This window comes from Scyliorhinus canicula, unplaced genomic scaffold (genome assembly GCF_902713615.1).
Source record: "Scyliorhinus canicula unplaced genomic scaffold, sScyCan1.1, whole genome shotgun sequence".
Lineage (NCBI taxonomy): Eukaryota > Metazoa > Chordata > Chondrichthyes > Carcharhiniformes > Scyliorhinidae > Scyliorhinus > Scyliorhinus canicula.
Window position 1 is genome coordinate 113184 of NW_024055454.1, and position 62804 is coordinate 175987.

At 45.4% G+C, this 62804-nt stretch overlaps 1 protein-coding gene, 1 long non-coding RNA gene and 3 other non-coding genes across 5 annotated transcripts; 2 read left to right on the forward strand and 3 right to left on the reverse strand.

The window, feature by feature from the left end:
* The first annotated feature begins 17024 nt into the window (after positions 1-17024).
* LOC119959543 lies at positions 17025-18345 on the forward strand. The gene is made up of 2 exons (XR_005459222.1): positions 17025-17073; positions 17856-18345. It is a non-coding gene; the product is annotated as an uncharacterized LOC119959543 (long non-coding RNA).
* Positions 18346-44513: 26168 nt separating this feature from the next.
* Positions 44514-44585, reverse strand: trnat-cgu. Its single transcript has one exon. It is a non-coding gene; the product is annotated as a tRNA-Thr (tRNA).
* Positions 44586-46722: 2137 nt separating this feature from the next.
* Positions 46723-46797, reverse strand: trnan-guu. The gene has a single exon. It is a non-coding gene; the product is annotated as a tRNA-Asn (tRNA).
* A 3627-nt stretch (positions 46798-50424) lies between these two features.
* On the forward strand, positions 50425-50496 carry trnaa-agc. The gene has a single exon. It is a non-coding gene; the product is annotated as a tRNA-Ala (tRNA).
* Positions 50497-58648: 8152 nt separating this feature from the next.
* On the reverse strand, positions 58649-59617 carry LOC119959542 (mu-type opioid receptor-like). The gene has a single exon (XM_038787763.1). The coding sequence runs from the start codon at positions 59615-59617 to the stop codon at positions 58649-58651; it is 969 nt and encodes a 322-aa protein (XP_038643691.1).
* Positions 59618-62804: the final 3187 nt, after the last annotated feature.

A 62804-nucleotide genomic window follows, 5' to 3' on the forward strand; every position in this document is an offset into this window, starting at 1 on the left:
ATTCACATCTCTTTAACCTGTGATTACCCCTCTCTCCAGTCGCACCGTCTGGACCTGTAAAGGCGTAATTACAGGCAAAGACTGGCATTCAAAGTATTGTCTTGCATCGCTGACTTTGTCTGTATATATACTTCTTGAACATACCTCTTCATTCACCTGATGAAGGAGCAGTGCTCCGAAAGCTAGTGATTTGAATCAAACCTGTTGGACGTTAACCTGGTGATGTAAGACTTCTTACTGTGTGCCTCCGGACCGCAAACTCGGGCAGTCTGTCTGGGTATTGACGGTCCCAGAATAAATAATAAGCATCCTCGGTATAGGTACAGGTTGAAGTGACATCTCCTCTCTCTGTCTGTGTGAGTGAGGATTCTCTCCGAGTCACAGAATCTCCATCGGTCAGACATTGAGCACGTAATGAAAGCGGAAATCGTCGATTAAAACTTCAACTGAACTGTACTGAGGGTGCAAAGTTAGTTCCTGTTATCTAAAACTAAACGAGTTTCCAGCGCAAAGAAGCTATTCAGCTGAACTGGTCAATGTTCCTTCCACTTCATCTCGGTGAATCAGGAAAACTTCCCGGCCCTTCCTCCCTCGCCTGCTTACCTATTGCCCCTTATTGCATCTTCACCAATCTCAACTGCTCCTTGTGAGTTCTACTTTCTAACCGCTCTCCTGATAAAGATGTTTCTCTTGAATTCCAGATTGGATCATGTTGGATCTCTTATATTTATGAATGTTAGTTTTAGAATCATCCATAAGTATTAGCGACTTGTCCAAGTAACTCTCATCGAAATTCTTCTTCAGTTTAGAGCAGCCTATTTGTTTACTTCTGAGTCTTACCTTCACTCGAGGAGGTCCCCTCCTCGAGTGAAGGTAAGACTCAGCCAGTCTGTACAGCGTTCCTTAATGGGTGGAATCACTCAGTTACAGATTCGCCATTGTCGTGTGATTTTTCTATTGTGTTTTCTGTCCCCATGTTCCACCGATGAGGAAGTGACCAGAAATGCTCGCAATCGATCAGAACCCAGAGTCAGTATAGATTTTTCCTCCTCAAGTTTCCATTTGTCAAATTTATTACACCAAAGAGAAATTCGTAAAAAAATTAAACATCTTACAGATAATTAATATAACCCAGACCATTGTGAGAACGGAGAGCGACATTGTTGCTTCAGCATTTTCCAGAGATTTATTATTCATCTCAGAAACCTGTGCAAATGTAATCAAAAACTGAGACTATTGGCTGAAGCTTGACTGAAGCCACTTCCTGCGGAACATATGACAGGAACATCGCCTCGAGAGCTGCGTCTGATTGGCCGGATATTATTTCTGTAATCACAAGTCTGTGTTTATTGCAAAGGCTGAAAATCTAATCGTACATTTCGTTGATCACTAACAGAATGGTAAAAATCAACAAAGTTTGATCTCGAATTGACCTCAGCGACTGTTTAATCAGTAATTGTCCTGAAAGCTGTTCTCTGGAAGGATTAACAGTTTGGATGCAGATGAAGATGTTCTATATATTTCAGTCTCTGTCACGAAATAAACTGAACTGGCTGCCGGGAAGAGTGTGGGGGGAGGAGGGGGGGGGGGGGGGTATAACTGTAGTTATCATCTTATGTATTGTAAAGTTCCTCCCATCAAAGAGCTCCAGCATCGTATTTGTCTGTTTACTGCGGTGGGAGCGGTTACGGGTTCCGTTTTATTACTATTATAATGTACTTTAATGCAGCTGAATATACCCAGGAACTAATGTTAAATTATGTTTAAATCGCAGTGAAGTAACATATTTTGACACGTATTGTGTTATATTCAATTGATTATATCGTTTTCTCAATTATTTAATATTTTAATATATTATTATTTATATCTTATTTTTCTTCCCATTTTAAATTCCTGCGTCTACTTTATGCTTTTTTCTCACTATGTTCCTTTGATTCTCTGTTTCTGTTGTTATCTGTTTGTTTGTCTCTCTTCGTTTCTCCGACCTTATTGTCTCCATATCACGGCACCGGGTCTCTTCACTGTTGGTGAATTCGTTGAAACGGGAATTTGAGATTAATTTGATTTTCTACCCTCCGAAATTGAATGCCATGTGAAATAACGAAAACGAGACAGTGAAAGTGTCTTTGTGTGTGTGAGAGAGAGAGGCGAGATACCGACAGAGAAGCCGAACAGCAGAGAGAGACAGACACGAAGAGAAAGCTGAGAGACACCAAGGCAGCGAAAATGCTAAAGGAGTTTATTAGCCCAGGAGCAAGAACGATTGGTGCCCGACTCTCACGGGCACTGAGGGACTAGCCAATCCTGACCTTGGGAAACGCCCCTCAGAATCACATTGCGTGAAATCTGCAGCTGATTGGAGATTGCTCTTTAACATCAGACTAGAACTACAACGTATTTCAAACATGATTTTATTCCTTTCCAACCTTAAACCAGGCACCATGTTCTCCTCACATTGCTTCATGGTGATTCTCATCATCCTGCCCAGTGAGTCAATATTTACTATAATATTCAATATCACACATGCACATGTTCCATATGTTATGTTCACTCCCAGACGTTTCAAACATTGTTTGTCTTGTTACAGGAACAAATGGCAAAGAAGCAGTGTTCCAGGATCGATCTGAATTAAAGGTTCCGGAAGGACAGAACGTAACACTGGATTGTAGATACTCGACAGCTGCTCTTCGAACTCTGTTCTGGTACATCCAGTATCCCGGGAAAGCTCCAAAATATTTAATGACAATATATAGCTCTGGGGAAGAATTCTCCAAATTTACCAGCCAGGTTCTTGGCGGTTTTGCATAAAGAAAACACAACGGTTCCTTTAACTATCACCGGGGCTCTTCTCTCCGACTGCGCCGTGTATTTCTGTGCCATAGAGCCCACACTGCACAGAGATATAGCAGCTGCCGTACAATAACCCCACACTGAGAGTTCCAGTTGGTGCCCACCAGAGGGCGTTCTCTGGCCGATAAACATTCAACCTCCACAGTGAAAGCCAACGACACTTTTCATAATTTCCGTGCAAGACAGGGGACCCAACAAAACCAGGCAAGGGCCACTTAGGGAATTAAAGTAGTTGCTTTCAGCTCACAGCTGTAATAAAAATGAGAGTCACAAATGAATTTCTGGTGTCACCTCGTTTTTTTCTTTTGATGTTATTTCTGTGTCTGTCTGACTTATTGTGCAGCTTTTTCCCCGTCTCCCCGTTAGTATACCGATCCTTTTGATCACGACCGCGCACAAACTCTATATGAACAGCGTGTTTTAGTTGTCCGGATTGTTTTAATTAAAAGTTTGAAATTTTCAAATTAGGAACATCGAGTGTTAAAACACACCCCATGCATTAATTTCCCTCGATGTTCATGGCCTTTTGGAGTGTCTTTTTATATCTATAATATTTTCCACCAGCAATCATAGCCCAGAATTTCTGTCTTAAAGTGTCGAAAGGAAGATTTTCTTCTCACCCATTTCCTCCAACAGAACCAGCCCCCGAAAAGGACAGGACACTGTAGCCGAGACCGATGCCGATATGTTTCTGTTCATTCGCAGTCACTTCACTATTCATCCGTTTCACAACCGCACTGCGATAAGATGGCAGAGAGGTGGTAGATATTTAAAATCTTTCAGCAGTTTATTGATGGAAGATCAGGATCGGTGTCTTCAAATACTCAACTCTCCTTTAGTAGAGCGGATAGCGAGCAGAATGTGATTTAGCATCAGGATATTGTGGGAATATTTCTGACAGGTAATTGTGGATTAAACACCTTCCGCATTTTCTCTAATTTCCAAAATAGAGTATGAATCAGAATATTAAACACCCGCCGCTCTGATAATTCCTTGTTTGAATATGCTTTTAGATCCAGGTCATGGAGGCTCTGTTTGTCAGTAGCTGTCCTTAGATCTAAAGACAGTTGTAGAAGGGAAAACTGAAAAAGGTATATGCAACATCAGCTTCATTATTTATTCTGGCTCAAGAGCACCAGATACACAGCGCGCGAAGTTGCACTCCGGAAATTCTGGGTGTGTAAATGAAAGTTTTGCCAAACCATATTTATCGGTAGAATTCGAGTCCTCTACTCAATTCGCCAGTTTAAGCTTCAAGGGGCGGCAGTTGACTGCCTGTGCCGTCAATTATGTATTACTGCGTTCTGTCTGTACGTCTACCTTGGACAGTAGCTCAGTACTCCTGTCGGTTTGGGGGTTCTACAGAATCTACAGAATCTCGGGCAGATTCATCCGTAATATGAGCAGCGCTGTCAGCCTCTCAAACCAAATACTGCCAAGGAACTAATCAGTGATGCTGCTGGCCTATTACTGCATGAACACTCAAAGCTCTTCCCGTGCTGATCCGCTTGAGGTTGTCCTATCGGTTCACTTACACACACACCAGAAGCACACGCAAACGCTTTCATACAAACACTCAAGCAGAGGCTCACACTTCTAGTTAACCAGATGTAACCGTTCCCCAGTGTGGCTAAACCTATTTCGGTGTCTTTCTCTTTCTTGACCTTCTGCTTCGAGTTTTGCTTTAAATATTCTCTCTCTCTCACTGCCCCCCTTCCATGTGCTTCTCTCTCTCTCCCTGCACCATCCAGTTTTTGCCCGTCTCACTTTCTACCTTGCTCACTGTTTTCCCCTCGCTCATCTCCTCTCTTGCAATATTTGACGAGATTGAAAGTGAAGCAATTCCAGGTTTTGATATGACCCATGAATAATTCCAAACTTAATAACGTGAGAAACATTATGTGCACGATCAGAATTTAAAAATGTGCTCACAGTGGCTTGATTAGTTGAAGGAATTTACATAGATTGAAAATGTCTGCTGTGAAAAATCTTTACCAAATTATTTAGTAGCACTGTCTTGCATCAAGGTTTGGTAAAATAAGCATAACAGCAGACGCCGGGAATCAGACGTGGAGACGGACAAATAAACACTTCCAGACGCATACGCCTAAAAGGAAAGCAATAAAGAACACATGCACGCACGCATACACAGCACACACACACAAGCACACACATAATTAAACAGGCACATACAATCACTCACACAAACAGAAACACACATGCGCACACACACACACACACACACATTCACACACGCACACACACACACAAAGCAAACATTGGTAGACAGACCATTATTGTAATCGAGTGATAGCTTTCGATATACATTTCATAACAAATTGCACAGTTACTAATAAGGCATGACTGAATGCAGATAATTCGTTAATTGGATCCAGCAGCATGTCAGAGACATTGGCAAATGGTTCCAAACCAGGCGAAAAAGTCCTGAGGATGATGCGAGAAACTGAATTCAGGGACTGTGCTTTCTCACTTCCCGTCATAAACACTTTTTCAAGGTGGATATTTTCAACTGTTCCTCATTGAAAAAAAATGCGGTTGCAAGCTTCTGATTTTCAAGCGAGTTCCCGTTTCTGAAGGGTAGACAGGAAATTGGACATACGGCCGCAATCTGATCAACTGTGAACATACTGAATGTTCGAAGGGTCAACTAATCTGCGCTCGATGTTATTTCTTATATGGTTAGTTTCATATAATATAGAGAGGACCAAAAGATACTTAAAAACAAATATCTCAGGGTTCTTAGGCGGAATATCAATGCCATCGTGTTTTTAAGACCAGGGCATATACATTCCCCTTTGGGGGTTAGTCTATCGCGCGGAAGGAGTGATGAGAAAAGCCGATGTTGTTGTGTTGCTAATTCCGGAGTTTCTGAGGAGAAGAGCTTCTCACTGGCCATACTAACTGTCTACGGTCTAAATAGGAGGGGTAATAGGCAGGCAGTGAGGTAACTGAAGAGGAAATTGTGGTAAATTACAAAAGTAGAAATGAAATACGGAGTGCCCCACGGGTTTGAGGAAAATGGGATTGTTGGACAAACAAGTAGAATCAGTGATATTTGGGGAGGGGGGGGGGGGGGGGGGGAGATCAGTCAGAGAAGAATGGAGTTTTAAAGTGAGGGAATTATTTTCTGAGAAGTCAGATCATGTTGAGGAGTGGAACCAGGAGGATCCTGAATTAGTCCCTCTTCAGTGGAGGAACTGATCAGCTGGAGCAGAAATACAAACTCCCAGACCGATCAGCATTGCTGGCCTATCCGATGCCACGAATGGGTCATGTGCAGCAATGTCCCCAACAGCACAATCGTTTCAGAATGAAAATGGGAACAGCAAACGGAAGCTGCTCCCCGGGACACCGCAGATTCTAAACAAGTCAGGCTGTGCGGCTGGTATCAGCTGCAGTCGGGATTGCCGGAGCGGAAATAGCGACGGTTCAATCCTGTGACCTTCCGGCACCTGCTCACTGCTCAAGTGAGTGAGAACAATTAGTGGGGGACTGGCATGAATCGCCCAAAAGCATAGAAAATTAGGGAACGGAATGAGCATTCGGCTTACCGTGCACGTGCCAATTGGAAAATGCTGTCCCAATCGTCTTGCCCACCTCACATTTTCCATATTGCTTTCCCTTTTCAGATTATGACAGTCACCTTTTGGCAGTTGTTACGGAATCTTCTTTCATCATTTTCTCGTTGTGTTGTAGATGTTAGCAAATCGGAATATTATGAATAAATACATCATTCTCTGTCATATTTTTCTATCAAATCGGGATGATTTGTTATTGGAACTGCTGCTAATGGGAAGAATTACAGACGCTCTACGCTATTGGAAAGGCATATCTTTTCAGCAAAACTAATGAGTCTTCCTTCTACTTCCTTTGTGACAGGCAAATGAAGCGAAAGTTCTCTGGGTCTTTTGCATAAACGGCCCTCGTCCCTGGCAACATTTAAATGTATAACATCCGCACTTTCTCCAACGTCCTAACACTACTTCTCATTTGTTGTGCAGGATTTGTAAAGTAACGGCCAACACATATTTAATCGATTAATAGCCCTTTCTGACATAAACATCAACAGTAATAAAAACTGTTTCGTAGCAGATCCAGTTTAGATTTCTGGGAAACATTCGCGTCTTCCTCTGTATTTCAATACGCCCTGGATGCATTCAGTGGCTGCATTCCAACAGGAATGAAACTACTCCGGCAGCAGGGGGCGCCACCTTCAAACATGGGGATGATGAAGTTCCGTTACGGCATTGTCAAAACCAACTAATGGGAACAATTACAGCAAAACGATTTGAATCTTCCATTCTACCTCTATTGTTACAAGCAAATGAACCCAAAGTTCTCTGGTCTTGGCATAAACGGGCCTGTCCCTGTTAATCTTTAAATATATAACATCCACACTTTCTCCAACGTCCTATCACTACTTCTCATTTGTCGTGCACAGGGTTTGGAAAGAAACGGGCAGCAAAGATTTCATCAATTTAGTGACCCTTTCTGACACAAACATCAACAGTAGTAAAAACTATGCCCTACCAGATCCAGTTTAAAATTCTGGGAAACATTAGTGTCTTCTTGTGTATTTCAATACACCCTCAATCTATTCAGTGGCTGCATTCAAACAGGAACAAAACTACTCCAGCACCAGAGGGCGCCACCTTCAAACATGGGGATGATGAAGTTCCGTGATGGCATCGTCAAAACCAATAGATGTCGTGGTCTGAGTGATGTCACAATGGGCCTGGTCCCCTGCAGTGTGTGGGTGGAACATTGAGCTAAACAGAGCCCGGGTTCCCTCTCTCCTCTCAGTCTCTGGCTCATTCCATTCCCATTCACTCAGTCAGACATGTTTCTGTTAATACTGGCGGCGTTGTTGGACGGTAAGTAATGGATAATATTCATCAAGCCAGATTAGAGGGTGATAGATTGCAATAACATTGAATAGAATTAACGATCAGAAATATCCACATGATGAGGGAGTTTATTTTCCGCAAACTCACAGATAAAGGAAAATAAATGAAAATCGCTTATTGTCGCAAGTAGGCTTCAAATAAAGTTACTGTGAGAAGCCCCTAGACGCCACATTCCAGCGCCTGTTCAGGGAGGCTGGTACGGGAATTGAACCGTGCTGCTGGCCTGTCTTGGTCTGCTTTCAAAGCCAGCGATTTAGCCCTGTGCTAAACCAGCCGCTAATTTAGGTGAATTATGTTTAAACTATTGATATTTCATTTCTCTCCCTTTACAGGCGGGCTAAGCGCAGATCCAGTAACTCAATCACCGGTGACAAACACCGTGTCAGAAGGGGGTTCGGTGCGGCTGGATTGTGAATATGCAGACTCGAATATGCTGTACATGCAATGGTATCAGCAGAAAGCGGCACAGCCACCAATCTGGATTATTACCAATGCATTTGCTCTGAAGAAAGATGAAGTTTCAGGACGATATCTGGCGGCTGCTGACAAGTCTAAACAGAACGGTTACCTCAATATAAGCGGCCTCAGTGTGGGTGACGGGGCGGTCTATTACTGTGCAGTGAGGCACAGCGTTAGAGAGCAGCTGGTGCCCCGTACAAAAACCTCAGCGAGTATTCACAGCTCCACTGAATCTGCTTTCCTGCTCCTGTCTGCGGGAATTGTTTAATCCCGGATTCACGAACACAGTCAGTTCTATTTATCAGACAGTTATATTTGTGTCTCCGCTCTTCTGCGGGTGAACAGATGAGCAATTTGGAAATCACGCGACTCATTTCCATGCCGCAATGTACATGGTAAATTGAAACGTGGAATACCCGGGTACCAGCAGCGGTAATAACAGCTCTCAGATGTCGAAATAATACAGCCGGAAATTATACTTTGCTCTTCCAGAACCGTTAACTCAGATGAGCCCAATCCCACTGAGCCTGCCCCTGGAATAAAACAGAGACTGTGTCAAACTCTGCTGTTGTATTTAACACAGGAAATTCAGAATAAGAAATTCAACAGGACATCACAGAGCAACACGAGTATTATTATCATGTAGGACCATGGTGTCTGCTTTGGGCTTCATTAGAAAATCGATTCTTCGATCGAAAACACATCCATTGCCTGCTGCTAGAGAGTCACTCAGATACGGGACTTGCTTCAGTGAGGCGCGGCTCACGGTGAGCGCTAAAAACTACAAGTCATGAAGTCCCGGGACCGCCACAGCCTTGTATTGGTATCGTCCGTACAGATTTTTGCTGCACTGTCACGGGGTGGGGGTCCAATATTACTGACGCTGCCTTTCACCCGAGTGGTAGTCAAAGGATTGGCCGTCTCTGCTGAAATGAACAGAGTCTGTTCTGATCGTCAGTACCCCGATCCTGCTGCTACATTGAGTCGTCTACACCATTGTAGATCCTTCCTCTTCATGCGGTCAGACAGCTGTGCTGTACTTCGGTCGTTAACAAGATGTACTTATGTATTTACCTGTATGCGAGGCATAGTAAGATCATCTATACCTTTCTGCTGCACGGATTCCGTCCCATCAGATGAAACATGAACGGTGCAGGGTGCCCGGATGCTGACTGTATCGGTCAGGATCTATTGTTTTGACTGAACTGTTGTGTGACGTCACTGTCCTCTTCGACCCTTATTTCAGCCTCGCCGCTGTTCTCCTGGGTCCTGGTGGCTCCAGTCTGACAGAAACCAAAAGAAAATATAAAATTCAGCATCAACCTCATATTGACCAACATAACAGCCACCCCCATTATTATTATTATTATTATTATTTAATTAACAGTAATATCAGGTTACACAGTGAGGGGAGAATGGAGAGTTTGCAATGAGTGAAATACCGAGAAGTGAGATGATGTTGAGGAGATCGGAGAGGCGATTCCCGCGATAATTCCTGAATTAGATGCTGTCAGGAAATTACCTGTCCGAGCAGAAATACAGATTCAGGAGCCACTGCACGGCTGCTCAAACCAATGACAGGAATCGAGCAGCGACAGCAATGTCTAGAATATCATAATGGTGTTCGAGCCAGAGAAACAAACGGAAACTGTGACTGGGGACACCGCAGATTCAAAGCTGATACAAAATGTGCGGCGGTTATCGGCTGCTGTCGCAAGTGAGGGAGGGAAACAGCGACAGTTGACCATCCTGCACCTGCTCACTGCTCAAGTCACTGAGAACAATATAGAGGGAAGACACTTCCCTCCAACGAGAAGGGATCTGATACAACTGACCCTCCCTGCCCCTATTTCGTACAATCATAGGATCTACAGTGCTGAAGCAGGCCACCCGGCCCATCGAGTTCGCAATGGCCCCCGGAAAAAGCATTCCACCCAAGCCCACGCCTCCACTTCATCGCAGCAACCTAACACAACCTTTGTGGGCATTTAGCATGGCAAATGCACCTAACCTGCACATCTTTGAATTCTGGGGGAAACCAGAGCACCCAGAAGAAACCGACGCAGACAGGGGGAGAACGTGCAGACCCCGCACAGACAGTGACGCAGCCGGGAATAGAACCTGGGACCCTGAAGCTGTGAATCCATTGTGCTAATCACTATGCTACCGTGCCGCCCACATACGTACACGACGCTGTCAGAAATCATTGTGCTCCTGATCGTTAGCTCGGTCGTCTTGTCCTTTGAATATTTGACATACCCAGGATTGAGACAGAAGATTCCAGCGATGGTTTCCGGAGATTTAGCATAGTTTTCAGGCATAAACATTAACAGTAACAAAGACAGTATATAAACAGGTCCAATTTAGATTTTTGGGTCACATTCGAATATTGGTATGTTTTGCAGCAAACCCTGAACACACTCACTAGGAAAATTCGATTTAACACAATTTGCCAGCAGAGGGCGCCGAATTCAACCACGGGCGTCATAAACCCACGTGATGTTTTCTTTGAAACCTGTTTGGCTGGGGGGCCAGTGAGGTCACAAACCACCCCCCCCCCCCTTCCTGCACTGTAACGCCTCCGCCTCCTCAATGAGTTGAGCAGACCCGGGGCTCCCTCCCTGCTTCACAATCTCTGAGAGAGATTCAGTCTGACATGTTTCTGATAATACTGGCGGCGCTGTGGCACGGTAAGTCCTGGATAATAAACATCGAGGCAGATTAGCATATTAATACAGATCGATGGCAATATAATTGCGCTCGAAAATATCGATATGATGCGCAGTTGGGAGGTTTCACAAACTCTCTCAGATACAGGCAAATTTGCATCAGTTGATATTTAATCCTCTACCTTCACAGGCGGACTGTGCGCAGATCCAGTAACTCAGTTACCGGTGATAATAACCGCATCGGAAGGAGATTCGGTGCTGTTGAATTGTGACGATACAGACAAGAATATGGACTTCATGCTATGGTATCAGCAGAAACCGGCACAACAACCGAGATGGATCATCACTAACACTCTAGCATTGAAGAAAGAAACAGTTTCAGGACGATATTTGGCGGTTGCTGACAAGTCTAAACAGAAAGGTTCCCTCAATATAAGCGGCCTCAGTTTGGAGGACGAGGCGGTCTATTACTGTGCAGTGAGGCACAGCGTTAGAGAGCAGCTCGAGCACCGTACAAAAACTGCAGCGAGTCTGTACAGCTCCACTAAGGTTCCTTCTGCCCGAAGCATTTGATCCCCGCTGTTCGAACGCTGTTAGGTGTATTTACCAGGCTTTGTTTAATGCTTCCACCCTTGTGCCGATCAACAAAGGAGCCGTTTGGAGAATGTTGAGGCTTATCATGCTGCGATATATACAGTAACATTTATCACGGAATATCCACCAAGCTGCACAGGGAAGATTTCACATGTGGAGTTAGTTTAGCCGGAAAGTACGGCTAGCCTTAACTCAGCTGAGCCCAGGAACACCGACTCCTCGGCACCCGGTATTTAACGAAATGCAGAATGGATCAGGGGGACGCGGTGGCAAAGTGGTATTGTCACTGGACTAGCAATGCAGACACCGAGAGTAATGATATGGGGTTGACTCTTAACTGCCCCCTCATGAGCGATTCGCGATGAACCAAAAAAAAATTCCTGCGATACTTAACACATGAAATGTACAATAGCAGAGATTCACCTCACAACACGGCTAGCACTATCAGTCTGTGACATGGGGAGCAGATGATGCCGGGTTTAGGCTTGAATACAAATCGACTTGCCGATCGATAATGTAAATAAAAGCAAATTATTGCTGGAATCTGAAAACCTGGACAATCCCAGCAGGTCTGGCAGCATCTGTGGAGGGAGAAGGGAGCTAACGTTTCGAGTCTGAGTGACTCTTTGTCAAAGCTGAGAATTCGGATGTTGAGTTGATTAAGGATTTACCGAAATACATACAGAGCCGCAAATGTGTCCCAGAAATCTAAATTGCAGCTTTTTAGACACCGTCTTCCTTAATGTTGATATTTATGTAAGAAAATGATAAGGGGCATAGATAGGGTAGATAGGAGGGAACTTAGTAGATGGGTCAATAACCAGGGTGCAGAGATTTAGGTTAAGGGGCAGGATTTAGAGGAGATTTGAGGAAACAATTTTACCCAGAGGGTGATGGGAATCTGGAACTCACTGCATGAAGGAGTGGTAGAGGCGGGAAGGCTCATAACATTTAAGAAGCATTTCAATAAACACTTCAAACGCCACAGCATACAAGGCTATGGGCCAACTGCTGGTTAATTGAATTAGGATAGAAAGGTGCTTGATGGCCAGCGCATGCACACTGGGCCGGAGGGCCTCTTTCTGAGCTGGAAAGCCATATTGTTCTTTGACTCTAAGTGGAAAGGTGAAAACGTCTAGGGAGGGAATTCCAGAGCTTTGTGTCGAGGCAGCTGAAGGCACGGCCAGCGATGATGCAGTGATTAAAGTCGGAGGTGAAGGCAGTTAGTTCCAGATTCCCACCACCGGCTGGATGACAACGTTTTTCCTCAAATCCCCTCGAAATCTCCAACTCCTTATCTTTAATCTGTGCCCATTGGTTATCACCTAAGGTGAAAAGTTTCTTCCCATCTATGTCCCTCAGAGGAAGGACAGTCATTGTTCCTTTGAAATTCTCCTTATAACCAAACTCTTTGACCAAACTTGTGATCACATGACCGAATATGCTCATAGTTCCTGTGACACACCTTGGGAGATTTTATTGTGTGAAAACCCTCGACAGTGATTTAAGTTGCTGCATTTATTGTCACTCAGTGAGACCTGATAGGTTACTGAGTGAGGGAGTCTGTATAGTTTACTGAGTGAGGGAGTCTGTATAGTTTACTGAGTGAGTGAGTCTGTACACCAGGATATGAACAAGAAGCAGGAGTTAAGGTATCGCAGATCGATTCATCAATACAATATATTTTATGAATGCGAATTGCAATCATAAACTGGTATAACTGTGCAGGTGGGTCTCACTATTTATGTTTCTGAGAGTTTGTTATAATTGTTGCTAAGCTCACTATGGAAACTGAACAATATGGGGGGGGGGGGCTCCTGCTGAGCTATAGTTGGAACTGCCAGTGTGGGGTTTTTGTACGGGATTCACTATATCTCTAGCAGTGTGGGCTTCATGGCACAGAAATACACGGTGCTGTCGGAGATCATTGTATTACTGATCGTTAGCTCGGTAGTCTTGTTCTTTTTATCAAACGTCGAAGAAAACCGATCGGTGAGTTCGGTGTTCCTTTGCACAGTCAGCCCAATAATTCGAAGCATGTAGCTTGGAGCTTTCCCGGGCTGCTGACTGTACCAGTACACAAAAGGGTTAGCATCGCTTGTTTCTACGGTGCAGGTTAATGTGACTTCACTTTCCTCTTCAGCCGTTATTTCAGGTTCCTTTTAGTCCACGGAGTCTTGGTGGCTCCATTCTAACAGAAGCAACAGTGATAATGACAATCAGAGGCAGCCTCATATTAGGCAATAAAATAATCAGCAAAAGAATCTCTGTCATTTTACCAACAATAACATCTGGGTTACACACTCAGGAAGACAATGGAGTGCTACTGGGATGGAAATACTTACTTAGAAGTGAGATAATGATGAGGAGCGAAGCGAGACCGTCGCTCATGATACTTTGAGTTTGTAACTCTACAATGAGAGAAACCATCTGTCAGAGACAGAAATACAGATCCCCGTCACACTGCACTGCTGATCCGACCAATGAGAGGAATGAACGAGCAGCAGCAACCTCTCCAGTAACACAATTGAGTCAGAGTGAGAGCAGCAACCGGAAGCTGTGGGCGGGGATACCGCAGTCTGAATATTGAGTGAAGTGTGCGGTGACTCTCAGCTGCACTCGGCAGTGATGGAGCGGAAATAGCGACGGTTCAATGTTCCCTACTCCGTGACCATCCTGCACCTGCTCATCGTGCAAGGCACTCAGAAGAAATAGATCGGGAGGGAGATGAATGGACGAGAATCTAGAAACTACTAGTCAGCGATGAGGCCACACGATCTATATTTCCCGATACACTTTGAAATCATTATCTTATTCTTCTTTCAGAAACAGCATTTTCTACATACCCCAGTTATTCCCGTTACATTTGTGTAGTTACTTCTTAACTTTATTGTTGAATATTCTTCTGCCTTTATTTAGATCCGCCCTCGATAGTTTAACAAATCGCAGTGTAATAGACGGAATTTTCCTGGTCTTTATTTCTCATCAATCGTTGAATTATCTAAGGATCTGCTCGAGGAAACAGCTCCGTGTGATCTTCATTAACAATCCACTGACATTTCAGCAGCTCCGTTCAGTCTCTCCTTTACGTTCTTTGACCTAAGGAGAGGCGGCCGTGTGGCGCCATCATCAGTTTCCCTGCCTCAGGCCCCTTAGTCGTCGAGTTTTACAGCAAAGAACAGGCCCTTTGGCCCATTGTGTTTGCCCCGGCCATCAAGTATCCATCTAATCTAAAGCAATTTCCTCGCACTTGGTCCGTAGCTTTGTATGTTATGGCGTTTCAAGTCCTCATCTCAACGCTTCTTAAGTGTTGTGAGTGTTCCCACCTCTGGAACACAGTTAGTGTGTTCCAGGTTCTCACTACGCTTAAATTCCTTCCAAATTCCTACCCCTTACCTTAAATCTATGCCGCCTGGTTTTTGCCCGCTCTACTGAGGGGGAAAATTTCTTCCTATCTATGTTCCTCAGAATTTTGAACACCTCGATCAGATCCTCCGCAACATTCTCTGCTTTAAGGGCAATAATCCCAGCCTATTCAGCCTCTTTTCACAACTGAAACACTCCTGCCCAGAAAACTTCCTGATTAATCTCCTCTGCACCTTCTCTGGTACAATCATATTCTTTCTATAATGTGACCAGATGTGCAGAAAATACTTCAGCTGCGGGCTAGCCAGCATTCTATACAGCTACATAATAACCTCCCTACTCTTCTAGTCCATGCCTCGGGGCTGGGAGGGGAGTTCTATAGCAGATGGTATGTGTGGGCACCTCACCTGGACATCAAGGGGTTGTGATGCTAGGTGCCAGTGAGCTCTGAGGAGCAAGCACAAAGACCAGTGCGTGCAAGGTGCCAGCCAGCCATGTGTTTGGGGAATTGGACTTCAGGGGTGGCAGGCGGACCTGATGCCAAGAGAGAGGTGGTAACTTACCCCTGCAGGTCACTGGAGGTCATTGGTCTTTTTCCTACATTGGACGACGGTCCCCCTTGCCATGCTGTCACACTGACAGTCGTTGTCACAGCCTCCTAGGTGGTATTGGTGCCTCTGCTGCTGGCCCTCTGACCCCCCCCCCCCCCCCCCCCGCCCCCCCCCCCCCCCCGGAACAGGATGTCCCATCTCATGCATCCACAGCACCGAGAGCTTGGCCAGGTGTAGGCATCGCCAAAGGGAGGGGCAGCTCTACATATTGCTATGTTTCTGCGTTGACTGCAGTGAATGGTGAGGGAGCATTTAAGAGCAGCCGGCTCCCCTCCTTAGATGAGGTGCGCATCCAGCGAATCTGACGGCGTGGTAGCCAGTAATGGTGAGAAGCTCTTGGGGGCTACTTTCCAACACCGAGTGCCCTTAAAGACGGGCTGCGATCTCGCAAATGCGGCCATTGAGAAACATCCTGTCAATTGCGCCCCAAACGACACTTTGTTCCCCATTAAATCACGCGACAGGTTGATTTATTTTATCGTGACACTGCTAAAATAACACTAATCGAAAGGGAAAAAAATATATTCATATAACATGACCTTCTCGCATCTCTCAAAATCACCTCCAAGCACTTAGTGCATATCCAATGAATTTCTGAAATATACGTTGTCTCATTAATCTCCTCTGCACCTCTCTGGTGCAATCGCATCCTTCACATAATGTGACGACCAGATGTGCACAAAATACTCCATCTTGTGGCTAACCAGCGTTTTATACAGCTCCATAACAACTTCCCTACTCTTATATTCCATGCGTCGGCTAATATAGACAAACATCCCATATGTCATCCTCACCACCTTAAGTCATTGTCCTGTTGCCTTCGGGGGTCTACGGACATGAACCCAAGCTTCCCCCTTGCTTCTATACTTCTTGGCGTCCTGCCGTTCATTGTGTATTTTCTTGCATTGTTAGTCCTCCCAAAATGCATCATCTCATTCTTTTCAGGGTTAAATTTCATTTGCCACTGTTCTGCCCATCTCACCCGTCCGTCTACATCATCCTGCAATCTAAACCTTTCCTCCTCGCTATTTAGAACACCGCCCATTTTCATGTTGTCGGCGAACAATGGCTGGGGATGGCTCAGGGGACTGGAAAGCCAGAACGCACTGGATTCCTGATCCAGCTCTGGGATAGGTGTGAACGGACTCCCAGTGCAATGGATTGGACCTGGGTCAGAGAAAGTAATAATGAGCAGAATCCAGATTTAAATAGTCAAATCTCATTCCTGACATTGATGTTTTGATATACAAATCAATAATTACAGTGTTAATGTAAGCCTACTTGTGACATTAAAGATTATTATATTATAAACCTTAAGTCCATCCAGTAACCTCCATTCGGAAACGGATTGAACAGAATCCACCAGCAGAGGGCGCAAAGCCCAAGCATGATGATTGGAAAGTCACATGAAACCAACAACAGAGGTATCCTCAGTGATGTCACAATGGACCTGACCCCCTGCTGTGACTGGGCGGAACAATGAGCTGAACAGAACCCGGGTTCTCTCGCCTTCCAAAAATCTGACTCATTTCATTCCCATTCACTGAGCGATTCAATCAGACACGTTTCTCATAATACTGGCGGTGCTCTTGAACAGTAAGTAATACATTATACTCATCAGTACAGTTTAACAGATTGATGAGAATTTACGCACACTCATACAATTAATAGAGGTTTACCTCCATCAGCCGGGTTAATTTCATCCCAGCCCCACGGAGAACAAACATTGGCAGATTTGTTTATCCTTCTGCTCTTTTGATGCTCTACATTGACAGGCAGACTATTTGCAGAAGCCGTGTTTAAATGGGCTTCATGTCCCTCCCGCTCGATTTCTTCTCAGTGGCTTGAACAGTGAGCAGGTGCAGGATGGTCACAGTCTTCTGCAGATTCATCCCTTCCTATTTCTGCTCCGAGTGCAGCTGAGAGTCAGCACACATGTCACTCTGAGTCTGCGGTATCCCCGCCCACAGCTTGCGGTTGCTGCTCTCGCTCTGACCCAATTGTGTCAGTGGAGAAGTTGCTGTCGCTGCCATTGGCTGGATCAGCAGTGCAGTGTGACGGGGGTCTGCATTTCTGCCTCTGCCATTGGCTGGATGAGCAATGCAGTGTGACGGGGATCGGTATTTCTGTCTCTGACAGAGCATTCCTCTCACTGCAGAGTTCCAGACTCAGGAAGGATGATGGGGAACCGGCTCGCTCAGATGCTCATCATTATCTCACTTCTCAGTAAGTATTTCCTTCCCTGTAAAACTCCATTCTCCTCCTGGCTGCTGTAACCCAGATGTTATTGCTGGTGAAAACAATAATGATGGTGAAGATTAAGTTGATCAATTTGAGGCTAATATTGATTGTTGCTCTTAATCTAATTTTTATGTCAGATTGGAGCCACAGTGGAGCAGCCGAATGCTGAAATAAAGATTGAAGAGGAAAGTAATGTCACACTAACCTGCAACTTGAAGACAATCACTTCTAACCAGTATGTGTACTGGTACAGCCAGAGTCCCGGGAAGTCTCCACAATACATTCTTCATGTTCTGGGGAAGAACATTTACAGACAATTATAGGCAACACGCTGATGTCTGATCGCGCACTGTATCTTTGTGCCTTGCAGCCCCTACATTGCTACAGATATAGCGGGTCCCGTACAAAAACCCAACAGTCAGAGTTCCAGTTAGTGGTCAGCAAAGAAACAATAATCCAGCCTCCATAGTGACAGTCACAGTAGGAGACCATTAGAAAATTGCAACAAATCGCGCCCTACTGCACAGTACCCCAGATGTGATCCCACTCATACCCTCTATAACTGAAGCATAACCTCCATGTTTTTGTGATGAATTCACCTCACAATAAACAACAATATTCTCATTATTTGCTACACCTGGAAACTGACGTTTGTGATTCACGCACTTGGACACCCAGATCCCTCTGAATCTCAGTCCACTGCAATTCCTCAGATAGTCAGCTATACAGATAATTCCTCAGATAATTTGTGTATCTACTTCCCAAACTTAAAAAAATAATATTTTCCAGATTATATTCTGTTCGCCAGATCTTTGACTATTCACTTACCCTGTCCATGCCCTTTTATAGACCCCTCAGGACCTCTTGAACATTTACTTTCCTACATCTCTCTCTGTGGTCAGCAGACTGAGCAACTATACCGTCCAAGTCATTTATCTAAATTGTAAACATTCGAAGCCCTAGTACTCACCACATCCTGACAAACAGAAAAACAATCCAGTTTGATGTTCGTTGTGGATTTCAGGAAAAGGTTACAGAAACACAGATCCCGGGACTCCTGCTGAGGCAGCAATAACAAACTGGGAAAGATCTCCGCTATCACAGGGCAGAAAATGTGTACAGAGTTTGAACAAGCTGTCGTCAGGACGGCAGCTCGCAGCGTTACCGCATGTACTTTGTCGATAATTTGCAGTTGATAACAGGAAATACTTTGGGACCTGCTCGCCCTCTGGCGGGGTTCCCAGTGGGAGAGATTTACATGGGCAGGAGGGATGAAATGGTGTACATTTACTTTTTGGGCAATATCCAATGGCAATTCTTCAAAAGCCGTTTTTCAAACTATAAACTGTCGAATTATCAAAGAAGATTGAATGATGTTAAAAAAGGCCGTTTTACATTATTTATGAGTCACTTCATTTATAATTTTACCTGATCGTTAACTCTAATTTTACCTGATCGTTATTTTTCACTTTTTTACATTTTTCTTTTCATTGTTTCAGAATGTTCTGTGCTGTTTACGTATTCTTTTTTCACTCGTTCCGATTTGTGGCGGAATGTGGCGACTAGGGGCTTTTCACAGTAACTTCATTTGAAGCCTACTCGTGACAATAAGCGATTTTCATTTCATTTTCATTTCATTTCATTTCATTTTCATTTACATGTTGACGTTTCCCTTTTCTTCGACATGTGTTCAACTCTCTTCATATTTCACCCTCTTTAAATCTTCCGCTTCTATATACGTGTTGTTGTCATTCCCGCTTCCCATGGAATACAACACCCCGCTTCATGAAACGCCGATATTGCAGAAGCGAAGCGGCTTTGTAAGACGGTGCAGGTTTTTGTATGGGGTCTCCCTCTGTTAGTTACACTGTGCCTCACAGCGCAGAGATAGGTGGCAGCGTCTGTAACATGCGCCTCTCTCACAGTCAGGATACTGAGCTTGTTGTCTCCACCGATTGAAGCTGCAATCCTCCCGTGTTGATCGGTTCCTCTTGTGGCCATCACCAGATGCTGGGGTGACTGGTTCGGGTACTGTCTGTACCAGAGTACGAGGTTAAATGCTATACTGCTGGTGCAGTTCATGGACACATTACCCGCTTCACTAACAACCATCCACCCAGGGAGCTGCTGCACCTCAGCTTCTCCGCTCACCTCCGTGCAGATCAGAGTGAAACACAGCAAAATGCCTGTGTGAACCCGAAGCATTATCAGTTCACACGGAATACCGAGCTCGGCTCAGAACCAGAAGGTGAATACTATATTCTGAAAATTTAACGAGGAGCCAAATACTAACTTCGGGTTCACTCAGTGACGTGTTTCTGCTGGACTAGCTAAATAAGCTGAGTATTCCTTAAGCTTTAATCACCCAGTCTCCACGTTTCACCTTCATCTCTGCTGTCCAACGATTGCGGTGCCCCTTTGCTCAGTCACTCTTCCTGCAGCGTGGTTGCACACTCCTCACTCACTCTTCCTGCAGTGTTGTTGCACACTCCTCACTCACTCTTCCTGTAGCGTTGTTGCACACTCCTCACTCACTCTTCCTGTAGCGTTGTTGCACACTCCTCATTCACTCTTCCTGAAGCGTTGTTGCACACTCCTCACTCACTCTTCCTGCAGTGTTGTTGCACACTCCTCACTCACTCTTCCAGCAGCGTTGTTGCACACTCATCACTCACTCTTCCTGTGGCGTTCTTGCACACTCCTCACTCACTCTTCCTGCACCTTTGTTGCACACTCCTCACTCACTCTTCCTGCAGTGTTGTTGCACACTCCTCCCTCACACTTCCTGCAGCGTTGTTGCACACACCTCACTCACTCTTCCTGTAGCATTGTTACACACTCCTCACTCTCTCTTCCTACAGTGCTGTTGCACACACCGCACTCACTCTTCCTGCAGTGTTGTTGCACACTCCTCACTCACTCTTCCTGCAGTGTTGTTGCACACTCCTCACTCACTCTTCCTGTAACGTTGTTGCACACTCCTCACTCACTCTTCCTGCACTGCTGTTGCACACACCTCACTCACTCTTCCTGCAGCGTTGTTGCACACTCCTCACTCACTCTTCCTGCAGTGTTGTTGCACACTCTTCACTCACTCTTCCTGCAGCGTTGTTGCACACTCCTCACTCACTCTTCCTGCAGTGTTGTTGCACACTCCTCACTCACTCTTCCTGAAGCGTTGTTGCACACTCCTTACTCACTCTTCCTGCAGTGTTGCTGCACACTCCTCACTCACTCTTCCTGAAGCGTTGTTGCACACTCCTCACTCACTCTTCCTGTAGCGTTGTTGCACATTCCTCACTTACTCTTCCTGCAGTGTTGTTGCACACTCCTCACTATCTCTTCCTGCAGTGTTGTTGCACACTCCACACTCACTCTTCATGCAGCGTTGTTGCACTCTCTGCATTCACTCTTCCTGCAGTGTTGTTGCACACTCCTCAATAACTCTTCCTGCAGCGTTCTTGCACGCTCCTCACTCTCCATTCCTGCAGTGTTGTTGCACACACCACACTCACACTTCCTGTAGCGTTGTTGCACTCTCTGCATTCACTCTTCCTGCAACGCTGTTACACACTCCTCACTCATTCTTCCTGCAGCGTTCTTGCACACTCCTCACTCTCTCTTCCTGCAGCGTTGTTGCACACTCCTCTGTCACTCTTGCTGCAGCGTTGTTGCACACTCCTCACTCACTCTTCCTGCAGTGTTGTTCCACACTCCTCACTCATTCTTCCTGCAGCGTTGTAGCACACTCATCACTCTCTCTTCCTGCAGCGCTCTTGCACACTCCTCACTCTCTCTTCCTGCAGCGTTCTTGCACGCTCCTCACTCACTCTTCCTGCAGCGTTGTTGCACACTCCTCACTCACTCTTCCTGCAGCGTTGTTGCACATTCCTCACTTACTCTTCCTGCAGTGTTGTTGCAAGCTCCTCACTCACACTTCCTGCAGCGTTCTTGCACACTCCTCACTCTCTCTTCGTGCAGCATTGTTGCACATTCCTCAGTCACTCTTCCTGCAGCGTTGTTGCACACTCCTCACTCACTCTTCCTGCAGTGTTGTTCCACACTCCTCACTCATTCTTCCTGCAGCGTTGTAGCACACTCATCACTCTCTCTTCCTGCAGCGTTCTTGCACACTCCTCATTCTCTCTTCCTGCTGCGTTCTTGCACGCTCCTCACTCACTCTTCCTGCAGCGTTGTTGCACACTCCTCACTCACTCTTCCTGCACCGTTGTTGCACACTCCTCACTCACTCTTCCTGCAGCGTTGTTGCACACTCCTCACTCACTCTTCCTGCAGTGTTGTTGCACACTCCTCACTCTCTCTTCCTGCAGCGTTGTTGCACACTCCTCACTCACTCTTCCTGTACCGTTGTTGCACACTCCTCACTCACTCTTCCTGCAGCGTTGTTGCACACTCCTCACTCTCTCTTCCTGCAGCGTTCTTGCACACTCCTCACTCACTCTTCCTGCAGCGTTGTTGCACGCACCTCACTCACTCTTCCTGCAGCGTTGTTGCACACTCCTTACTCACTCTTCCTGCAGTGTTTCTGCACACGCCTCCCTCTCTCTTCCTGCGGCGTTCTTGCACGCTCCTCACTCACTCTTCCTGCAGCGTTCTTGCACACTCCTCACTCACTCTTCCTGCACCGTTGTTGCACACTCCTCACTCACTCTTCCTGCAGCGTTGTTGCACACTCCTCACTCTCTCTTCCTGCAGCTTTCTTGCACGCTCCTCACTCACTCTTCCTGCAGCGTTGTTGCACACTCCTTACTCACTCTTCCTGCAGTGTTGCTGCACACTCCTCACTCACTCTTCCTGCAGTGTTGTTGCACACTCCTCACTCACTCTTCCTGCATCGTTGCTGGGCGCTCCTCACGCACTCTTCCTGCAGCGTTGTTGCACACTCCTCACTCACTCTTCCTGCAGCGTTGTTGCATACTCCTCACTCACTCTTCCTGTAGTGTTGTTGCACACTCCTCACTCACTCTTCCTGCAGCGTTGTAGCACACTCCTCACTCTCTCTTCCTGCAGAGTTGTTGCACACTCCATGCTCACTCTTCCTGCAGTGTTGCTGCACACTCCTCACTCACTCTTCCTGCAGCGTTGTAGCACACTCCTCACTCTCTCTTCCTGCAGAGTTGTTGCACACTCCATGCTCATCTTCCTGCAGTGTTGCTGCACACTCCTCACTCACTCTTCCTGCAGTGTTGTTGCACACTCCTCACTCACTCTTCCTGCAGCGTTGTTGCACACTCCTCACGCACTCTTCCTGTAGCGTTGTTGCACACTCCACGCTCACTCTTCCTGCAGCGTTGCTGCACACTCCTCACTCACTCTTCCTTCAGCGTTGTTGAACACTCTGGCCACCGGTTTGACAAGAAGAAGATCCTGATGAAGGTCCTTATGTTATTTTCTAATTTGAAGCCGTCAAATGCTAACATCCCAAGAGTAATAGCAACGTTGAAAACACATGATAATAAATAACTTTTTTAAAATTCAAGTTTGATATCAGTCTTAAAATTATTTCTGTGGTTCTATATTGGTTCCCTCCATCACGTTTTCTTCACTAAATATACTCACCCAGTCTCCCACTGCCCTCTGGTGGCAGCTATAATCACTATAATGTGCGCTTTAAAATACCTGTCCCACTTCTGGAACCGTAAGACCATAAGACATAGGAGCAGAATGAGGCCAATCGGCCATCGAGTCTGCACTACCATTCAATCATGGCTGATATTTTTCTCATCCCCATTCTCCTTCCTTCTCTCTATAACCCCTGATTCCCTTATTCATCAAGAACCTGTCTATTTCAGTCCGGCGTGTAGCAACTGAGGCGCAGTGAGGTAAGAAGCACCCATTTTTTGAAGCACTAGCTTCTGGAAGGGAAGTGTTTAAAGGGGCAATTAAAAAGGTAAGTGGGCCAGAAGAGGCGGGGTATTGGACGGGGGGTGGGGGGGGGGAGGATACAATGGGGAGGGGGGTTCGGTGATCGAACAGCAAGGGAGGGGGTCTGCTCAGACCGGAGGTGTGTCGGACCACAAAGTGGGGTCGGGTCAGACCAGAGAGGCTCCCCTGGAAGAGAGAACGGGGACGTTCGAATGGGAGGGACGGGAGTCGAGTCGGATCGGAGGGAGGAGAGTCAGGCTGGACTGGAGTGGGGGGGAGGGGTCAGGTTGGACCGGAAGGTTTCGGATCGCACCACAGGTAATAAGGTAGGTTCGGACTAGAGGGCCATACGGGGGAGGCGCGTTCGGGTCGGACGGAGGAGGGGGGCGGGGGTCGGTTATTGGGCTTCATATCGAGGGGGTTGGTGTTGTTAGTGTAGGCGGGGTGGTTAGGACGGACGGGACTGAGTTTAGGGTGTGTCGGAATGGGGGTGTTAATCGGCAGGATGAGGGTTAGACCGGAGGGGAGGATCGGCCCTGGAATAGAGGGGGTCGGATCAGAGGGTGCGGCCAAAGCGGAGAGGAGGGGGAGTCGGACAGGAGTGGGGAGCTGGATCTCGGGGAAGGGGCAGGTGGGCCGAAGGGGGCCCAGTCCGGGATGCGGGTGTCCAATCCTGGAGGGGGTGGGGCGGTCAGTCCTTGAGGGCTGAGGGCTAAACCCGGAGATGCTGTTGGACCGGGTGGCGCCAGACGGGGGGGGGAGGAGGGGGCAGGACCAGTCGCACCGGGAGTTGGGTTGGAGTGTGGGAAGGTCAGTTCACAGGTGCGCCTGGCCGGATTAACCCGTGGATGGGGTGGGCGGGCGATAGGGGTGGTGCGAAGGTTTTGGGTGCTATGGAGTTTCCTCTGGGTGTCGGGGTAGGGCTATTCCGTGCGAGGCAGTGCCTGTTTTGTTTCCATCGTAACTCTGGAATTTGCAGTGTTTTTATTCCCACTAACAATTCCACAGCAACTACCAGGGTCAAACTGCAGTCATCCAATGTTCGCGATTTTAATCGCTCACGTCAGCTGTTTCCCAGCCCTGCGTTATTGTCCAGCGGATTTTAGCGGTTCTGCGCAATTTCTGGGTAACCCCTTCCGTGCGAGCCTCCTGGAGGAATCTCCCAGTCATCATTAACACTTCCTAAATGCGACGCCGTGGAACCAGGAAGTTATGGGTCTCTTTTTCGTCAGATCGGAGTCATTGATATTCTGTCACTCAGCCTTTATCCCCAAGAGTTAATATCGAAGGAGAAAGGATCATTTTCACCTGTATCTGTAGTACTACATGCGGGTTGGGGGCGTGGTGGTAACTGATTCGAGAATCAACCTGAAACACAGCCTCTGTTCTGATAAAATACCCGCTTTACTTTGAAGATTAAACGGAGTTTGTCAAAACCATTCTTCTGCGCTACTCCACAATTTGACAAATTTCACGATTTCACCCTCTGGGCTGCAGCTGAGCAAAGCCGCGTTTATTCCTGTTCCCTATGACCCACAGAGCTGGGAACAGTTGAACCATAGCACAGATACTCCCACCGCTTCACAGGTCAAACACCCAGTAAGTTACGGTCAATTACAAGGACGAACGGATGTGAAGATCATCTAAAAATAATTGTACATACAATCTCTCATGTTCACATATTTAGTTATGCTATGAGGTTTGTCTGCGCACGGTGGCGCAGTGGTTAGCACTGCTGCCTCACGGCGCTGAGGCCCCGGGTTCGATCATGTAGCGGATGTTGTGCAGATGTCCACAGTGCGAGTTCCAGTTAGAGTCACATATCTGCGCTACCGTACTAATAAACCAAAATCAATAATTAAACCACCACCATGAAACCCATTGCGATTTGTATTAAATGCAACGAAACGCAACAATGACCAAGATTGGTTGAGGACTACACATTCGAATGATATCTAGAGCTTACAGTTATAATTTTTTAAAAAACTCAAATGCACCTTCAGGACCTTAACGATGCCTTTCGGTGTATTTTCCTTTTCTGCTCCCTCTAATCGCCAGTCTCCATTTTTTAAATTCAGAATACTTCACGCTTCCTTGTTTCAGTCTGTAAATTATTGATGTCAAACCTTGGTTTATTCAGTCAGAACCGCTCAAACCGGACATTAAATATAAAAACTGTCACATCAGGCCAGTGATTGACACATGACTCCAGATCCACATTGATCTCTTTGACTCTTACCTTCGCTCTGCAATGACCTAGCAAGTCACTGGGATCAAAGGAACTGAGAGAGGGACATCAAATGCTGGCCTTACCACCAACGCCCAATGAAGAATAAAAATAAGTCAATATTAGTTCGCCAACAATAAGATCTGAGTTACAGCAGTTAGGAAGACAACAGAGATGTATAATTGGGAAGGAAATGCTGACTAGTAATGATACAATGTTAGGGAATGGTGAAATATGGTTCTGCTTCACTCTGTCAATCTGTAACTGCAGATTAGGGAATCTTCTGCTGGAGCCGGAATACACAGGTTCAACGCAATGCATTGCTGATACAACCAATACTGAACAGGGAATATCGACAGGAACCATTCCAATAATGCAGGACAGGTAAGGCTCATCAGAGTCTAAGCAGCGACATGAGGCTGCGGGAGTTGCTGCCACAGACAAAGGCACCACAAGGTTTGTTTCCAGTTCGGACCTGCGGGAAACATGTGACTACAGCGCCCTTTAACGGCGATTCTGGGAAATATACACTGTCCGGATCACAAAGTGCAAGATCATCAATGGGGCAGTTTCCAGCGGTCTTTTATCGGGAGACATGTTTTAAGAATTCAGCATTGTAAATGGCCGCAATTGAAGTATGAGTGAGTTGAAAGGAAATACTTTAACTAATTCTGAATCTCTTTCTTTATATCTTTATCGTATCTTTTTGTTTTGCATTTTACACGCATTATTTCTGTCCTGCATTTCTCAGAAAAGTTTGTTGTCTGCAAACATTCACTGACCAAGCAACATACTTTGATCAAAAAACCCAGTGGCTGTGGTTAATGGCTCCAGGGAATGGCAAAGTGATCGGGGAATGACGGCTTAATATTGCAGACAGGCGGTAACATGTACTGAAGGACAAATGGAATTTCTGGGCCGATAGCACGTCACACAATACTGACCGATCACACTTCATAGAAACGTGATAGAATAGAACCACGCAGTGCAGAAGGAGGCCATTTGGACCATCAAGTCTGCACCGACCCTCTGAAAAACACCCTACCTAGGCCCACTCCACCGTCCTATCCCCACAACCTCACCTAATCTGCACATCTTTGGGCACTGAGGGGCAATATTCGTGAGGCCTAACCTGCACGCCTATGTTGCAGTCGACTCACAGTATAACAGGATGTTCACAAGATCGTAATGGTCACCCAAAATACAGAGTTCTCATCAAAACGTCAACATTTACAACAGTGCCCACCAAATCCATTAGAATTTGACCGTTTGCAGCTGTGAAACAACTGGCCATCACATATTATGAATAACCATATCATTGTAAGCATGGAGATGAATACATTTAATTTGCTGCTTTCGATCTGCGCCAACAGATGAATTGAAGATCCAATGCCCTGTGAGAAGATTGGTTGAATTGAAGAGAAAATAAGCTTACAGGCAATTGGCCGTGGCCCAATGACGTTGTGAGCAATGTAACAATCAGCAGGCACTCGGATGTGATTCATTCTCTTTTCAACTCTTGGCGAAAACAATTTCAGCCTCAGCCATTTCTGTTGAAACCTGTTCTGTTGATCTCTGCAAACATGTGGCCTGTTACTGTGTATTTATTCCTCACAGCGGCCGCGCTTTTAACCGGTAAGTTCACAAGTTGCTCAACTCTTTATGTCACATCCTTTCTACACATGACATTCTGTCAGGCAGGTCGCTCAATACAAGGGGGTGGGTGTGGGTGGTTGGACAAACAGATTGACCCCAACTTCGAAAAATCATCTGGATCTCGCTGCTCTAAACACGGAACACTGTTTTCTGGAATTCGGCATATTTCCCTGAGGGAATGAGAGCGGAAGTGTTGGGCTGAGATTTCAGCTCCTCTGGTGCCAGTGAATGACCTTGGCAAACAGCAGACTATCAACCCTTCAGACTGAAGGTTGCCTTTTCTAAAAAGTTCAACTGTCAGATTACATAGCCTGATGTTATTTTTTCTGAATAAGTGGTGTGAGGAGTGAAGGGGTGGGACTAATTGTCAATGCAAACCCCGCCCAGAGCGGTGACGCGAGTAGATGATGTAGGAGGAGCTAGCGGAACGATCACTGACCAGTCAGCTGTCGTTGCTACCTAAAATGTTGCTTCCCAGTTAGCGCATTGAAGCTTCTTATTGGAAATATCATCTGAAAAACACTTCCTAAACTATAGTTTTAGCTCTCTGTGCAACATTTCTTAGCTTAACGTATCGTAAGAGTGAATATATACATATGGTACCGGAAAGATTGTTCCTGAAGATAGAATGAGGCTCATGTCCTATAGCCACCTGGTTATATTGTGGCTGTTTTTCGGTATGTACAGCCAAAATGTTTGGTTTGTTTGCAGTAAAGTGATGCTGATAGATTTTTGCACGCAATGTGGCATTGAACATTTTGCTACCTTTTATTGCAGCGGCCATTCAGGCAGATTCTGTGTCACAGCCGCAGACTGCACTGAATATCACTGAAGGAGTTAGAACGAAATTAGATTGTACCTACACAACGAACTACCAGAACCCCGATCTGTACTGGTACAGACAGCGCAAGAACCAGGCCCCGCAATTTATTTTGCATCGAGACCGAAGCAGGAAAACAGACGCAGATTTTGCCAAGGGAAAATTCGAGGCCGACCAAACTAATGCAGAAAAGAAGTTTCCTTTAACAGTCACTCGAGCGGAAACCCATGACAGCGCCGTATATTTCTGCGTGTTGAGAGACACAGCGGTTTAATACTCATCTCCCGCTGTACAAAAACCTCACTGAAATAAAACTGTCACAGGCTGTGACTCTCGCTCAAAGCGCTATCCGTGTCTCGGCTGTAACTGTTCCATTTCTCAACTCTAGGGCCCCTGAGCCAGGAAGTTGTGGGTTCAAGACTCCCTGCAGATATCTGAGGACTATCAGTACAAAGGGAGTCCGGGCGTCTCCGCAGTGAAGCATTCGGATAAACGAGCAATAGAGGCTTTAACTACCCTTTCTGGAGGATCTTCGTCACCGCCGCACTGTTTTAGAAAGCAGGGCAGTTCCCCGAGATACTTAAACCTCAGTCGACATCACTGAAACCGATTAACACATTCCCTGAGATCTTGCTGTGGGCACAGCGACACTTTCCTACGTTACACTCGTTACTGCACATCAAATTTACTTCGAAAGGGAAAATGCTGGAAAATCTCAGCAGGTCTGGCAGCATATGTAGGGAGAGAAAAGAGCTAACGTTTCGAGTCCGATGACTCTTTGTCAAAGCTGAGACTTGCTGAGATTTTCCAGCATTTTTACTTTCGTTTCAGATTCCAGCATCCGCAGTAATTTGCTTTCATCAAATTTACTTCCTTTGTTCTGCGGGACAAGCTGGATGGACTGGGCTGCCCTTTGTCGGCCATTGCTGGCAGAATTAGTCAATTAAACATTACAACGTGCCGGCCTCTATACATCATTTTCAGCTCCTCCATCCACACTCGCCCCAATAATGTCCATTGCCCGACTGGGCCTCAGGTCTGACCGTCGCAGCGCTGAGCTTTCCAGAGAACCAAATTGGAGTCGCTGCGCCAATCTACGATCAGTACGTGAGCTCAGTCCCTCAATACGTTTCTTCGTTCCCAGCGGATAGCATTGGACTGGATTCAAACAACTCTCCTTCACGTTTAAAGTGATATTTCTCAATAATCTGCTCAAGCTTACTCCATCCTCTCGTCATCCACATGCTCCACATCAGGGTTTTTGATGAAACGGAAACCGCAGGATATTGGTTATAGCTTTCAGAGAAAAAAAACGATGATGAAATACATGAGTTCAACCGTGTTTTCCTGACGCTTTGTAAGCCTGAGCTATTTTTTCTAGCAAATGCTTATTAAGAAACGGGAAACATGAGAGCATCTACCTCCAGATTTTCCGGTACCATTATATTTCAGAACCATTTTGTGCTGGGTGTGTGGGATTTGGAAAAGAAATATTGCCTAATGGCGAACACTGAGTAATAGAGGGAGGACAACAATCCTGGGAATATTGCATTATATCATTAACCAATTTAAATGTAATACAAGACAGTCAACCTCCTAAATAAAAGCAAATTACTGCGGATGCTGGAATCTGAAACGAAAGGAACAATGCTGGAAAATCTCAGCAGGTCTGGCAGCATGTGCAGGGAGAGAAAATAGCTAACGTTTCGAGTCAGATGACTCTTTGTCAAAGCTAGCAGACAGAGAGAGTGGGAAATATTTATACTGTGGAGTGAGAATGAAAGATGAGTCATAGCACAGAAACCCAGGGAAACTGGCCCAGATACCAAGGGGAAAGAGTGCCAATGGCAGTCCCCAGAGAGGACAAAAGATGTGAAAGGTCAAACAGCAGGGAAATTAACATCAGAGGATGAACTGTAGGTGTGGGGGGAGGGGAAGGTGTAAGCAAAGAGGAGAAAGGTGCAGGAAAGAAAGAAATGGTAAAAGACAGTTAAAATGAAATGAAAACAAATGGGTCGTTGGGGCTGATCATCTGAAGTTGTTGAATTCAATGTTCAGGCCGGAAGACTGTAGCGTGCTTAACCGGAAGATGAGATGTTGTTCCTCCAGTTTGTGTTGCGCTTCACTGGAACATTGCAGCAGGCCAAGAACAGACACGTGGGCACGCTCTTGCGTTATCTAAAGGACCTTGGGAACAGCAACTTGATTTGTTGCTTTATTCAAACGTTTTCAAATTTTCCCACTACCTTTGTTGGACTCTGGACACTGGTCAGGTTTACGACAATGCAAGAAATAAATTCCATTCAAGTTTAGCAGTTATCCAACATACTGTTGTAGCAGTAAAATTACTATCCCACGAATTCAAAGATCCGTGTTGATGATATCAAGACATAGGTTCAATTCTCACCATAGCAGCGGGAGGAATTTACTGAATTCAATAATTAAATAAAAATAATATGGAATTGACACCAGGCAAGTCTCAGTAATGGTGATCATTAGTTGTCGTAGAAACCCATCAGCTTTATTGTTGTCATTAGGGGAAGGGAATCTGCCATCTTAACTCAGTCTGGCTCGCAACGTGACACCAGACGCACAGCAACGTGGTTGCCTCGGAAATAGCAAAATGTAACCAGGGACCCCAAAATCACATGAAACAATTATTTAAATTCTTAACGATCGGTTGACTGAGGTGCATTCCTACGTTTCAGGGTGCATTTAGTGCTTTTGCTGTCTTTGTCATGCTGTATTTAAAAATATGGTGTGAGTAGATCAAATCTCAGTGACACTCCCGCTGAAACAACAGTCACCAAACATACACCCTACTAATGACATCACTTTGCTCAACATTTCCGAACTAACAGACGATTCGTGAAATCTAAATATATCAGTGGGACTGAGACCGATAATATCCCTCACAAAGAGATGCAATCGGTGCAAACACGAGCAGAAAGCTTTCCCGTTAAGATGAAATTCACAGTTGCTGTGAAAATACCAACAGATTGGACACCAAAATAACTGTAGGCAAGGCAATGTTTTGGGTGGGGCTGTTCCGAGTCGAGTTCGTCATTGAATCAAAAAGAAAAGTATGTTTTTGTGCCTATTTTGTATTTCTGAATGTCCGATGACACAGCCCTGGGATAAAAACAAATGAAGTCCATTAACAGCAAAACCGCGTTATTCTGGTACATTTTTAAAAAGCTGTTTACGAAACGTTAATCTTAGTATTCTCCATCTCTCTCCCTCACGAAACATGTTTCGGAAATGTCAACTGTTTAGCAGCAAAATGTGCGTTAATGGAAAAGAGGTTTTACATTTTCATGATTCTCTTTATTTAACACTTTATCTGATCTAAAATCTCTGTTAGGGTTGGGCTTAGGGTTAGGGTTAGGGTTAGGAAGGAATAACAGGAAGACAGAGTACTTGGCTAATGGTAAGTTTCTTGGTAGTGTGGATGAGCAGAGAGATCACGGTGTCCATGTACATAGATCCCTGAAAGTTGCCACCCAGGTTGAGAGGGTTGTTAAGAAGGCGTACGGTGTGTTAGAGGAATTGAGTTTCGGAGCCATGAGGTCATGTTGCAGTTGTACAAAACTCTGGTGCGACCACATTTGGAGTATTGCGTGCAGTTCTGGTCACCGCATTGTAGGAAGGATGTGGAAGAATTAGAAAGGGTGGAGAGGAGTTTTACCAGAATGTTGCCTGGAATGAAGGGAAGAACTTATGAGGAACGGCTGAGGGACTTGAGGCTGTTTTCGTTAGAATGAAGAAAGTTAAGAGGTGACTTAATTGAGGCATACAAGATGATCAGAGGATTAGATAGGGTGGACAGTGAGAGCCTTTTCCCTCGGATGGTGATGTCCAGCACGAGGGGACATAGCTTTAAATTGAGGGGAGATAGATATAGGACAGATGTCAGAGGTAGGTTCTTTACTCAGAGAGTAGTAAGGGCGTGGAATGCCCTGCCTGGAACAGTAGTGGACTCGCCAACACTGAGGGCATTCAAATGGTCATTGGATAGACATATGGACGATAAAAGAATAGTGTAGAGGGACTTTAGAAGGGTTTCACAGGACGGTGCAACATCGTGGGGCGAAGGGCCTGTACTGCGCTGTAATGTTCTATGTTATATATGTTCTATTCAGGTAAATCTTTGAGAAGTGCGAAAGCAATAAGGAAGGGGTCATTTCCTAGAGCCATTTGACGCCCTGGATTACTAGACCAGCCGCACAAACACCATGTTGTCACTCCTGTACCCAGTGCAGTAAACAGAAAAACACGATGAGCGAGCTCCATCTGGTGGCGATCTGAGGTATGGCCCTTTCCTGAAAAAGCACCGAATTCTGTTGCATGGTGATGGAACATTATTTTTGTTTCATATTGTTATTATTGCAATTTATTTCAACATACACACGGAGCTAATTCCAACGTCATTTGAAATCTTGGCGGTTCCCGTTGTTTAGTGTAATATCTCAGGCACATTGGTTCAAGAAGCTGGGTTTAAACAATATGAATCCACGGAGATCACGATGTGATCCCGACTCTAAACTACCAACACATACAAAAATGTAAACATGACTCCTAATTCACACAAATATTCTATTTAATTTTGGGATCTAAATGTAACTGTTTCCGTTTTGATCCTACCCTGAGCTGTGGATATCCTATTTTACCTGTTATAAGAACATAAGAACTAGGAGCAGAAGTAGGCCATCTGGCCCCTCGAGCCTGCTCTGCCATTCAATGAGATCGTGGCTGATCTTTTGTGGACTCAGCTCCATAGATGCTCCTTTTAACTGAACACATTGATGAACTCCTTGAAACTAAAAAGATGGACGAATTGGATTTTCTACAGTCAGAACTTCAAGGAAAACGGGAGAAAAAGAAAGAGGCAGAGGAAGTGTGTGAGAGAGGGTCAGAAACATAGAAAAGGGAAACAGAGACACAGAGACCGAGCGACAGAGCGGGGCAGACCTTGAGACAAAGACAGAGCTGGAGGAACAGAGAAAGGCAGGGAGAAAGAGGACGTCAGAAGATATCATTGGTCCAAAACGAACACTGATTGGAGCCCAACTGTCACCAGTTTCGACAGACCAGCCAATCATGTCGCTGGGAAACGCTCCTCAGTCTCCCAGTCAGTGAAGCTTCCACTGATCTGAAATTCCGTGTTAATACCAGAACATATTCAAAATCTGATTTATTTCTGTTGAACTCTAATCCAGACACCATGTGTTCCCCATGTTGGTTACTGATAATAATGGCCATGCTTCCCGGTGAGTCGATGTTTAAATGTTCACCGTGTGTTCCGTGTGTTATCTTTACTCCCAGATACTGAGTACATTTTCTGTTTTGCTCCAGGAACAAATGGTAAAGATTCAGTGTCCCAGGATCGATCTGAGATAACGGTTCTGGAAGGACAGAGCATTAACCTTGACTGTAGATACTCGACAGCTGTTTTTGATACTCTGTTCTGGTACATTCAGTATCCCGGGAATCCTCCGAGGAATGTAATGAAAATATATAGCACTGGCAGTTCAGATAAGTCTCCAGATTTCCCAGCCAGATTCTCGGCTGTTTTACACAAAGAAAACCAAACGGTTCCTTTAAATATCGCCGAAGCTGATCACTCCGACAGTGCCGTATATTTCTGCGCGATGGAGCCCACACTGCTGCAGAGTTATAGCGGGTCCCGTACTTGAACTCACACTGGGAGTTCCAGTTATTTCGCAGCAGAGGGCGCTCTCACAATGATAGACGGACACAACTACTCAGCCTGTCAGGGTCACAGGTTCATTAATACAACATCAAAATCAAACACAACACTCAATACGAACAAGTGAGCAGGAACTGAATACTTATATTCGTTAGTTTATAACTTGCATTTGTACTGAAATGAATTTCACAAGTTAATTTATGGTTCCTTAACTCACATTTAGTCTGTTTATGATCTTTCCATTTCTGTCTGAATTATTGTGTGAACCTTTCTCCATCTCAGTTCTCCCCTTCTAGGACCCTTTGATCAAAGTCGATACACAGAGTCTGGATAACTGGTGTATTTTATTGGTTCATTTGTAGAAAATTAGCACATTTCATGAGGCAGTGGTTGCAGACTTTATAACAAACGCCAAGGTCAGAGTCCCTCGAATATTAATTCTCATTTCGAGTGTCTGCTTATTGTTTTTCTGACACAATTCACAAACATGTGTTTCCGTCCTACAATAACCAGACCAGCAAACCCATTCCTAACCCCGTCTGGAAATATGCAGCGATTCTTCTTATAAGGTACTGACTGTATCCCAGCTCGGATTGTTCCCATTCACTGACGGGCAGTTCCCCACCCACAGGTCTTAAACCATCATTGGAGACGCAAGAAAGTGAAGTGAGAAAATGCTGAGAAAGACAACCGATTCTTGATGGTGCGGAATAGAAGGTGTTGCTTCGAATTTCAACCTTTACAAATCAGACGGCGACAATGCGGCCATCTGGGTTGTATGGGGCTGGTGCGGGCGGGGCATTTCGGAAAGTAATTGTGGAACAAACACATTTCATCGCATTTGAAATCATGGTTTCAATCGGAATTTTAAACATATGATTATTTCCTGTTTCAGCATGCATTTCTGATCTGAGTGATGGGAATTCTGTTTCTCGGCTACTGCCGTCTGATGTTAAGACAGAAGAAGAAGTTGTTGTTTTTAGTTTAATCTTTGATGCTGCCTTCTTGAACCGCTGCAGTCCGTGTGGTGTTCAGGAGAAAGTTTCAGTCTTTCACTTGTGCTATGTTACTCATGTCAGCAGACAAGCAGCGAGGCAAAAAACAAAACAGCAACAGCACCGCTCAGGCAGCCAAACCTCTCTCTGTATCTCTGGGTGGAGAAAGTGGCTCTGAATAGTTACTCAGGAGCAGGATTCACAGACTGAGTTCATGGTGGACAACAGTCCCGTACTTTGTCTTAGAGCTCCTGTCTGTTGGAGTTTCGACAGAATCTCTTGAGGGCAGCAGGGTAGCATGGTAGCATGGTGGTTAGCATCAATGCTTCACAGCTCCAGGGTCCCAGGTTCGATTCCCGGCTGGGTCACTGTCTGTGTGGAGTCTGCACGTCCTCCCCCTGTGTGCGTGGGTTTCCTCCGGGTGCTCCGGTTTCCTCCCACAGTCCAAAGATGTGCGGGTTAGGTGGATTGGCCATGCTAAATTGCCCGTAGTGTCCTAAAAAAAAGTAAGGTTAAGGGGGGGGTTGTTGGGTTACGGGTATAGGGTGGATACGTGGGTGATCATGGCTCGGCACAACATTGAGGGCCGAAGGGCCTGTTCTGTGCTGCACTGTTCTATGTTCTATGTTCTAGATGCAGACATGATGTGGAGCCATCGAGCAGCGGCGATGTCAGCCACACAAACCCACACCGGGGCGGGGGAAGGGACCACATTAATCTCGAATGAAACTAACCCACCTGTTACCAGCAGCGGCAGTAAGAATAAACTGCAGTATCCGATCCGACCGACAGATCCGTCATCAAACGAGTCTCCAGGGTAACCCAGTCTTGCTATTTCTGATCAGCTATTAATTCTCTAAAACTCAGGGCTGGCTGTTCAGATCAGCTCCGGGAAAAATGTTTCTGACCCTTCAACCAGTCCCACTAACGTCACTCGGTTTACAGACTTACGTCACTAAATCTGCAGGGAAACATCACACGTGTCCTCAGACTGACTCCACATAGGCGGTGCTCTGCGCATGCGAATTCTTCGACCCACACCCCATCCAATGCCGAATCTCCTTCACAACTTCACTTTGTGATCACAAGTCACAGGGACCCGGTTCGGGCGGGCACGGTGCAATTGGTGTTAGACTCAGTTTGATATACAACAACGCTGCCTTCGCAGCATTGTCTCTGGTCCTGAACACTACCGAGAGCTACTTAACACAGATCGATAGGATCCAACATGAAGCTGAGCTTCACTTTAGTGATTATTTCCCTGAATTTCTTACCCTTCTCTCCGTGTGAGTGTAATCACTATATCTGGCAGGAATATGTTACACATCAGATATGTCATGTTATAGGGACGTACAGTTTCCTTTATTGTATATATGGTTATGTCATGTTGTATTTGATTGTGCTAAATCATATTATCGCCGTCTGTGTGATATTAAATTATTCATGTTATTTTACATCTCAGATGCCGCTGGCAGTGACGAGTTATCGCAGTCTCCAGAGTCAATGGTGGTTCCCGAGGGAGACATTGCATCCTTGGCCTGTTCCACCACAGTAGCAGGAGTGATCCTACAATGGTACAGACAATACCCGGATGGAACCATGCAGCACCTGGCGATCGGCACCAGCGATCAGGGCAGGATCACAGCTCGGTTCATTTCAGCAGACAATCATAGCTCTCTGAATGTTAGTGACGTTCGAGTGACAGACACCGCCACCTATCTCTGTGCAGTGAGGCACAGTGAACTGAAAACCATTCAACGCCGTACAAAAACCTGCCGGGTCATTCTGAAAGTGTGTAGCCTGTGCAGTTATCCGAGAGCAGGCATTTTAGTAACAATTCCATGGATATGCTGCAATGAGTGAGGTACGTTCGTGATTTGCGTTTACTCTTTCATATCAGAAAAGAAGGGTCAGAATCCATTTAAATTCATTTTATTTCTTTAGAAGTCACAACCAGAGAGCACGGGTCCCATGGTGCATAATCCAGTACTTAATATGCAAGAGCCCGCCAGTATTATTAGAAACATATCTGACTGGATCTCTCAGTGATTGGGAATGGAATGAATTAGAGATTGAGAGGAGCGAGGGAACCCAGGCTCTATTCAGCTCAATGTCCCACCCAGACACAGCAAGGGAGCCAGGCCCATTGTGACATCACTGAATATACGTCTGGCTTTGGTCTCATGTGACTTTCTATCATGCTTGGACTTTGCGCCCTCTGCTGGTGGATTCTGTTCAATCCGGTTCACAATGGGGGTTTCTGAATGGATTTAAGGTTCATTGATTTGTATGTGAAAATATCGATGTCAGGAATGAGACGTGACTATCCAAATCTGGATTCTTCTCATTACTTCTTTCTCTGGCGCTATCTGTCGGAGGGCAGGTCCAATCCATTGCAACGTCACGGGGAGACAGGTCGCAACCACCCCAGAGCTGGAACAGGAATCCAGACCGTTCTGGCTTTCCAATCTCCTGAGCTATCCCCAACCGTCGTTCGCACACAGCATGCAAATCGTCGGTGTGCTAAATAGCAAGGAGGAATGGTATAGATTGCAGGATGATATTGACGGAAGGCCAGATGGGCAGAATAGTGGCAAATGGAATTTAACCCTGATGTATTTTGGGAGGACGAACTTTGCAAGAAAACACACAATGAATGGAAGGATGCCAAGAAGTACAGAGGCAAGAGGGACCTTGGTGTTCATGCCCAGATATCCCCCCAGTCAACTGGGCAAGTAGATAAGGTGGTGAAGAAGACACACAGGATACTTGCCTTTATTAGCTGAGACATGGCATATAAGAGCAGGGAGGGAATTGTGGAGCCGTATAAAATGCTGGTTAGTCCTCAGCTGGAGTATTTTGTGCACATCTGCTCGCCACCTTACGGAAAGGATGTGATTATAGCAGAGAGGCTGCAGAAGAGATTAATCAGGAGGTTTTCTGGCCAGGAATGTTTCAGCTCTGAGGAGAGGCTGGATAGGCTGGGATATTGTCCTTAAAGCAGAGAATACTGAGGAGGGCCTAATCGAGGGGTGCAAAAAATAAACATTTCCATTAGCAGAGGGGTCAACAACGAGGGGGCATAGATTTAAGGTGTGAAGCAGATGATTTAGAGGGAATTTGAGCGCGGTGGGAACCTGGAACTCATTGCCCATAAGGCTAGTCCAGGCGGAAACTCTCACAACAACAAAGAAGCATTTAGATGAGGATTTGAAACGCCATTGTATGCAAGGCGACGGCCAAGTGTCAGAAATTAGTTTAGACTAGATAGGTACTTGATGGTCGGAGCAAACACGATGTGTCAAAGGGCCTCTCCTTTGCCGTAAAGCTCTACGGTTAAGGAGCCTGAGGCACGGAAGCTGCCGATGACGCCACAAGGCCACCTCTCCTTAGGTCAAAGAAAGTAAAGGAGAGACTGTACTGATTTGCTGAAAGGTAAGTGGATCTGTCAATGAAGATGACACGGAGCTGTTTCCACGAGCAGATCCTTGGATAGTACGAAGATCGAGGAGAAATAAAGCCCAGGAAAGTTCCATTCATTATGTCTACTGCGATTTGCTGAACTGCAGAAGAGGTGTCTAAATAAAGGAAGGAAATTCAACAATAAATTTAAGAAGGAAATGTAAAGGCAATTACCCGGCTATGCAGAAAATGCTATTTTTGAAAGAAGAATAAGATAACCATTTCAAAGTGTCTCGGTCAATATAGGTCGTGTGCCCTCACCCCCGACTCGAAGATTCTAGATTCTAGTCCGTCATGTCCTTTCCAATATATTTCTTCTCAGTGACTTGCACGATGAGCAGGTGCAGGATGGTTACGGTCTAGTGAAGATTCAACCGTCGCTATTTCCGCTTCATCAGTTCCGACTGCAGCTGAGAGTCACCGCACACTTCACTCAATATTCCCGCCCACAGCTTCCGGTTGCTGCTCTCATTCTGACCCAATTGTGGAGAGGTTGCTGCTGCTGGTTCATTCCTCTCATTGGCCGGATCAGCAGTGCAGTGTGACGGGGATCTGTATTTCTGTCTCTGACAGAGGATGACTCTCATTGTAGAGTTACAATCTCAAGGAGGATCATGAGGAACCATCTCGCTTCGCTCCTAATCGTTATCTCACTTCTCAGTCAGTATTTCCTTCCCAGTAACACTCCATTCTCTTCCTGAATGCCGTAACCCTGATTTTATAGGTAAAATGACAGAGATTATTTTGCTGGTGATCATATTGCTGAATACGATGCTAACTCTGATTGTCATTATTGTTGTTATTTCTGTTAGAATTGAGCCACCAGAACACCGTGGAACAAAAGGAATCTGAAATAACGGTTACAGAGGAAAGGAATGCCACAATAACCTGCACCTTGGAAACAAGCGATGCTAACCCTTATGTGTACTGGTACAGTCAGCAGCTCGGGAAAGCTCCAAAGTATATGTTTCTTCTTATTGGACAGATTGTGCAAAGGAACACCGACCTCAATGATCGGTTTTCTTCTACGTTTGATAAAAAAGACAAGACTACCGAGCTAACGATCAGTAACACAATGATCTCAGACAGCGCCCTGTATTTCTGTGCCATGAAGCCCACACTGCTACAGAGATACAGTGGACCCGTACAAAAACCCCACACTGCCAGTTCCAGCTGCCGCTCAGCAGGGCGCGCGTCCTCATGGGCAGTTCAGGTTACCCAGTGAGTGACAAACATTGGAACAAAACATCTCAAAAATAGCAAGAGGTGAGGTCCACTTGCACAGTTAAACCAGTTTACGATCGCAACTTCATTCATAACAGATGTAAGATTGACGAATCGATCTGTTATTCCTTAAATCCTGCTTCTTGTTCATATCTTGGTGTACAGACTCACTCACTCAGTAAACTATCAGGTCTCATTGGACAATAGCAAATGCAACAATTTAAATTAATGTTGAGCTTTTCACATCATTACATGTCCAAAGGAGTTTCAGAGGAGCATTTAGGTCAAATGATCAAAAACCTGCTCAAAGAGTTCGGTTATTTGGGGCGGTACAATGGCTAGCACTGCAGCCTCACAGCGCCAGGGACCCAGATTCTACTCTGGCCTTGGACGAGCTCGTGGCGTTTGCACGTTATCCCCGGGTCTGTGATGGTTTCCTCCGTGTGCCGCGGTTTCCTCTCACAATCCAAAAATATGCAGAATAGGTGGATTAGATAGATTTAATAAACCTGAATCAGGTTCCCCGTCAGCCTTCTCTGCTCTGAGGAAAACCATCCTAAGCCAATCAGCCTGTCTTCATAGCAGAAACACTCCATCCCCGGCAACATCCTGGTGAATCTCCACTGCACCCGCTCTACTGCAATCAAATCCTTCCTGTAGTCCGGCGACCACAACTGCACACAGTGATCTAGCCGTTTCCTAACCAGCGTTTCTGCAGCTTCATTATAACCTCCCGGCTCTTCTGTTGAACGGAAAATAAACGCAAATATTTCATAAGCCTTTCTTAACCACCGTATTTACCTGTCCTGCTGCTTTCAGGGCTCTATGGATACGCATCCCAGGTCCCTCTGGTTACTGTAATTCCGAGCGGCCTATCTTTCATTATATATTCCCTTGCCTTTCTAGCCCTCCCAAATTGCATCACCTCGCAAATTTTCAGAGGCCATTTGCCACTATTCTAAGGTGTTCCTCTTCATTATTAACCACATCAACAATGTTCTCGTAATCTGCGAACTTACTGATTATACCTTCACCAGCGCCCCTGGGTTACACGGAATGTGGAGCTGAGGCCATGGTCACCTTAGTCCTGATCTCATTGAATTGTGGAGTAGATTCGAGTGGCCGATTGACCAACTCCCTGCTCCCAAATCGGATGCTCATATGGCAATGAAAAGGCCCTGCATTTTCCCGAGTCAGTGTCTGTTACTGAGCGAGACACAGAATCGTTGAGCTGAGCCCCCACACCAACAGGCCGTATCCTTCAATGGTGCGGCGATCCCAATGCCGCAGCCGGCTCACGGCATTTGCTGTCCCAACATTATCACATCTTGCTTTATTGCAGCAGAGAAATGCATTCCCCTGATTGCCAGCGACACGCCAGTGAAAGACAAGGCCAGTAAAATTGGGCAGCCAATACCTGGACATAAATATGTACGCAGAAATCCTGGAAGTTTGTCACTCGCGGAATTATTATAGCGCCAGGGATGTTATAGCACTCAGAATCCCAGATACACAGAACCACCAGTTCAGATGAGGCCTTCCGGTCAATCGAGTCTGCACCAACACGTGAAAAATACAGGACTAAACACAGGACCTCATTTGTCAGCACGTGTTCCATAGCCTTGAATATGAAGACGTGTAATGTGCTCATCCAGGTACTATTTAATGGATGTGAAGCACACTGCCTCTACCACCCTCCCACGTAGTTTACTCCAGATAGTCACCATCCTCTCAATAAATAAGATTTTCCTCAAATCCCCATAACCTCCTGCCCCTCACCTTGAACTTGTGTCCCCTCGCAACTGACCCTTCAACTAAGGGGAACAGCTGCTCCCTATCCACTCTGCCATGACCCTCGTAATCTTGTACACCGAAGACTATGCAACTTCTCTTCATAACATAAATGTTCCATCCCAGGCTACATAATGGTGAATCTCTTCTGCAACCCCTCCACTGCAATCACATCCTCTTATAATGTGGCGCCCAGAATTGCACACAGCACTCCAGCTGTGGCCTCACGACAGTTCTGTACAACTCCAACATGATCTCCCTGCTTTTAGAAACCATGCCTCTATTGTCCTGCGAGTAGGGACGGTGCGGTGGAACAGGAGTGGTACAGTGGTTAGCACTGCTGCCTCACAGCGCCAGGGACCCGGGTTTACTTCCGGCCGTGAGTGTGCAGTTTGCACTTTCTCCCCATGTCTGCGAAGGTTTCCTCCGGCTGCTCAAGTTTTTTTAAAGACCTTATCAGAGTTACAAAGCTAGAGCTCAGAATGTGGACAGGGGCAAATCCATAATGCAGCTCCATGCCTGCTCCAAAAACCAATTCAAATTGAATCCAATTCATGGCCCCCAGAAGAGAGACATACCAGATCCACGCATTCCACCTGACCTCACGGTCATCTTAGCAAAAAGTCCGAGAAGCGATTTCCTCCCACAGTTCAAAGATGTGTAGGAAATCTGGATTGGCCTTGCTAAATTGCCCCTTAGCGCCCCTTCGTCTCAATTGGACGAAGTCTGTCCCTGATCTGCGTGGGAATCCAACATAAAACATGTCGTGTCAACAGAAACTTCAGGTATTTTCGATCGACAACTTGATATCTATTAAGGTCTAAAACTGGCACCATGTGCTTCCAATGTCCCAGACTGATAGTAATTCTCATGTTGTTCAGCGGTTATTGTACATAATAATAATCTTTATTAGTGTCACAATTAGGCTTAACATTAAGACTGCAATGAAGATACGTTGAAAATCCCCTAGTCACCACATTCTGACGCCTGTTCGAGTACACAGAGGGAGAATTCAGAATGTCCAAATTACCTAACAGCATGTATTTTTGGGAATTGTGGGAGGAAACCGGAACACCCTGAGGAAACCCATGCAGACAGTGGGAGAATGTGCAGACTCCACACAGACAGTGACTCAAGCTGGGAATCGAACCCGGGTTCCTGGAGCTGTGAGGCAGCAATGCAAACCACTGAGCCACAGTGCCGCCCGTTAAGTACCTGGTACATTTAGTACCGCAGCAGATATTGATCCATTCTGCATTTCGTTACAGGAACGGGTAACGAGAAGACTTTGTCCTTGGACTCATCTGCGAGAGCAGGCCATGATTTCGTCCATCTTAACTCCTCATTCGAGTGCCTCCCTCTGCTGGTAGGTAGATATCCTGTTTTAAAGATACAATAAAATGTGCGGCATAATAGTCAATAATAAGATGATAAGGCCATTAGACATAGGAGCAGAATTCGACCACTTGGCCCATCGAGTGCGCTTCGCCATTCAATCATGGCTGATATTTTCAGCCAAAGCTCTCAAGATTTCGCAAACTATTCCTCTGTCGATCTACACAAGGACAGAAAAATGTCCGGTAAATAGACATGATTGCTTGCCTGAGCCCGGGATCAATTCCTTCTCGGAAAGGAACCTCAGTGATGCTGTAAACACTCACTCAGCGTTGTGTACGGGGCTTTAGGTTTTCTCGAACGCTGTTCCTCAGTGAGCAGTAATAGACCACCCCGTCCTCCGCATCGAATGCGCTTATACTGAGGTAACCGTTCTGTTTAGATTTGTCAGCAACCGCCAGATATCGTCCTGAACCCACATCTTTCTTCATTACTAAGGTGTTGGTGATAATCAATCTCGGTGGCTGTGCCGGTTTCTCCTGATATCATTGCATTTTGTACATGTTGGGGCCTTTATATTGGCAATTTAACTTCACTGAAGCCCCTTCTGAGACTGTTATTGTCACTGGTGACTGAGCTACTGGATTGAACATTGCCGGCCTGCGAAAGTGAAGGACTGAAATGAACAGATTGTTGTTCCTTTATAAAGTTAGAGTTTGTTCAATTAAGAGGTGCTTTTTAGCGTGGCTAGTCCACTTAGCCTGTACATCTAGGTTGTGGGAGTGAGAATGTTCAAACGCCACACGGGCAGTGATCTGGGACCGGGATCGAACCCGTGTCCTCAGTGCAATGAGGCAGCAGTGCCAACCATTGCACCACCATGCCGCCCTGAGTTTAAACAGAGTTGATATAAATCTACTTCTATCTGCGGCATTTTTTGGGCCCTCTGATGCAGGCACTTCATAGACATTCCCGATCGTTAATTACACATAGCCTATGTGTATTAATATGCTAATCTGGTTTAATTAACACTGTAACTACTTACTGTGCCATAGCGCCGCCAGTATTATCACAACCATGTCTGGCTGAATCTCTCCCAGTGAACTGAACTGGACTGAGTCAGGGATTGTGTAGGAGAGAGGGAGCTTAGTGCAGTGCAGGGAGAGGGTCTATTGTGACATCACTCGCCTATCGGCTTGGCCGACACCATCAGGTGAGTTTCTGACGCCCGTGCTTGAATTTGGCGCCCTGTGCTGCCGGATTCGGTTTACTCCGTGTTAGAATTCGGCTGTTGAGTGGATTCAGTGTTGACTGCAATGCATATCAGGGCGAGAAACCTGGACAGAAATCTAAATTTCAGCTGTTAATACACTATCTTTGTCACTGTAGGTGTTTCTAATCAAAAAATGATGCTTAATCTGTAGTTCTCGGTTCACACCATGGATGCGATGAAGTCGAAAGAATGCCAAGATTTTGGTGGACATGCGGAGGTTAGAACTCAGAATAATAGCAGTTTATTGTGGTTCTGACGAAGAAGGTACAAAAGGGGAACTGCTCTGAACATCGCTTTTTTCAGAGACCAGATTGACTTTCATTAGGTTAAATGTCCTATAAAGAAGATAGGTGAATGATATTTCATGCTGCAAGCGTTTGCGAGACAATGAAACGTCTTTGAATGGATCAGCACCGAGGCACGGGCGGGATTTGAACCCGCGATTTTTGGTTTACGGAACCAACGCCTTTCCTCTTGGCCACCGCACCTTATGCAAGCAAGTGAGGTTGATTGCACTGTGAGTTGTTATCATTTGGAGTCTGGCGCAACAATTGATGAGAGAAGAAGAATCAATAGAACATTTCAAAAAGGATTGTCAGAACTTGAGAACGGAAAACCCCGCGGGATTTAAATGCAGGGTAAAAAGGGCAATAGAAAAAGTTATTTCAAATAGGCGCAGGTAGCGTCAGTTCAATCTGCCCCCACCCCTCCGACACTATATTGTTCTCAGTGAGCTGAGCAGGTGCAGGATGGTCACGGGCTGCTGGGTGCTCAACTGTCGCTATTTCCGCTCCATCACTTGTGACTGCAGCTGATAACCGCCGCACAATTTTCAGCTTTGAGTCTGCGGTGCCCCGGTCACAGTTTCCGTTTGATGGCCTCGCTCCAACACCATTGGGATATTCTAGACATTGCTGCCGCTGCTCGATTCCTGTCATTGGTTGGATCAGCAATGCAGTGGGACCAGAATCTGGATTGCTGCTCTGACAGATAATTGCCTGCGCTAAAGAGCGATTGATTCAGGAACTATCGCGGGGAACTGCCTCGTCACCCTCTTCGTTATGATCTCGCTACTCAGCATTTCCTTCCCTGCAAAACCCCCATTCTCCCCTCACTGAGTAACCAGATATTATTGTTAATTAAATAATAATGAGTATGGTTCAGGTAACCGTTACGTTGGTCAATATGAGGATGATTCTGAATTTTGAGATTATTATTGTTTACTGTTCGTTTCTATCAGACTGGAGGCACCAAGACCCAGTGGAACATCTGGACGCTGAAATGAGGGTTGAAGAGGATACTGACGCCACACAGCAGTACAATCGATACTGACGATCCTGATACACAGTCAGCATCCGGGCAGCCTGCACGGTTCATATTCCGTCTGATTGGAGAGAATCTGCGTAGCAGCAAATGTAGAAGTGATCGCAATATGACACATATATAGAGAAAAACCAGCACAAAAATATAGAGATCCCTATATGTGTCTGTGCCGTCAATCACATTATAGCAGAAAGGCAGTGGGTCCCAGGAACAAACCGACACCAAGAGGGGTAGGGGTATATGTGTGTGTGTGTGTGGTGGGGGGGGGGGGGGGGGGGGGTGATATTCATCTCTCAAGGTGGATGCGAGAGGGCGGTCAGAAAGACCATCGCCATTTATTATTATGTGAAAATGGAGCAAGACGGGTTATTGGATTGGATTTGTTTATTACCGAGGTACAGTGAAAAGTATTTTTCTGCAAGCAGCTCAACAGATCATTCAGTACATGGAAGAAAAGGGAATTAAACAAATTTCAAGAAAATACATGGGACTACATAATAGGGCAACACAAGATATACAATGTAACTACATATGCATTGGCATCGGTTGAAGCACACAGTCAGTCAATAAGAGTCATTTCGGAGTCTGGTGACAGTGGGGAAACTGCTAACCATCTCCACCTCGGCCCCGTTGATGCTGATAGGGGTGTCTACAGTACTTTGCTTCCTGAAGTCGATGACCAGCTCTTTAGTTTTGCTGGCATTGAGGGAGAGATTGTTGTCGTTACACCACTCCACTAGGTTCTCTATCTCCCTCCTGTATTCGGACTCGTCGTTATTCAAGATCCGGCCCACTCTGGTCGTATCGTCAGCCAACTTGTAGATGGAGTTGGAACCAAGTTTTGCCACGCAGTCGTGTGTGTACAGAGAGTAGAGTAGGGGGCTAAGTACCCAGCCTTGCGGGGCACCGGTATTGAGGACTATTATGGAGGAGGTGTTGGTGTTCATTCTTACTGACTGTGGTCTGTTGGTCAGAAAGTCAAGGATCCAGTTGCAGAGTGGGGGTGCCAAGTCCTAGGTTTTGGAGCTTTGATATGAGCTTGGCTGTGATTATGGTGTTGAAGGCGGAGCTGTAGTCAATAAATAGGAGTCCTTGTTTTCGAGATGCTCTCGGGATGAGCGTCGGGCCAGGGAAATGGCGTCTGATGTGGACCGGTTGCGACGGTATGCAAAGTGAAGTGAGGCAAGGCATTCCGGAAGTATGGAGGTGATGCGCTTAATGATCAGCCTTTCTGACCTGCTTTCAAAGCCAGCGATTTAGCCCTGTCCTAAACAGATATCATCCAGGAGTGGAACATCAATTCGTCTCTGGGTGGGATCGAACCACCAACCTTTACGGTTAACAGCCGAATGCGCTAACCGATTGCGCCACGGAGACGACAACAGGATCACAACTCTGTGCATTTCAACAGTGACGGCCAATCCTCTGATTGCCAGGGACCAATATTGCCAGCATTCTCATTCGGTCCCTGGCAATATTGGTCCCCTGAGGCAGTGCGGAAAATATCTGGAAGGACCGTACACATGGTCCCGCGGGCATGGACATTTGTGAGACGTGGAATCATCACAGGCCCGTGGATTTTACAGAACTCACTTGGACAGCACCACACTTTCGTTGAAACACGTCCCTTATCTGGGAACCTCCATGACAGAAAGCAGGAAATGTCAACATAGATTTGATGTATTTTCGATCAGAAAGTCGATGTTCCGCTGAAGACTACTGGGGGCTCAGACTCATTGGCATAAGGTCGACCTAAGTTAACGGTCCTGGAAGATTTTATTATCCCCACATCTGAGAACTTTCATTACTGCTGCTCGGAAGTGGATATTCCAAGCTTAAATTTACTGTGCATCGCGACATGCTGATTAATCTCACGAATCCGAAACGGCTCCTCTATTGACCTATACAAGGACAGAGACGGCAATGCAATTGTGGAGAAATAGACCTGAATATTTTTCTGAATCCAGATCAAACCATCCTCCGGTACAAGGGCAGGAACGCAAATTTAATGGAATTGAAAATACTCTCTGAGGCTTTCGTACGTGGTTGTAGCTGCTTTGTGACACTGTGCTCATTGCACAGTAATAGACCGCCCCGTCCTCTACACTGAGCGCGTTTATATTGAGGTAACCATTCTTTTTAGACTTGTTGGCAGCCGCCAGATATCGTCCTGAGATCTCCTCTTTCTTCATCGTCAATATGTTAATGATGACCAATCTCGGCGGCTGTGCCGGCTTTTGCTGATACCATAGCATGTGGTACATCGTCCGGTCTGTATATTCGCAATCTAACTGCACTGAACCCCCTTCTGATTTCTAACCTGTCCCGGTTTTTATGAAAGGTGATGGTGAAAGACGAACTTTGTTGTCCTGTCGACAAATGCTGCCTGACTCCCCGAGATGTTGCAGTACTTTTGGCGTTCTCCGCAGATGTTAGATTGATTTTCGATGGCAATGACAGTATGCTTTGGCTTTTTTCGCGGGGCTCGTTGGTCTAGGGGTATGATTCACGCTTTGGGTGAGTCGCTGTCGGAATTTGCGAGAGGTCACGGGTTTAAATCCCGGACGAGCCCTTCGATCAGGTTTTCCGTTGGTCAAGCCGCGTGTTTTCTTCATTTCTTTGCGGCGCAGACGGCGGGATTCATTCACATTGTGTTTGCTTTGAGAAGCTGAGCTCAAACTGCAGGGAACCAATACGTTCCCGAGAAGCTTGTCTATGTGTGGGCATTCACATTTCTATTGACTAATTCTGGTGGACTCAGACTTCTCTTTGTCCCTTTAATTTTATCCGTTCAACAACTTCAGAATGTGAACTCTCACTTCCCCCTCCACCACATGTTTTTTCCATCAACTTATCATCCCTTCCATTGATATGTTTTACCCTCAGCATTGCCCCCCTCCCCCCAGCCCATACCATCCTACTTCAGCAATCTGATCCCTGTTTGTAATTGTTCTCTGACGCACTGCTTACCTTTGTTCTTCCATTAACACATTCTGACCGCTTGATGCGCCATCAGCACCTTCCTTAAGCCTTGATTAGCCTCATTTACATTCCCTTTTTCTTTCTGTCCGAGACACTTTCGTCATTTCCCACCTATTGCTAGCCCTCTATCGAGGCCCAATGCAGCACTCCACCACCCCCACCCCCACCCACAATCGTCTGAATCTCCAATTCCAGTTCTCCAGCTTTGACAAAGAGTCCACTTGACTGGAAACGACAGCTGCCATTTCGCTCCCCAGAGGCTGTCAGACCTGCTGAGATTGTCCAGTATTTTCTGTTTTTGTTTCAGTTTGAAGCATCCGCAGTAAGTTGCATTTGTCATACATTTAGACATAAGAACATAAGAACTAGGAACAGGAGTAGGCAATCTGGCCCCTCGAGCCTGCTCCGCCATTCAATTAGATCATGGCTGATCTTTTGTGGACTCAGCTCCACTTTCCGGCATGTTTGAGATGGTGATTAAATATGTTCATTTGTAAATCGCTGAAACTCTGTTGAAGATGAACTCGCTGCTAATATCCGAGGTGTGCCAAGATATGAAAATTCTCCACCTCTCATTGCCTGCCGAAAATTCAGTGCTTGGGCCTTAATGTTCAATTCAGTGTAGTGGCTCATGTGAGACGAAATTTCATCGTCCTGGAACACACGAGATTCCGGCAACATTCAGGAAACAGAATTATATTGTGCGCAATAATTCTGCGAACTTTTCTCGTGCTTGCGTGTAAAGCGAATGTGATAACCACTACACTACAGAAACAGCTGGCAATGCAGACGCCAACGGACCTGTGTCACCTTCAACTCAACTGCCTTGTTACAGCTTCGCATGGTTCGGCTTTGAGGCCATGTCACTTCTTACAAGAACACGTCTGTTTCTTTAAAATAGATGTCTAAACTTACAGAAGAACCTATATTGAACTGAAGCATTTGTTCAGCAAATCACTAACGGCGGAATGCTCTCTTCTATTATTAATGCAGCATCCTGAAATCCTACAGAAATTGCAACCGACTTTACTCAATATTTGTTTCGTTATTCAATGCTTGAGTTGAGTTGAAGAATTGACAATTGTGTTTTTTTTTAAGTTGTATAGTATGTTGCTATGAAAGCCCTGGCCTCTCAATTTAACCTCAAGCAAAACATAACTTATCTCCAGTTCAACAAAGTTCAATATCTGATCATTTGATAAGTTGAGACATCAGTTTTAAAGAAACTGCTTCTTCCAATAAGTTACATGGCCTCTCAGCGGAACCGTTAGAAGCTGCAACAATACATTGAGGTTCAACATTGCACAGGGCCACTGATTGCGATGCTCCCAGCAGTTTCTGTAGGGTAGTGGTTATCACATTCGCCTAACACGCGAAAAGTCCCCCAATCGGCATTTAGTCTCTCCAATGCAGAGTAGATGGCATTGGGATCAGCAAATGCAACACGCCAGATTGAAGGATGTCTGAAAGTAATGTGTAATCAAAAGGACAGACACAAACGATACTGTAACGGACTTAGAGGGAATGCCAGATACTTAACTGAACCAGCTTTGGGAAAGAAAAAACGGTCTTCCTGATGGAGAAACGGGAAAAGCCAGTGTGGGAATCCAGGCTCAAAGTTGATTTGCAATTACCCCTCCTTTCTTCTACATGAACGGTATTGAGGCTGCAGCATTTTACACACCAAAACACAAAGAGGTCAAATATAAGAAACACATAATTGTCAATTCTTAAACTCAACTCAAGCATTGAATAACGAAACAAATATTGCGTAAAGTCGGTTGCTTTTTTCTGTAGGATTTCAGAATGCTGCATTAATAATAGAAGAGAGCATTCCGCCGTTAGAGATTTGATGAACAAATGCGTCAGTTCAATATAGGTTCTTCTTCTGACTTGTAAGTTTAGACATTTGTTTTGAAGAAACAGACGTATTCTTATAAGAAGTGACATGGCCTCTCAGCCGCACCATGCGAAGCTGCAACAAGGCAGCTGACTTGAAGGTTGGCGTTTGCGTTGCCAGCTGTTTCTGTAGTGTAGTGGTTATCACATTCGCTTAGCGCGTGAATGGTCCCTGTTCGAAACCGGGCAGAAACATCTGGTGCTTCCAGTTTAGTCTGTCGCTAAATATTACCTCAATCTCGTTACTGGTCTTCATCATCGAGGAATAACAAAAGCCTATAACTGCTGTGGGCCAGTGGCGCAATGGATAACGCGTCTGACTACGAATCAGGAGATTCCACATTCGACTGCTGGCTCGCAGTTCTGAGTTTTGGCGTCCTCTTTAGTTCAGTGGGTTGGACAGCTGGTTCCCGATGCAGTGCAAATTCAGCAGGACATCATCAATTCTCGTATCAGCTGTGGTTACTTATAAAAGCCCTGCTCTCTCAATTTAACTTCAAGCAAAACATAACTTATCTTCAGTTCAGCAAAGTTCAATATCTGATGCTTTCATAAGTTGAGACATCAGTTTTAAAGAAACGCCTTCTTGCAATAAGTTACATGGCCTCTCAGCGGAACCATTAGAAGCTGCAGCAACACATTGTGGTTGAACGTTACACACGTCCACTGATATCGACGTTCCCAGCGGTTTCTGTAGTGAAGTCGTTATCGCATTTGCTAACACGAGAAAAATCCGCTGTTCGAAACCGGGCAGACATGGCCTCAGCCGAACCATGAGGTGCTACAGCAACACAGTGAGGTTGAACATTGCACAAGTCCATTGATTGCTGCACTGTCAGCAGTTTCTGTAGTGTAGTGGTTAGCACATTCCCCTTACACACGAAAGGTCCCCGAGTTGGTACCGGGTAGAAACATTAAGTGCTTCTCATGTTGTGTGAGGACTGTTTGCACAAAGTACATTTGTTCCCCGATCTCGTATGTTCGAGGATTATGAGGTTTAGTCTCTCATGAGCCACTAAAATCACAAGTACTGAATTTTCGGCAGGCAATGAGAAGAAAAGGATCTTCCTATTTTAGATATTCTGAGCTCGTTCATCCACGACAGAATTTCATGCATTTACAAATGCAGATGAACATATTTATTCATTATCGCAAACTTGTCTAAATGAACGACAAATGCAACTTACTGCGGATGCTTCAATCTGAAACAAAAACAGAAAATACTGGACCATCTCAGCAGATCTGACAGCCTCTCTGAAGCCAGATGGCAGCTGTCGTTCCGAGTCTGGGTGACGCTTTGTCAAAGCTGGAGAACTGGAAATAGGGTCAGATTCAGACTATTGTGGCTGGGGCGGGGGTGACGTGCCCTATTGGGCCTCGATAGAGTGTCAGCAACAGGTGGAAAATGACGAAAATGTCTCGGAGAGATAGAAAAGGGAATGTAAATGAGGCTAATCAAGGCTAAGAAAGGTGCTGATGGCGCATTAAGAGGTCAGAATATGTTAATGGCAGAACAAAGGTAAGCAGTGTGTCAGAGAACAATTGGCAACAGGGATCTGATTGATCAAGTAGGATGGTATGGGCTGGGGGGAGGGGGGCAATGCTGAGGGTAAAACATATCAATGGAAGAAATGAAAATAAGTTGATGGAAATAAACAGGTGGTGGAGGGGGAAGTGAGAGTTCACAGTCTGAAGTTGTTGAACTGATAAAATGAAAGGGACAGAGAGCTGTCTGAGTCCACCAGAATTAGTCAATAGAGATGTGAATGCCCACACAAGCTTTGCGGAAATTTCTCGATTTTCTCGGGAACGTATTGGGTTCCTGCAGCTTGAGCTCAGCTTCTCAAAGCAAACACAATGTGAATGAATCCCGCCGTCTGCGCGGCAAAGAAATGAAGAAATCATGTTGCTTGACCAATGGAAAACCTCATCAAAGAACTCGTCCGGGATTTGAACCCGGAACCTCTCGCAAATTCCAACAGCGAGAATCATACCCCGCGACCAACGAACCCCGCAAAAAGAGCAGAAGCATACTGTCATTGCCATCGTAAGTCGATCTAACATCTGCGGAGAACGCCGGAATTACTGCAACAACTCAGGGAGTCAGGCGGCATTTGTCGACAGTACAGCAAAGTTCGTCTTTCACCATCACCTTTCATTAAAACCGGGACAGGTTAGAAATGTGGTACGTCTTAACCAAGTGAATTACCGGAGGGAGGAAACAGAACAACAGGAAAGGGCTCTAATGGGGGGCAAGTCAGGAGAGAATAAATAAGAGGCCTTGGGTCCGTTGCCACAGAGTTAGGTTAGCGTAAAATTAGAGAATAACTACACCACAGCATGAGGCCATTCCGGCCGCTGTGTCTGTGCCAGCTCTCTGTCAGAGCAATGGAAGCAACGAAAGATGTGTCTGGAGGAGCCGTCAATGGCAGATTGATGAACAAATGCCGCCCGGACACAAAGAACAAGTAGAGCAAACAATTCATAACATATAACCTGGAGTAAAGGGCACGTCATGCATTTGAGACCTTGACCGCTCGCATGCTCCTTGACTGAAAATTCGCATGTGAGAACCACATCTCTAGATGAACGAGCCCATGTTTAACGCCCCGCTTCAAGCAGAATATAACTTATATTTGATGCAAAGCAGCTGAGACATCTCGGACGCCAGATGAAAATATTGGAAAAAAAAACTTCCGCAGGTCAGCATTTGTGGACATAAACTCCAGGAAAATTTCCGCTCCATGTTGCCGACTGGAGAGTTTGGAAATGGGGCTCATTTCTTCTTAAAGTGCACATGTTACCCGTTACTCCACACGACAATTCCAATTGTGAAGCTGAATGAAGCAGAATATCAGTGGCTTCTGACAGAGGAAGAGGAAAAGCCAGGGAGACGGGAACCCAAGTCTGAGCGCAGGTCTGGTGAAATTCTTCCTTTCTTATTCAGCCGGGAAAGAAGAGACAGAAAAGGGTTTTTGGCTCCAGAATGTGAAAGATGCCATTAGGTTATCTGAAAGAAGAGGCGGGGACTTCTCCCCGCAGTCCTGGCCAATGTTTATCCCTCATCACCCTGACTGTGAACACGGAAAATCCAGTGGATGGGAATCCAGTGGACAGTTCCAGGGTAAATTTACACCTCCACTGTGAGGGTGGTGGAACCTTTCTCAACGTCCACAGATATTTAAATATTTGTATACCTCCTCCATCTGGTGACCAGATTCATTCTTTCCACAGGAGTTTGACTGGAGTTGCCTGTAATTAAATACGAATTAATTTCTATCGAATAGAGCGTTCGGTTCAGGAGAAATGGTTTGTTCAGAAGTTCCGGGATACCACCGCAGCTGAAATGAAATGAAAATCGCTTATTGCCACAAATAGGCTTCAAATGAAGTGACTGTGAATAGCCCCTAGTCGCCACATTTCGGCGCCTTTTCGGGGAGGCTGGTACTGGAATTGAATCCGCGCTGCTGGCTTTGGTTGCTTTACAAGGCAGCTATTTAGCCCATTGTGCTAAACCAGCCCCTGTGACTCCCAGTGACAAGGACAGCTGTTAATACAAGAAAAATATTAACATTATAATATATAATTAAAATCCGTCCATCCATCTAGTGATTTAAGGACATTCCTTCGGGTTATCCCCAATATCGCAGAGGATAAATGTATCTATTAAATCTCCAACTTTATCGCCAGAACTAGAACACGTATCCCACTGTCGGATTTCATGTGCATTCCTGTGGAAAGAATGAAGTTACGATTCGTTTCCTTGTCATTCGGAATACACCCAGGAATATCACCATTTTCACTGTGAAAGATCTGCAGTACACTGACCACGCGGTCTATCACTGCGAGCTGAGGTCAACATACTGAGAAAGGCCCCGGGATAACTCTTCCAGTTACCGGTTTCTGTGACATCATTTTAAAGGAGATTCATTGAAGCCAACCAACAGGTGGCACATCAGGCTGTAGATTCTCACCATCTGTCATGTTGCGGGAGCGAATCGTGACTGACGGTTTCACGTTTTGCGGTAAAATTGAGGCTCACCAATGAATGTTACCGTGGAGTTCCGGAAGTGAGAAAATGTGTCCACTGTTTTTCGCAGTGCTGCACAGAAAAGGAGCATAACACGTTTTAATTCCCCGGGAGCCTACTGTATTTTGACCATGAGGGGCAGAAAAATGCATCCCATGACAGGTAAGATAAAGCTCCCCCCCCACCCCTGTCAGCGGACCGGGTGGTGCAGTGGGCCCAGTCTCCATGATATCAGCTGTCAGTTTACTCTGAGTTTTACATGCGCTCTGCATTTCCATAGCGTAAACACAAACTGCAAACAAGCATTGCTCGTCCATGGAAACCAAATATCAATATTCAAAGCAAGTTGCTTTACTGCTGACCATTTTTTCCGACCTTTGGTATTTAGAATCCTAAAAGTAATAATGAGCTCACTGCATCTCTCCGCTCATATTGTATCCAACAATCTCTCGTGTAATCTATATTTTTCTGCTAAATTACGGTCTATATCTGTCCCCGTTTCACTGCTTTCCTCCATGCTTCTCCCCCAATTATTTATTGGCATCTATCTATCTCAAAAGCTAATAATTCACGATTACTCTTAGCTGTCTTATTCTGCACATCTATATAACTCCGTTAAATTAATCGTTTTCTCTTTATCCATGTTTCTATCGAACAATGTGTCTACATATTTAAATCATCCATCAAGCTGCTGTCATGAGAATGTTACTATAAGAAATATCTGGCTGCTCAGGTTACTGCAGTGATGTCAGAGTGTGGGTGGAGCTGAGCTCTGGCTCTACTTTTTAGTTTCACTGTGAGAAAAGCTTGGGTATGTCTGTGACTTTTTTTGTTTCGTTTCAGTGTTGAAGCGGAACCTAGACAAAGCAGGTGTACTGTTGTTCTCTCTGCCACGAAAAGACTATCTCTTGATCATTTGGTGAATTCAAATTTATAAATATTCTCAGTAGTGAATTTAAATCTGATGTGCTTCTGTTAAAAGGTGTTTCTTTTTGTCTTCTGGATGTTGTTTGGGAATTTATTAAGGATTACTTAGTGTTGTATTCTTTGGGGGTTGCATTTGAATTAATGGTTGCTAAGATGTTCACTGGATGTTTTAAAAAGTTTAATTTGAGTTAATAGAATAAACATTGTTTTCCTTTAAAAATACTTTTCGATTTCTGCTGTACCACAACTGTAGAGTGGGCCGTGTGCTCCCCAGAACACAGGCTATTAAAAGTTGTGGGGCACGTGGACTCCATGATACACTTTGGGGTTCTCTAAACCCTGGTCCATCCATGTATCAGTAAGGGAGAGACAAGGCGAGAGAGAGAGAGAGAGAGGGACAGGGGGGGAGGGAGAGAGAGAGAGAGAGCAATTACCCCCTTCTGCTCGTGCCCCCACCGCCTTTAAGAGTTAAAAAAAAACATAAGCTATTGACCACACGGTTCGTATCCGGCACCGCAATCAATTTTTAAATTTAACGTCATAACGGCCTTCTGAAACATGTTGAACGTTTTGCTAAATTGTGGAGGCTGCAGACATTGTAGATGCATGTATTTGCGAGGCAAGAAATTAGTTCCCATGGGATTTGGTTCAGTTGTTTCAAGTTTGCTTGGGAACAGCAGAGAGACATCATCGATTACACATAAAAGTAAAGGTTTTATTGACAATCGATCTAATCATTACAAATACTACATTCAAAGGTTGATTCAACATTTCCGAGTAACTGCCGACAGGCCTAGAACAAACAGACAATGAGGATTAGTATCAATGTTGTCAACTTAGTTGTAGTTCTGCTTGAAAACGTGACATTAATGCAATATTCACTTTGACCTTACGGGTGTGGCTGCAGAGAGAATATAAAAGATCATCCAACTGGTAATAGAAAATAAACGACTCAACTCCTACTCTAATCCTAACGGCTTACACTCTATCCATATATGTTTTACAAGATAAACTCAGTGACCACCCTATCCCATAGCTGTGTATTAATTCTACTCTTAGTTGACTTCCCACTCTATCTGAAGAGCGCGTTAATCCGAAGTAATCTCACACAATATTATACACTCAGATAAAAGCAAATTACTGCGGATGCTGGAATCTGAAACCAAAGGGAAAATGCTGGAAAATCTCAGCAAGTCTGGCAGCATCTGTAGGGAGAGAAAAGAGCTAACGTTTCGAGTCTGATGACTCTGTCAAAGCTGAAGTTGTCAGAGGTTTGTCAGATGCTGCCAGACTTGCTGAGATTTTCCAGCATTGTCCCTTTCATTATAGACTCAGAGCTCTTTGTTGATGCAATGTAGTCGCATTGATCACTGTACAGCACAACCCTCTATTAATCTCATTATAATTCTGCACCCCAGACACAATTTACCATCCCTCGCCCTAACTCAATATTAATTTCCGTTTTTTGCCGTTGCAACCCAGCTGAGGCCCATCTCTGATTTTGCCTTATCTTTATCTTTATTTTTTCAAGCTATAACGGCCTTTCTGTTTGGCATCATTTATTGCATGTCACTATTTCCCTTGAGGAGATGACGGTGAGCTGCCTTCTTGAACTTCTGCAGTATACCTGGTGCTGATATACCCACATTGCTGTTCACGAGGGAGTTCCGCGAACCTGATCCAGCGACAGTGAATGAATAGTAACATAGTTACGAGTCAGGATGGATTTCCTGGAGGTGAACTTGCAGGTGGTGCTTAATATTAACTTGTGAACCACAAACTAACCGCAATAACACCTCGCTGTAAACAGCCCTTACATCGTCCCAAAGTACATCCACAGCGACCGTCTCCCCTAATTTTGCGTCAAGACTGGGTGGCACGGTGGCACAGTGGTTAGCACTGCTGCCTAAGTCGCTGAGGACCCGGGTTCGATCCCGGCTCTAGGCCACTGCCTGTTTGGAGTTTGTACATTTTCCCCCTTCCTGCGTGAGTTTCACCCCCACAACCCGAAGATTGGCCACGCTAAATTGCCCTTAATAGAAACAAAAGATTTGGCTGTTGGAAATTTAAAAAAAATTGTATCGACCCTGAAACCATATCTTTCAACCTCACAACATATCCCAGTGTCATTCCAAAACGAATCCCACTCTGCATCAGCTCACTGCAACCCTATAGTAATCAAAATTACTCCCAGTGCTCAATCGCTGTCCGTCGACATTCAGAAATCCGAAAAATAGTAATGATGCGCCTAATAGGTATTTCCCTCGTTTTGGTTCTGTAACCACCTTCTTCGCAGATATATCCTTCACAACTCCCGTATCTCTGTCAGTAATGCTGCCACTGTCACTCCTGGCGATGTAAATTGAAGGATACAACCAGATTACATTACTTCCCATTGCTTCCCTCAGTTGTTCTTCCAAGTGGGGTTTAATCGCCAAGAGGTTTATTTTACATCTGCAGTAAAAAGCAGACCGCCTCTGGTCATTCTAACTTGCGGGTGGGATAAGACCTACGGAGAAACGCTGGCAAAGGAGTCTACAAATCATGATTTATGGGTGTGGCTATATTACTCTGTTGTTTGAAAGGTCGGCGGGGCACCTCTCCTAGTTTTGGCAAAAGCCCCCAGATCTTACAGTGGTAGACATTGCGGGGTCGGCTGTGCGAAGGCGTACTTTAGTAATTGTCGGTGACTATTTTGATATCGAATGGCCCACCTGGCTTTATTCCTTTCAAACTTTCTGTAGCGGTTTGTTGCAACTCAATGGTTTGTTTGGGAATTTCCAAAGGCAGTTCAGAGTCAACAACATTGCTATGGGTCTGGAGTTACATAGAGATCAGACCCAGTATGGGTGACAGGTTTCTATCCTTAAAGGATATTAGCGACAGTAGAGAAGTGACAGTCCAAAGATGTGCGGGTTAGGTGGATTGGCCATGCTAAATTGCCCATAGTGTCCTAAAAAAAGTAAGGTTAATGGGGGGGGGGGGGTTGTTGGGTTACGGGTATAGGGTGGATACGTGGGTTTGAGTGGGGTGATCATGGCTCGGCACAACATTGAGGGCCGAAGGGCCTGTTCTGTGCTGTACTGTTCTATGTTCTATGAACTACATCATTTTCAAAACTTCCAATCTGACAGGTTAGATGTCACCATTAATGAGACTCACTTCTGTGCTGAGATTTATTTATTAATTGACTTTAAATTCTTCCTGTCAACCATGATGGGAGTGGAAATCGTGTCCTCAAAGCATTGCTCTGGGCCATTGGATTGGTAGCCCAATAACATTAACTCCTGTTATGTTGGCGTTAAGGGGTGTGGGTGAGAGTACCGATGGTCCCCACTCTATGCGTTACTGGTATGCGGTTGAGAGTACTGATGGTCCCCACTCTATGTGTTACTGGTGTGCACTACAACAAACCGTCTTCCATTGGAACATTTGTGACCTGAAAATGTAGAGCAGGGGATTCAGGACGGTGTTAAGAGAAGTGATAGCCCAGGTATACGGCCGAATGTTACAAATGTACCACCTCACAATTTCCCCCCTAGAATCCAGCAGGTTCCTTAAAATAAAAGAAAGTTCAATGACGTGAAATGGAGCAAAACATAAAAGCAGGAGAGCCAAAATCGCCAAAATGGTTCTCAGCACTTTCTTCTTCATCATTTCCATGGACTCCTTCCCAGCTCCAACTTCAATCAGTTTCTTTGCGCTCAGGGCATAGCAGGTCAATAGGATTAGGATTGGGATGAAAAATACAACCAATTCGGTACACAAAATAAGCACCAGGTTCCGCTCCCAGATTGAAACCTGAGCTCTGCATGAAAATGGGTTGTCCAATGTGCCTTTCCGGTGGAAAAAGATCAGAACACCCAGGGTCAAAAATGTCAGCCAAGCTGTTAATGACAGAACAACGTAATATCGGGGTTTTCTCCATGCATGAAACGTGATGGGGTGGACAATAGCGATGTATTGGTCAACAGCAATGCAGGTCATGAAGGCTGGGTTGCCGTAAAGACTGATTACGTTGGTGATAACGTCGATAAAACCAAGTAGCTGTACTGAAATGAATGAATGTTCAATTTCCAATATGGCAATTCCGGAAGCCAGGATAATCAAGATGTTCATGATGATTAGGTCGAGCAGGAGGACATCAGTTGGTGATGAAAACTGCTTCTTCCGTATGATGTGCCACAGTGCAATTGCATTCCCAATGATTCCCAAAACAATGCACAGGACGAGGAAAAGGGGAATCACACGCAGGTGCACCATGAAGTTGGATTCATTGGCGTTATCCGTTGGTTGTCCAATGCTATCATTTCCAGTCTGATTGGTGAGTGTTGCGTTCCAAGTCCCAATAATCGCCATTTGATGTTCTAGCGAACAATAAAGACAGCCAATTAAAAATATGGAGAAACTCCGAGTGGATATTGCACAATAAAGGTTCAGGTTTTAGTCTCAGATTATTGACTGTTGAAGGAATACATTGGGTCCGAAAGCCATTCTTCCTCTCTCACTCTTTCAGTCTTATAAAAGTCACATCTGCAAACTGTGCACACCAATAGTACTGAATGATTCACGTGGCAAATTAATGCAGGATTGCGGAGATCGTGAATTAATCTGAACCCTGGAAATGTACAGATACGCAGAACGCTGTTCAATTGTGAAATTTCATGCATTGCTCCGTCTGAAACCGTGATCTATTTCTGTCAGTGTGTTTCAGTCAACCTCGCTTAGATATATGTCTTCCTATTTCTATGTCTTCCTATGTCTTCCTTACGTCAGTGGTAGGGAAATTACTGGAGATAATTCTTCGAGACAGGATCTATTCCCATTTGGAAGCAGATGGACGTATTAGTGAGAGGCAGCATGATTTATGAAGGGGAGGTCGTGTCTCACGAACTTGACAGAGTTTTTCGAAGACATCATAAAAATGATTGATGCAGGTCGGGCAGTGGATGTTGTCTATATGGGCTTCAGTAAGGCCTTTGACAAGGACCCTCATGGTGGACTGGTACAAAAGGTGAAGTCACACGGGATCAGGGGGGAGTTGGCAAGGTGGATACAGAAATGGCTAGGTCACAGAAGGCAGAGAGTAGCAATGGAAGGGTGCTTTTCTAATTGGAGGGCTGTGGCTAGTGGTGTTCCGCAGGGATCAGTGCTGGGATCTTTGCTGTTCATAGTATATATAAATGATTTGGAGGAAACTGTAACTGGTCTGATTAGTAAGTTTGCAGACGACACAAGCTTGGTGGAATTGCGGATAGCGATGAGGGCTGTCAGAGGATACAGCAGGATTTAGATCGTTTGGAGACTTGGGCGGAGAGATGGCAGATGGAGTTTAATCCGGACAAATGTGAGGTAATGCATTTTGGAAGGTCTAATGCAGGTAGGGAATGTACTGTGAATGATAGAACCCTCAAGAGTATTGACAGTCAGAGAGATCGAGGAGGTGGATAGGTCCACTGGTCACGGAAAGGGGCAATACAGGTGGAGAAGGTAGTCAAGAAGGCACACGGCATGCTTTCCTTCATTGGCCGGGGCATTGAGTATAAGAATTGGCAAGTCATGTTGCAGCTGTATAGAACCTTAGTTAGGCCACACTTTGAGTATAGTGTTCAATTCTAGTCGCCACACTATCAGAAGGATGTTGAGGCTTGAGAGAGGGTGCAGAAGAGATTTACCAAGATGTTGCCTTGTATGGAGGGCATTTGCTATGAGGAGCGGTGGAATAAACTCGATTTGTTCTCACTGGAACGACGGAGGTTGAGGGGTGACCTGATAGAGGTCTACACAATTATGATTGGCATATACAGAGTGGATAGTCAGAAGCTTTTCCCCAGGGAAGAGGGGTCAATTACTAGGGGGCATAGTTTTAAGGTGCGAGGAGCAAGGTTTAGAGTAGATGTACGAGGCAAGTTTTTTACACAGAGGGTAGTGGGTGACTGGAACTCGGTGCTGGAGTTGGTGGTGGAAGCAGGGACGATAGTGACATTTAAGGGGCATCTTGATAAATACATGAACAGGATGGGAATAGAGGGATACAGACCCAGGAAGTGTAGAAGATTGCAGTTTTGTCAGGCAGCATGGTCGGCATGGGCTTGGAGGGCCGAATGGCCTGTTCCTGTGCTGTACTTTTCTTTGTTCTGTGTTATTATCTAGGCATTGGTATTTAGAATAATGAGAGGTAACCTTATTGAAATACATAATGTATTGAGGGTACATGTTGCGGTTAATACACGGGGAGTGTTTCCTTGCGCGAGAAGACTCAACTAGGGGCACAGTTTAAGAATAAGTATTCTACATTTTAAATAGGAATTAGGCCATTTTGTTCTCTCAGGCGGTCATTAGTCTGCGGAATTCTCATAATTCACCCCAAGAAAGTAATGAAATGAAATGAAAATCGCTTATTGTCACGAGTAGGCTTCAATGAAGTTATTGTGAAAAGCCCCTAGTCGCCACATTCCGGCGCCTGTCCGGGGAGGCTGGTACGGGAATCGAACCGTGCTGCTGGCCTGCTTGGTCTGCTTTAAAAGCCAGCGATTTAGCCCAGTGAGCTAAACCAGACAATGGAAGTTGTGTCTTTAAATTTATTCAAGGCTGAGTTGGATAGATTGTTGATAGTTAAGGGAACCACGGGTGCTGGCTGGGGTGGGGGCGGGATTACAGACAGGAAGATGGAATTGAGACCACAATCAGATATACGAAGAGTAGGTTGACTGGCGGAGTAGGCTAAAGGGCCAGATAGCCCACACTTGCTTGCAAACCATTTGATTATATGCCAGAATTAATTGCATTCTTGGTGGCCTGTCCCTCAAAGGGATGTTATTTAGAGAAAGGTGTATCTCAATTTCTCTGCCTCGGGGTAATATCCGTCTGTTGACTGAAATATGCCAGCCGCTGCCCTGCATGGATGTGCTGCCGCAGGCACGATGGCACAATGATTAGTCCAGCTCCTTGACAGTGTCAGGGTCCCTGGTTCAATTCTGACCTTTGATGACTGTTTGTATGGAGTTTCCACTTTACCCTGTTTCTGTCTGGCCTTTCTGCGGCTGCTCCCACAGTCCAAAGTTGCGCAGGTTGGGTGCACTGTCCGCCTTGGGTAAGGTTATGGGGATGGGGTGGGACAGTGGACCTGGGGCGGAGCTCTCTTTCAGATGGTCGGTGGAGATTCACATGTTCTGGTGGAATTTGTTTTAATTCCCGATCCATTATCTGCCTTTTATTCTCCATTTTTTCTTTTCTTCATACTCACCTTGATACTTCCACTCTTTCTGTTCCCACTGCTTGATAATATTTGAGAATCTAAATGCTCAACAACTGCTAACTGCATCAGCTGTGGAGGAAACACAAATATATTGGAAAAACCGCTGGTCATGCAGGATCTTTCACTGTCCATAGTATTTCAATAGCTCCCATGTGTTTCCCTTGCTATCTCTTTCCCCTTTGTTCTCTCCTTCCCTCACTCGCCTTGTTTTAATCGCGCCATCTCACATTCTGTGTTTCCCTATCTCTACCAATGGTCTGCACCCTCTATGTTATTCTATCTGCTTGT

Coding starts and splice junctions, on each gene's coding strand:
- LOC119959542 (XM_038787763.1), bottom strand. CDS start 59,617: ATGGCGATTATTGGGACTTGGAACGCAACACTCACCAATCAGACTGGA.